A 72089-nucleotide genomic window follows, 5' to 3' on the forward strand; every position below is an offset into this window, starting at 1 on the left:
CTAGACCGAATTGCTAGGGCCTTAGAGGTCAACGCCAGAAGCATAAAATACAATATAAATTCAACAGTTTTTCCATCGTATAAAACGAATAATTGCAACCAGTATGAAACTGATGGTCATTCCTACTTTCCGAGCAACCTAGGCTTCACCCTAGGGCGTTGCTCCAACAGATTGAATAGTTAGGGCCTTAGAAGCCAACGCCCGAAGCATAAAATGCAATAAAAATACAACAGTGTTTCCATCGTATAAAACGAATAATTGCAACCAGTATGAAACTTATGGTCATTTCTACTTTCCGAGCAAGCTAGGCTTCACCCTAGGGCGTGGCTCCAACAGATTGAATAGTTAGGACCTTAGAAGTGAACGCCCAAACCATAAAATGCAAAAAAAATACAACAGTGTTTCCATCATATAACAGGAATAATTGCAACCACTTTGAAAGTGATGGCCAATTCTACGTTCCGGGCAACCTAGGCTTCTCTCAAGGGCGTTGCTCCACCAGATCGAATAGATAGTGCCTTAGAAGTCAACACCAGACGCATAAAATACAATATAAATACAACAGCGTTTCCATCGTATAAAACGAATAATTGCAACCAGTGTGAAAGTTATGGTCATTTCCACATTCCGTGTAACATAGGCTTCACTCTAGGGCGTTGCTCCACCAGATCGAATAGTTAGGTCCTTAGAAGTAAACGCCAGAAGCATAAAATACAATATAGATACAACAGCTTTTCCATCGTATAAAAGGATTAATTGCAACCAGTTTGAACGTGATGGTCATTTCTCCCTTCCGGGCAAGCTAGGCATCACTCTAGGGCGTTGCTCCACTAGATCGAACAGCTAGGGCCTTAGAAGTCAACGCCAGAAGCATAAAATACAATATAAATACAACAGCGTTTCCATCGTATAAAACGATTAATTGCAACCAGTATGAAACTTATGGTCATTTCTACATTCCGAGCAACCTAGGATCCACTCTAGGGCGTTGCTCCACTAGATCGAACAGCTAGGGCCTTGGAAGTCAACGCCAGAGGCATAAAATACAATATAAATACAACAGCTTTTCCATCGTATAAAACGAATAATTGCAACCAGTGTGAAAGTGATGTCGAATTCTACCTTCCGGGCATTCTAGGCTTCACTATAGGGCGTTGCTCCACCAGATCGAATAGTTAGTGCCTTAGAAGTCAACGCCAGAAGCATAAAATACAATATAAATGCAACAGTTTTTCCATCGTATAAAACGAATAATTGCAACCAGTTTGAAAGCGATGGCCAATTCTACCTTCCGGGCAACCTAGGCTTCACTGTAGGGCGTTGCACCACCAGATCGAATAGTTAGGGCCTTAGAAGTCAACGCCAGAAGCATAAAAGACAATATAAATACAACAACTTTTCCATCGTATAACAGGAATAATAGCAACCAGTGTGAAAGTTATGGTCATTTCTACGTTCCAGGCAACCTAGGCTTCACTCTAGGGCGTTGCTCCACCAGATCGAATAGTTAGGGCCTTAGAAGTCAACGGCCGAAACATAAAATGCAATAAAACTACAACAGTTTTTCCATCGCATAACAGGAATAATTCCAACCAGTTTGAAAGTGATGGTCATTTCTACGTTCCGGGCAGCCTAGGCTTCACTCTAGGGCGTTGTTACACCAGATCGAATAGTGAGGGCCTTAGAAGTCAACGCCCGAAGCATAAAATGCAATAAAACTACAACAGTTTTTCCATCGCATAACAGGAACAATTCCAACCAGTTTGAAGGTGATGGACATTTCTACGTTCCGCGCAACCAAGGCTTCACTCTAGGGCGTTGCTACACCAGATCGAATACCTAGGGACTTAGAATTCAACGCTAAAAGCATAAAATACAATAAAGATGCAACAGTTTTTCCATCGTATAACAGGAATAATTGCAACCAGTGTGAAGGTAACGGTCTGTCCTACGTTCGGGGCAACCTAGGTTTCACTCCAGGGCGTTGCTAAACCAGATCGAATAGATAGGACCTTAGAAGTCAACGCCCGAAGCATAAAGTACATAATAAATAGAACAGATTTTCCATTGTATAAAACGAATAATAGCAACCAGTGTGAAAGTTATGGTCATTTCTACGTTCCGGGCAACCTAGGAGTCACTCTAGGGCGTTGCCCCACCACATCGAATAGCTACAGCCTTAGAAGTCAACGCCAGAAGCATAAAATACAATATATATACAACCGTTTTTCCATTGTATAAAACGAATAATCGCAACCAGTGTGAAAGTTATGGTCATTTCTACGTTCCGGGCAACATAGGCTTCACTCTTGGACGATGCCCCACCAGATCGAATAGCTAGAACCTTAGAAGTCGAAGCCAGAAGCGGAAAATACAATAAAAATGCAACAGTTTTTCCAACGTATAAAACGAAAAATTGTAGCCAGTGTGAATGTTATGGTCATTTCTACGTTCCGGGCAACCTAGGCTTCACTCTAGGGCGTTGCTCCACCAGATCGAATAGCTAGGGACTTAGAATTCAACGCTAAAAGCATAAAGTACAATAAAGATGCAGCAGTTTTTCCATCGTATAACAGGAATAATTGCAACCAGTGTGAAGGTAACGGTCTGTCCTACGTTCGGGCAACCTAGGCTTCACTCCAGGGCGCTGCTAAACCAGATCGAATAGATAGGACCTTAGAAGTGAACGCCCGAAGCATAAAGTACAAAATAAATATAACAGTTTTTCCATCGTATAAAATGAATAATTGCAAACAGTGTGAAACTAATGGTCATTTCTACGTTCCGGGCAACCTAGGCTTCACTGTAGGGCGTTGCACCACCAGATCGAATAGTTAGGGCCTTAGAAGTCAACGCCAGAAGCATAAAAGGCAATATAAATACAACAACTTTTCCATCGTATAAAAGGAATAATAGCAACCAGTGTGAAAGTTATGGTCATTTCTACGTTCCAGGCAACCTAGGCTTCACTCTAGGGCGTTGTTCCACCAGATCGAATAGTTAGGGCCTTAGAAGTCAACGCCCGAAACATAAAATGCAATAAAACTACAACAGTTTTTCCATCGCATAACAGGAATAATTCCAACCAGTTTGAAAGTGATGGGCATTTCTACGTTCCGGGCAACCTAGGTTTCACTCCAGGGCGTTGCTAATCCAGATCGAATAGATAGGACCTTAGAAGTCAACGCCCGAAGCATAAAGTACATAATAAATAGAACAGATTTTCCATTGTATAAAACGAATAATAGCAACCAGTGTGAAAGTTATGGTCATTTCTACGTTCCGGGCAACCTAGGCGTCACTCTAGGGCGTTGCTCCACCACATCGAATAGCTACGGCCTTAGAAGTCAACGCCAGAAGCATAAAATACAATATAAATACAACAGCATTTCCATCGTATAAAATGAATAATTGAAACAGTGTGAAAGTAATGGTCATTTCTACCTTCCGGGAAACCTGGCCTTCACCCTAGGGCGTGCTTCCACCAGGTCGAATAGTTACGGCCTTAGAACTCAACGCGAGAAGCATAAAATACAATATAAATATAACAACTCTTCCATCGTATAGAACGAATAATAGCAACCAGTGTGAAAGTTATGGTCATTTCTACGTTCCGGGCAACCTACGCTCCACTCTAGGGCGTTGCTCCACCAGATCGAATAGTTAGGGACTAAGAAGTGAACGCCCGTAGCATGAAATGCGCTAAATATACAAGAGTTTTTCCATCGTATAACAGGAATAATTGCAACCAGTGTGAAAGTGATGGTCATTTCTACGTTCCGGGCGACCTAGTCTTCAGTCTGGGGCGTTGTTCCACCAGATCGAGTAGTTAGGGCCTAAGAAGACAACGCCAGAAGCATAAAATACAATATAAATATAACAGTCTTTCCATCGTATAAAACGAATAATAGCAACCAGTGGGACAGTTATGGTCATTTCTACGTTCCGGGCAACCTAGGCGTCACTCTAGGGCGTTGCTCCACCACAGCGAATAGCTACGGCCTTAGAAGTCGACGCCAGAAGCATAAAATACAATATAAATACAACAGTTTTTCCATCGCATAACAGGAATAATTCCAACCAGTTTGAAAGTGATGGTCATTTCTACGTTCCGGGCAACCTAGGCTTCACTCTAGGGCGTTGCTACACCAGATCGAATAGTTAGGGCCTTAGAAGTCAACGCCCGAAGCATAAAATGCAATAAAACTACAACAGTTTTTCCATCGCATAACAGGAACAATTCCAACCAGTTTGAAAGTGATGGTCATTTCTACGTTCCGCGCAACCAAGGCTTCACTCTAGGGCGTTGTTACACCAGATCGAATAGCTAGGGACTCAGAATTCAACGCTAAAAGCATAAAATACAATAAAGATGCAACAGTTTTTCCATCGTATAACAGGAATAATTGCAACCACTGTGAAGGTAACGGTCTGTCCTACGTACCGGGCAACCTAGGTTTCACTCCAGGGCGTTGCTAAACCAGATCGAATAGATAGGACCTGAGAAGTCAACGCCCGAAGCATAAAGTACATAATAAATAGAACAGATTTTCCATTGTATAAAACGAATAATAGCAACCAGTGTGAAAGTTATGGTCATTTCTACGTTCCGGGCAACCTAGGCGTCACTCTAGGGCGTTGCTCCACCACATCGAATAGCTACGGCCTTAGAAGTCAACGCCAGAAGCATAAAATACAATATAAATACAACAGCATTTCCATCGTATAAAATGAATAATTGCAAACAGTGTGAAAGTAATGGTCATTTCTACCTTCCGGGAAACCTGGCCTTCACCCTAGGGCGTGCTTCCACCAGGTCGAATAGTTACGGCCTTAGAACTCAACGCCAGAAGCATAAAATACAATATAAATATAACAACTCTTCCATCGTATAGAACGAATAATAGCAACCAGTGTGAAAGTTATGGTCATTTCTACGTTCCGGGCAACCTACGCTTCACTCTAGGGCGTTGCTCCACCAGATCGAATAGTTAGGGACTAAGAAGTGAACGCCCGTAGCATGAAATGCGCTAAATATACAAGAGTTTTTCCATTGTATAACAGGAATAATTGCAACCAGTGTGAAAGTGATGGTCATTTCTACGTTCCGGGCGACCTAGTCTTCAGTCTGGGGCGTTGTTCCACCAGATCGAGTAGTTAGGGCCTAAGAAGGCAACGCCAGAAGCATAAAATACAATATAAATATAACAGTTTTTCCATCGTATAAAACGAATAATAGCAACCAGTTTGAAAGTGATGGTCATTTCTACGTTCCGGGCAGCCTAGGCTTCACTCTAGGGCGTTGTTACACCAGATCGAATAGTGAGGGCCTTAGAAGTCAACGCCCGAAGCATAAAATGCAATAAAACTACAACAGTTTTTCCATCGCATAACAGGAACAATTCCAACCAGTTTGAAGGTGATGGACATTTCTACGTTCCGCGCAACCAAGGCTTCACTCTAGGGCGTTGCTACACCAGATCGAATACCTAGGGACTTAGAATTCAACGCTAAAAGCATAAAATACAATAAAGATGCAACAGTTTTTCCATCGTATAACAGGAATAATTGCAACCAGTGTGAAGGTAACGGTCTGTCCTACGTTCGGGGCAACCTAGGTTTCACTCCAGGGCGTTGCTAAACCAGATCGAATAGATAGGACCTTAGAAGTCAACGCCCGAAGCATAAAGTACATAATAAATAGAACAGATTTTCCATTGTATAAAACGAATAATAGCAACCAGTGTGAAAGTTATGGTCATTTCTACGTTCCGGGCAACCTAGGAGTCACTCTAGGGCGTTGCCCCACCACATCGAATAGCTACAGCCTTAGAAGTCAACGCCAGAAGCATAAAATACAATATATATACAACCGTTTTTCCATTGTATAAAACGAATAATCGCAACCAGTGTGAAAGTTATGGTCATTTCTACGTTCCGGGCAACATAGGCTTCACTCTTGGACGATGCCCCACCAGATCGAATAGCTAGAACCTTAGAAGTCGAAGCCAGAAGCGGAAAATACAATAAAAATGCAACAGTTTTTCCAACGTATAAAACGAAAAATTGTAGCCAGTGTGAATGTTATGGTCATTTCTACGTTCCGGGCAACCTAGGCTTCACTCTAGGGCGTTGCTCCACCAGATCGAATAGCTAGGGACTTAGAATTCAACGCTAAAAGCATAAAGTACAATAAAGATGCAGCAGTTTTTCCATCGTATAACAGGAATAATTGCAACCAGTGTGAAGGTAACGGTCTGTCCTACGTTCGGGCAACCTAGGCTTCACTCCAGGGCGCTGCTAAACCAGATCGAATAGATAGGACCTTAGAAGTGAACGCCCGAAGCATAAAGTACAAAATAAATATAACAGTTTTTCCATCGTATAAAATGAATAATTGCAAACAGTGTGAAACTAATGGTCATTTCTACGTTCCGGGCAACCTAGGCTTCACTGTAGGGCGTTGCACCACCAGATCGAATAGTTAGGGCCTTAGAAGTCAACGCCAGAAGCATAAAAGGCAATATAAATACAACAACTTTTCCATCGTATAAAAGGAATAATAGCAACCAGTGTGAAAGTTATGGTCATTTCTACGTTCCAGGCAACCTAGGCTTCACTCTAGGGCGTTGTTCCACCAGATCGAATAGTTAGGGCCTTAGAAGTCAACGCCCGAAACATAAAATGCAATAAAACTACAACAGTTTTTCCATCGCATAACAGGAATAATTCCAACCAGTTTGAAAGTGATGGGCATTTCTACGTTCCGGGCAACCTAGGTTTCACTCCAGGGCGTTGCTAATCCAGATCGAATAGATAGGACCTTAGAAGTCAACGCCCGAAGCATAAAGTACATAATAAATAGAACAGATTTTCCATTGTATAAAACGAATAATAGCAACCAGTGTGAAAGTTATGGTCATTTCTACGTTCCGGGCAACCTAGGCGTCACTCTAGGGCGTTGCTCCACCACATCGAATAGCTACGGCCTTAGAAGTCAACGCCAGAAGCATAAAATACAATATAAATACAACAGCATTTCCATCGTATAAAATGAATAATTGAAACAGTGTGAAAGTAATGGTCATTTCTACCTTCCGGGAAACCTGGCCTTCACCCTAGGGCGTGCTTCCACCAGGTCGAATAGTTACGGCCTTAGAACTCAACGCGAGAAGCATAAAATACAATATAAATATAACAACTCTTCCATCGTATAGAACGAATAATAGCAACCAGTGTGAAAGTTATGGTCATTTCTACGTTCCGGGCAACCTACGCTCCACTCTAGGGCGTTGCTCCACCAGATCGAATAGTTAGGGACTAAGAAGTGAACGCCCGTAGCATGAAATGCGCTAAATATACAAGAGTTTTTCCATCGTATAACAGGAATAATTGCAACCAGTGTGAAAGTGATGGTCATTTCTACGTTCCGGGCGACCTAGTCTTCAGTCTGGGGCGTTGTTCCACCAGATCGAGTAGTTAGGGCCTAAGAAGACAACGCCAGAAGCATAAAATACAATATAAATATAACAGTCTTTCCATCGTATAAAACGAATAATAGCAACCAGTGGGACAGTTATGGTCATTTCTACGTTCCGGGCAACCTAGGCGTCACTCTAGGGCGTTGCTCCACCACAGCGAATAGCTACGGCCTTAGAAGTCGACGCCAGAAGCATAAAATACAATATAAATACAACAGTTTTTCCATCGCATAACAGGAATAATTCCAACCAGTTTGAAAGTGATGGTCATTTCTACGTTCCGGGCAACCTAGGCTTCACTCTAGGGCGTTGCTACACCAGATCGAATAGTTAGGGCCTTAGAAGTCAACGCCCGAAGCATAAAATGCAATAAAACTACAACAGTTTTTCCATCGCATAACAGGAACAATTCCAACCAGTTTGAAAGTGATGGTCATTTCTACGTTCCGCGCAACCAAGGCTTCACTCTAGGGCGTTGTTACACCAGATCGAATAGCTAGGGACTCAGAATTCAACGCTAAAAGCATAAAATACAATAAAGATGCAACAGTTTTTCCATCGTATAACAGGAATAATTGCAACCACTGTGAAGGTAACGGTCTGTCCTACGTACCGGGCAACCTAGGTTTCACTCCAGGGCGTTGCTAAACCAGATCGAATAGATAGGACCTGAGAAGTCAACGCCCGAAGCATAAAGTACATAATAAATAGAACAGATTTTCCATTGTATAAAACGAATAATAGCAACCAGTGTGAAAGTTATGGTCATTTCTACGTTCCGGGCAACCTAGGCGTCACTCTAGGGCGTTGCTCCACCACATCGAATAGCTACGGCCTTAGAAGTCAACGCCAGAAGCATAAAATACAATATAAATACAACAGCATTTCCATCGTATAAAATGAATAATTGCAAACAGTGTGAAAGTAATGGTCATTTCTACCTTCCGGGAAACCTGGCCTTCACCCTAGGGCGTGCTTCCACCAGGTCGAATAGTTACGGCCTTAGAACTCAACGCCAGAAGCATAAAATACAATATAAATATAACAACTCTTCCATCGTATAGAACGAATAATAGCAACCAGTGTGAAAGTTATGGTCATTTCTACGTTCCGGGCAACCTACGCTTCACTCTAGGGCGTTGCTCCACCAGATCGAATAGTTAGGGACTAAGAAGTGAACGCCCGTAGCATGAAATGCGCTAAATATACAAGAGTTTTTCCATTGTATAACAGGAATAATTGCAACCAGTGTGAAAGTGATGGTCATTTCTACGTTCCGGGCGACCTAGTCTTCAGTCTGGGGCGTTGTTCCACCAGATCGAGTAGTTAGGGCCTAAGAAGGCAACGCCAGAAGCATAAAATACAATATAAATATAACAGTTTTTCCATCGTATAAAACGAATAATAGCAACCAGTTTGAATGTGATGGTCATTTCTACGTTCCGGGCAACCAAGGCTTCACTCTAGGGCGTTGTTACACCAGACCGAATAGTTAGGGCTTAAGAAGTCAACGCCAGAAGGATAAATTACAATATAAGTACAACAGTTTTTCCATCGTATAAAATGAATAATTGCAAACTTTGTGAAAGTACTGGTCATTTCTACGTTCCGGGCAACCTACGTTTCACTCTATGGCGTTGCTCCACCAGATCGAATAGTTAGGGCCTAAGAATTCAACGCCAGGAGCATAAAATACGATATGAATACAACAGCTTTTCCATCGTATAAAACGAGTAATTGCAACCAGTGTGAAAGTTATGGTTATTTCTGCGTTTCGGGCAACCTAGGCTTCACTCGAGGGCGTTGCTCCATCAGATCGAATAGTTGGGGCCTTAGAAGTCAACGCCAGAAGCATAAAATACAATAAAGATGAAACAGTTATTCCATCGTATAACAGGAATAACTGCAACCAGTGTGAAAGTAATGGTCATTTCTACGTTCCGAGCATCCTAGGCTTCACTCCAGGGCGTTCTTCAACCAGATCGAATAGTTAGGGCCGAAGGAATCAAGGGCAGAAGCATAATATAGAATATAAATATAACAGTTTTTCCATCGTATAGAACGAATAATAGCAACCAGTGTCAAAGTTATGGTCATTTCTACGTTCCGGGCAACGTAGGCTTTACTCTACGGCGTCGCTCCACCAGATCGAATATTTAGGGCCTAAGAAGTCAACGCCAGACGCATAAAATATAATATAAATATAACAGTTTTTGCATCGTATAAAACGAATAATAGCAACCAGTGTGAAAGTTATGGTCATTTCTACGTCCCGGGCAACCTAGGCCTCACTCTAGGGCGCTGCTCCACCAGATCGAATAGCTAGGGACTTAGAATTCAACGCAAAAAGCATAAAGTACAATAAAGATGCAGCAGCTTTTCCATGGTATAACAGGAATAATTGCAACCAGTGTGAAGGTAACGGTCTGTCCTACGTTCCGGGCAACCTAGGCTTCACTCCAGGGCGTTGCTAAATCAGATCGAATAGATAGGATCTTAGAAGTCAACGCCCGAAGCATAAAGTACAAAATAAATAGAACAGATTTTCCATTGTATAAAACGAATAATAGCAACCAGTTTGAAAGTTAAGGTCATTTCTACGTTCCGGGCAACCTAGGCTTCACTCTAGGGCGTTGCACCACCAGATCGAATAGTTAGGGCCTTAGAAGTCAACGCCAGAAGCATAAAAAACAATATAAATACAACAACTTTTCCATCGTATAACAGGAATAATAGCAACAAGTGTGAAAGGTATGATCATTTTGACGTTTCGGGCATGCTAGACTTAACTCAGAGGCGTTGCTCCACCAGATAGAAGGGTTAGGGCCTTTGAAATCAACGCCCGAAACATAAAATACAATATAAATACAACAGTTTTTCCATGGTATAAGACGAATAATTGCAACCAGTGTGAAAGTAATGGTCATTTCTACGTTCCGGGCAACCTAGGCGTCACTCTAGGGCGTTGCTCCAGCACATCGAATAGCTACGGCCTTAGAAGTCAACGCCAGAAGCATAAAATACAATATAAATACAACAGCATTTCCATCGTATAAAATGAATAATTGCAAACAGTGTGAAAGTAATGGTCATTTCTACGTTCCGGGCCACCTAGGCTTCACTCTATGCGTTGTTCCACTCGATCGAATAGCTAGGGACTTAGAATTCAACGCTAAAAGCATAAAGTACAATAAAGATGCAACAGTTTTTCCATCGTATAATAGGAATAATTGCAACCAGTGTGAAGGTAACGGTCTGTCCTACGTTCCGGGCAACCTAGGCTTCACTCTAGGGCGTTGCTCCACCAGAGCGAATAGTTGGGGACTAAGAAGTGAACGCCCGTAGCATGAAATACACTAAATATACAATAGTTTTTCCATCGTATAACAGGAATAATTGCAACCAGTGCGAAAGTGATGGTCATATCTACGTTCCGGGCGACCTAGTCTTCAGTCTAGGGCGTCGTTCCACCAGATCGAATAGTTAGGGCCTAAGATGTCAACGCCAGAAGCATAAAATACAATATAAATATAACAGTTTTTCCATCGCATAAAACGAATAATAGCAGCCAGTGTGAAGGTAATGGTCATTTCTACGTTCCGGGCAACCTAGTCTTCACTCTAGGGCGATGTTCCACCAGATCGAATAGCTAGGGCCTAAGAAGTCAACGCCAGAAGCATAAAATACAGTATAAATACAATAGTTTTTCCATTGTATAAAACGAATAATTGCAACCAGTGTGAAAGTTATGGTCATATCTACGTTCCGGGCAACATAGGCTCCACTCATGGACGTTGCCCCTCCAGATCGAATAGTTAGGGCCTAAGGAGTCAACTCCAGAAGCATAAAATACAATATAAATACAACAGTTTTTCAATCGTATAAAACGAATAATTGCAACCAGTGTGAAAGTTATGGTCATTTCTACGTTCCGGGCAACCTAGGTTTTACTCTATGGCGTCGCTCCAATAGGTCGAATAGCTAGGGACTTAGAATTCAACGCCAGAAGGATAAAATACAATATATGTACAACAGTTTTTTCATCGTATAACAGGAATAATAGCAACCAGTGTGAAAGATATGGTCACTTCTACGTTCCGGGCAACCTAGGGTTCACTCTAGGGTGTTGGTCCACCAGTTCCAATAGATAGGGCGTAAGCAGTCAACGCCAGAAGCACCAATTACAAAATAAATACAACAGTTTTTCGATCGTATAAAGCGAATAATTGCAACCAGTGTGAAAGTAATGGTCATTTCTACGTTCCGGGCAACCAAGGCTTCACTCTAGGGCGTTGTCACACCAGATCGAATAGCTACGACCTTAGAAGTCAAAGCCAGAAGCAGAAAATACAATAAAAATGCAACAGCTTTTCCACCGTATAGCATGGCTAATTGCAACCAGTGCGAAAGTAATGTTCATTTCGACGTTTCGGGCAACCTAGGCTTCACTCTAGGGCGCTGCTCCACCAGATCGAATAGCTAGGGACTTAGAATTCAACGCTAAAAGCATAAAGTACAATAAAGATGCAACAGCTTTTCCATCGTACAACAGGAATAATTGCAACCAGTGTGAAGGTAACGGTCTGACCTACGTTCCGGGCAACCTAGGCTTCACTCCAGGGCGTTGCTAAATCAGATCGAATAGATAGGATCTTAGAAGTCAACGCCCGAAGCATAAAGTACAAAATAAATAGAACAGATTTTCCATTGTATAAAACGAATAATAGCAACCAGTGAGAAAGTTAAGGTCATTTCTACGTTCCGGGCAACCTAGGCTTCACTCTAGGGCGTTGCACCACCAGATCGAATAGTTAGGGCCTTAGAAGTCAACGCCAGAAGCATAAAAAACAATATAAATACAACAACTTTTCCATCGTATAACAGGAATAATAGCAACCAGTGTGAAAGGTATGATCATTTCGACGTTTCGGGTATCCTAGACTTAACTCAGAGGCGTTGCTCCACCAGATAGAAGGGTTAGGGCCTTTGAAATCAACGCCAGAAGCATAAACCACAAAATAAATACAACAGCCTTTACATCGTATAAAACGAATAATTGCAACCTGTGTGAAGGTTATGGTCATATCTACGTTCCGGGCAACATAGGCTTCACTGTAGGGCGTTGCTCCACCAGATCGAATGGGTAGGGCCAGAGAAGTCAACACCCGAAACATAAAATACAATATAAATACAACAGTTTTTCCATTGTATAAAACGAATAATGGCAACCAGTGTGAAAGTAATGGTCATTTCTACGTTCCGGGCAACCTAGGCGTCACTCTAGGGCGTTGCTCCACCACATCGAATAGTTAGGGCCTTAGAAGTCCACGCCAGAAGTATATAATACGATAAAGATGCAACAGTTTTTCCATCGTATAAAACGAATAATTGCAACCAGTGTGAAATTTATGGTCATTCCTACATTCCGAGCAACCTAGACTTCACTCTAGAGCGTTGCTCCACCAGATCGAATAGTTAGGGACTAAGAAGTGAACGCCCGTAGCATGAAATACACTAAATATACAAGAGTTTTTCCATCGTATAACAGGAATAATTGCAACCAGTGCGAAAGTGATGGTCATTTCTACATTCAGAGCAACCTAGGCTTCACTCTAGGGCGATGCTCCACCAGATCGAATAGTTAGGGCCTTAGAAGTCAACGCCAGAAGCATAAAACACAATATAAATACAACAACTTTTCCATCGTATAACAGGAATAATAGCAACCAGTGTGAAAGATATGGTTACTTCTACGTTCCGGGCAACCTAGGGTTCACTCTAGGGCGTTGCTCCACCAGATCGAATAGTTAGGGACTAAGAAGTGAACGCCCGTAGCATGAAATACACTAAATATAGAAGAGTTTTTCCATCGTATAACAGGAATAATTGCAACCAGTGCGAAAGTGATGGTCATTTCTACATTCAGAGCAACCTAGGCTTCACTCTAGGGCGTTGCTCCACCAGATCGAATAGTTAGGGCCTTAGAAATCAACGCCAGAAGCATAAAATACAATAAAGATGCAACAGTTTTTCCATCGTATAACAGGAATAACTGCAAACAGTATGAAAGTACTGGTCATTTCTACGTTCCGGGTAACCTAGGTTTCACTCTAGGGCGTTGCTCCACCAGATCGTATAGCTAGGGACTTAGAATTCAACGCCATAAGAATAAAATACAATATAAGTACAACAGTTTTTCCATCGTATAAAATGAATAATTGCAACCAGTGTGAAAGTTATGGTCATTTCTACATTCCGAGCAACCTAGGCTTCACTCTAGGGCGTTGCTCCACCTGATCGAATAGGTAGGGCCTTAGAAGTCAACGCCAGAAGCATAAAATACAATAAAGATGCAACAGTTTTTCCATCGTATAAAGCGACTAATTGCAAACAGTCTGAAAGTAATGGTCATTTCTACGTTCCAGGCAACCTAGGCTTCACCCTAGGGCGTTGTTCCACCAGATCGAATAGGTAGGGCCTAAGAAGTCAACGCCATAAGAATAAAATACAATATAAATATAACAGTTTTTCCATCGTATAAAACGAATAATAGCAACCAGTGTGAAGGTTATGGTCATTTCAACGTTCCGGGCAATCTAGGCTTCACTCTAGGGAGTTGCTCCACCAGATCAATCAGTTAGGGCCTTAGAAGTCAACGCCCGAAGCATAAAATACAAAATAAATAGAACAGTTTTTCCATTGTATAAAACGAATAATTGCTACCAGTGTAAAAGTTATGGTCATTTGTACGTTCCGGGCAACCTAGGCTTCACTCTACGGCGTTGCTCCACCAGATCGAATAGTTAGGGCCTTAGAAGTCCACGCCAGAAGTATATAATACGATAAAGATGCAACAGTTTTTCCATCGTATAAAACGAATAATTGCAACCAGTGTGAAATTTATGGTCATTCCTACATTCCGAGCAACCTAGACTTCACTCTAGAGCGTTGCTCCACCAGATCGAATAGTTAGGTCCTTAGAAGTCAACGCAAGAAGCATAAAATACGATATAAATACAACAGTTTGTCCATCGTAGAACAGGAATATTTGCAACCAGTGCGAAAGTTATGGTCATTTCTGCGTTCCGGGCAACCTAGGCTTCACACTAGGGCGTTGCTCCACCAGATTCAACAGTTAGGGCCTTAGAAGTCAACGCCCGAAGCATAAAATACAAAATAAATGGAACAGTTTTTCCATTGTATAAAACGAATAATAGCAATCAGTGTGAAAGTTATGGTCATTTCTACTTTCCGGGCAACATAGGATTCACCCTAGGGCGTTGCTCCAACAGATTGAATAGTTAGGGCCCTAGAAGTCAATGCCCGAAGCATAAAATGCAATCAAAATACAACAGTTTTTACATCATATAACAGGAATAATTGCAACCATTTTGAAAGTGATGTTCATTTCTACGTTCCGGGCAACCTAGGCTTCACTTTAGGGCGTTGCTCCACCAGATCGAATAGCTAGGGCCTTAGAAGTCAACGCCTGGAGCATAAAATACAAAATAAATAGTACAGTTTTTCCATCGTATAAAACGAATAATTGCTGCCAGTGTGGAAGTTATGGTCATTCCCACGTTCCGGGAAGCCTAGGCTTCACTCTAGGGCGTTGCTCGACCAGATGGAATAGTTAGGGCCTTAGAAGTCAACGCCAGATGCATAAAATACAATAAAGATGCAACAGTTTTTCCATCGTATATAACGAATAATTGCAAACAGTCTGAAAGTAATGGTCATTTCTACGTTCCAGGCAACCTAGGCTTCACCCTAGGGCGTTGTTCCACCAGATCGAATAGGTAGGGCCTAAGAAGTCAACGCCATAAAAATAAAATACAATATAAATATAACAGTTTTTCCATCGTATAAAACGAATAATAGCAACCAGTGTGAAGGTTATGGTCATTTCAACGTTCCGGGCAATCTAGGCTTCACTCTAGGGCGTTGCTCCTCCAGATCAATAAGTTAGGCCCTTAGAAGTTAACGCCCGATGCATAAAATACAAAATAAATAGTACAGTTTTTGCATCGTATAAAACGAATAATTGCTACCAGTGTGGACGTTATGGTCATTTTCACGTTCCGGGCAGCCTAGGCTTCACTCTAGGGCGTTGCTCCACCAGATCGAATAGTTAGGTCCTTAGAAGTCAACGCCAGAAGCATAAAATACGATATAAATACAACAGTTTGTCCATCGTAGAACAGGAATATTTGCGACCAGTGCGAAAGTTATGGTCATTTCTGCGTTCCGGGCAACCTAGGCTTCACACTAGGGCGTTGCTCCACCAGATTCAACAGTTAGGGCCTTAGAAGTCAACGCCCGAAGCATAAAATACAAAATAAATGGGACAGTTTTTCCATTGTATAAAACGAATAATAGCAATCAGTGTGAAAGTTATGGTCATTTCTACTTTCCGGGCAACCTAGGATTCACCCTAGGGCGTTGCTCCAACAGATTGAATAGTTAGGGCCCTAGAAGTCAATGCCCGAAGCATAAAATGCAATCAAAATACAACAGTTTTTACATCATATAACAGGAATAATTGCAACCATTTTGAAAGTGATGTTCATTTCTACGTTCCGGGCAACCTAGGCTTCACTCTAGGGCGTTGCTCCACCAGATCGAATAGCTAGGGCCTTAGAAGTCAACGCCTGGAGCATAAAATACAAAATAAATAGTACAGTTTTTCCATCGTATAAAACGAATAATTGCTACCAGTGTGGAAGTTATGGTCATTTCCACGTTCCGGGCAGCCTAGGCTTCACTCTAGGGCGTTGCTCCACCAGATGGAATAGTTAGGGCCTTAGAAGTCAACGCCAGATGCATAAAATACAATAAAGATGCAACAGTTTTTCCATCGTATAATACGAATAATTGCAAACAGTCTGAAAGTAATGGTCATTTCTACGTTCCAGGCAACCTAGGCTTCACCCTAGGGCGTTGTTCCACCAGATTGAATAGGTAGGGCCTAAGAAGTCAACGCCATAAGAATAAAATACAAAATAAATAGAACAGTTTTTCCATCGTATAAAACGAATAATAGCAACCAGTGTGAAGGTTATGGTCATTTCAACGTTCCGGGCGATCTAGGCTTCACTCTAGGGCGTTGCTCCTCCAGATCAATCAGTTAGGGCCTAAGAAGTCAACGCCAGAAGCATAAAATACAATATAAATACAATAGTTTTTCCATTGTATAAAACGAATAATTGCAACCAGTGTGAAAGTTATGGTCATTTCTACGTTCCGGGCAACATAGGCTCCACTCTTGGACGTTGCCCCTCCAGATCGAATAGTTAGGGCCTAAGAAGCGAACGCCAGAAGCATAAAATACAATATATATACAGCAGTTTTTCCATCGTATAAAACGAGTAATTGCAACCAGTGTGAAAGTGATGGTCATTTCTACATTCAGAGCAACCTAGGCTTCACTCTAGGGCGTTGCTCCACCAGATCGAATAGTTAGGTCCTTAGAAGTCAACGCCAGAAGCATAAAATACGATATAAATACAACAGTTTGTCCATCGTAGAACAGGAATATTTGCGACCAGTGCGAAAGTTATGGTCATTTCTGCGTTCCGGGCAACCTAGGCTTCACACTAGGGCGTTGCTCCACCAGATTCAACAGTTAGGGCCTTAGAAGTCAACGCCCGAAGCATAAAATACAAAATAAATGGGACAGTTTTTCCATTGTATAAAACGAATAATAGCAATCAGTGTGAAAGTTATGGTCATTTCTACTTTCCGGGCAACCTAGGATTCACCCTAGGGCGTTGCTCCAACAGATTGAATAGTTAGGGCCCTAGAAGTCAATGCCCGAAGCATAAAATGCAATCAAAATACAACAGTTTTTACATCATATAACAGGAATAATTGCAACCATTTTGAAAGTGATGTTCATTTCTACGTTCCGGGCAACCTAGGCTTCACTCTAGGGCGTTGCTCCACCAGATCGAATAGCTAGGGCCTTAGAAGTCAATGCCTGGAGCATAAAATACAAAATAAATAGTACAGTTTTTCCATCGTATAAAACGAATAATTGCTACCAGTGTGGAAGTTATGGTCATTTCCACGTTCCGGGCAGCCTAGGCTTCACTCTAGGGCGTTGCTCCACCAGATGGAATAGTTAGGGCCTTAGAAGTCAACGCCAGATGCATAAAATACAATAAAGATGCAACAGTTTTTCCATCGTATAATACGAATAATTGCAAACAGTCTGAAAGTAATGGTCATTTCTACGTTCCAGGCAACCTAGGCTTCACCCTAGGGCGTTGTTCCACCAGATTGAATAGGTAGGGCCTAAGAAGTCAACGCCATAAGAATAAAATACAATATAAATATAACAGTTTTTCCATCGTATAAAACGAATAATAGCAACCAGTATGAAGGTTATGGTCATTTCAACGTTCCGGGCAATCTAGGCTTCACTCTAGGGCGTTGCTCCACCAGATCAATCAGTTAGGGCCATAGAAGTCAACGCCCGAAGCATAAAATACAAAATAAATAGTACAGTTTTTGCATCGTATAAAACGAATAATTGCTACCAGTGTGGAAGTTATGGTCATTTTCACGTTCCGGGCAGCCTAGGCTTCACTCTAGGGCGTTGCTCCACCAGATGGAATAGTTAGGGCCTTAGAAGTCAACGCCAGATGCATAAAATACAATAAAGATGCAACAGTTTTTCCATCGTATAACAGGAATAATTGCAACCAGTTTGAAAGTGATGGTCATTTTTACGTTCCGGGCAACCTAGGCTTCACTCTAGGGCGTTGTTCCACCAGATCGAACAGTTAGGCCCTAAGAAGTCAACGCCAGAAGCATAAAATACAATATAAATATAACAGTTTTTCCATCGTATAAAACGAATGAGAGCAACCAGCGTGAAAGTTATGGTCATTTCTACGTTCCGGGCAACCTAGGCTTCACTCTAGGGCGTTGCTCCACCAGATCGAATAGTTATTGCCTTAGAAGTCAACGCCCGAAGCATAAAATACAAAATAAATAAAACAGTTTTTCCATTGTATGAAACGAATAATTGCAACCAGTATGAAACTTATGGTCTTTTCCACTTTCCGAGCAACCTAGGCGTCACTCTAGGGCGTTGCTCCACCAGATCGAATAGCTAGGGACTTAGAATTCATCTCTAAAAGCATAAAATACAATTAAAATACAACAGTTTTTCCATCGTATAACAGGAATAATTGCAACCAGTGTGAAAGTAATGGTCATTTCTACGTTCCGGGCAACGTAGGTTTCACTCTAGGGCGTTGATCCGCCAGAGGGAATAGTTAGGGCCTAAGGAGTCAACTCCAGAAGCATAAAATACAATATAAATATAACAGTTTTTCCATCGTATAAAACGAATAATAGCAACCAGTGTGAAAGTTATGGTCATTTCTACGTTCCGGGCAACCTAGGTTTCACTCTAGGGCGTCGCTCCAATAGGTCGAATAGCTAGGGACTTAGAATTCAACGCCAGAAGGATAAAATACAATATATCTACAACAGTTTTTTCATCGTATAAAATGAATACTTGCAAACATTGTGAAAGTTATGGTCATTTCTACGTTCCAGGCAACCAAGGCTTCACCCTAGGGCGTTGTTCCACCAGATCGAATGGGTAGGGCTTAAGAAGTCAACGCCTTAAGAATAAAATACAATATAAATATAACAGTTTTTCCATCGTATAAAACGAATAATAGCAACCAGTGTGAAAGTTATGGTCATTTCTACGTTCCGGGCGACCTAGTCTTCAGTCTGGGGCGTTGTTCCACCAGATCGAATAGTTAGGGCCTAAGAAGTCAACGCCAGAAGCATAAAATACAATATAAATATAACAGTTTTTCCATCGTATAAAACGAATAATAGCAACCAGTGTGAAAGTTATGGTCATTTCAACGTTCCGGGCTTCCTAGGCTTCACCCTATGGCGTTGCTCCACCACATCGAATAGCTACGGCCTTAGAAGTCAACGCCTGAAGCATAAAATGCAATAAAAATACAACAGTTTTTTCACCGTGTAACAGGAATAATTGCAACAAGCGTGAAGGTAATGGTCATTTTTGCGTTCCGGGCAACCTAGGCTTCACCCTAGGGCGTTGTTCCACCAAATCGAATAGTTAGGGCCTAAGAAGTGAACGCCAGATGCATAAAATACAATACAAATACAACAGTTTTTCCATCATATAAAACGAATAATTGCAACCAGGATGAAAGTTATGGTCATTTCTACTTTCCGGGCAACCTAGGCTTCACCCTAGGGCGCTGCTCCAACAGATTGATTAGTTAGGGCCTTAGAAGTCAATGCCCGAAGCATAAAATGCAATAAAAGTACAACAGTTCTTCCATCATATAACAGGAATAATTGCAACCAGTGTGAAAGTAATGGTCATTTCCATGTTCCGGGCAACCTAGGCTTCACTCTAGGGCGTTGCTCCACCAGATCGAATAGTTAGGGCCTTAGAATTCAACGCCAGAATTCTAAAATACAATAAAGATGCAACAGCTTTTCCATCGTATAAAACGAATAATTGCAAACAGTCTGAAAGTAATGGTCATTTCTACGTTCCAGGCAACCTAGGCTTCACCCTAGGGCGTTGTTCCACCAGATCGAATAGGTAGGGCCTAGGAAGTCAACGCCATAAGAATAAAATACAATATAAATATAACAGTTCTTCCATCGTATAAAACGAATAAAAGCAACCAGTGTGAAGGTTATGGTCATTTCAACGTTCCGGGCAATCTAGGCTTCACTCTAGGGCGTTGCTCCACCAGATCAATCAGTTAGGGCCATAGAAGTCAACGCCCGAAGCATAAAATACAAAATAAATAGTACAGTTTTTGCATCGTATAAAACGAATAATTGCTACCAGTGTGGAAGTTATGGTCATTTCCACGTTACGGGCAGCCTAGGCTTCACTCTAGGGCGTTGCTCCACCAGATGGAATAGTTAGGGCCTTAGAAGTCAAGGCCAGATGCATAAAATACGATAAAGATGCAACAGCTTTTCCACCGTATGACAGGAATAATTGCAACCAGTTTGAAAATGATGGTCATTTCTACGTTCCGGGCAACCTAGGCTTCACTCTAGGGCGTTGTTCCACCAGATCGAACAGTTAGGCCCTAAGAAGTCAACGCCAGAAGCATAAAATACAATATAAATATAACAGTTTTTCCATCGTATAAAACGAATGATAGCAACCAGTGTGAAAGTTATGGTCATTTCTACGTTCCGGGCAACCTAGGCTTCACTCTAGGGCGTTGCTCCACCAGATCGAATAGTTATTGCCTTAGAAGTCAACGCCCGAAGCATAAAATACAAAATAAGTAAAACAGTTTTTCCATTGTATGAAACGAATAATTGCAACCCGTATGAAACTTATGGTCTTTTCCACTTTCCGAGCAACCGAGGCTTCACCCTAGGGCGTTGCTCCAACAGATTGAATAGTTAGGGCCTTAGAAGTCAACGCCCGAAGCATAAAATACGATATAAATACAACAGCTTTTCCATCGTATAAAACGGATAATTGCAACCAGTGTGAAAGTAATGGTCATTTCTACGTTCCGAGCAACCTAGGCGTCACTCTAGGGCGTTGCTCCACCAGATCGAATAGCTAGGGACTTAGAATTCATCTCTAAAAGCATAAAATACAATTAAAATACAACAGTTTTTCCATCGTATAACAGGAATAATTGCAACCAGTGTGAAAGTAATGGCCATTTCTACGTTCCGGGCAACGTAGGTTTCACTCTAGGGCGTTGATCCGCCAGAGGGAATAGTTAGGGCCTAAGGAGTCAACTCCAGAAGCATAAAATACAATATAAATACAACAGTTTTTCAATCGTATAAAACGAATAATTGCAACCAGTGTGAAAGTTATGGTCATTTCTTCGTTCCGGGCAACCTAGGTTTCACTCTAGGGCGTCGCTCCAATAGGTCGAATAGCTAGGGACTTAGAATTCAACGCCAGAAGGATAAAATACAATATATGTACAACAGTTTTTTCATCGTATAAAATGAATACTTGCAAACATTGTGAAAGTTATGGTCATTTCTACGTTCCAGGCAACCTAGGCTTCACCCTAGGGCGTTGTTCCACCAGATCGAATAGGTAGGGCCTAAGAAGTCAACGCCATAAGAATAAAATACAATATAAATATAACAGTTTTTCCATCGTATAAAACGAATAATTGCAACCAGTGTGAAAGTTATGGTCATTTCTACGTTCCGGGCTTCCTATGCTTCACTCTATGGCGTTGCTCCACCACATCGAATAGCTACGGCCTTAGAAGTCAACGCCTGAAGCATAAAATGCAATAAAAATACAACAGTTTTTTCACCGTATAACAGGAATAATTGCAACAAGCGTGAAGGTAATGGTCATTTCTGCGTTCCGGGCAACCTAGGCTTCACCCTAGGGCGTTGTTCCACCAAATCGAATAGTTAGGGCCTAAGAAGTGAACGCCAGAAGCATAAAATACAACATAAATACAACAGTTTTTCCATCATATAAAACGAATAATTGCAACCAGGATGAAAGTTATGGTCATTTCTACTTTCCGGGCAACCTAGGCTTCACCCTAGGGCGCTGCTCCAACAGATTGATTAGTTAGGGCCTTAGAAGTCAATGCCCGAAGCATAAAATGCAATAAAAGTACAACAGTTCTTCCATCATATAACAGGAATAATTGCAACCAGTGTGAAAGTAATGGTCATTTCCATGTTCCGGGCAACCTAGGCTTCACTCTAGGGCGTTGCTCCACCAGATCGAATAGTTAGGGCCTTAGAATTCAACGCCAGAATTCTAAAATACAATAAAGATGCAACAGCTTTTCCATCGTATAAAACGAATAATTGCAAACAGTCTGAAAGTAATGGTCATTTCTACGTTCCAGGCAACCTAGGCTTCACCCTAGGGCGTTGTTCCACCAGATCGAATAGGTAGGGCCTAGGAAGTCAACGCCATAAGAATAAAATACAATATAAATATAACAGTTTTTCCATCGTATAAAACGAATAATAGCAACCAGTGTGAAGGTTATGGTCATTTCAACGTTCCGGGTAATCTAGGCTTCACTCTAGGGCGTTGCTCCACCAGATCAATCAGTTAGGGCCTTAGAAGTCAACGCCCGAAGCATAAAATACAAAATAAATAGAACAGTTTTTCCATTGTTTAAACGAATAATTGCTACCAGTGTAAAAGTTATGGTCATTTCTACGTTCCGGGTAACCTAGGCTTCACTCTAGGGCGTTGCTCCACCAGATCGAATAGTTAGGGCCTTAGAAGTCCACGCCAGAAGCATAAAATACGATAAAGATGCAACAGTTTTTCCATCGTATAAAACGAACAATTGCAACCAGTGTAAAATTTATGGTCATTCCTACATTCCGAGCAACCTAGACTTCACTCTAGAGCGTTTCTCCACCAGATCGAATAGTTAGGTCCTTAGAAGTCAACGCCCGAAGCATAAAATACAAAATAAATAAAACAGTTTTTCCATTGTATGAAACGAATAATTGCAACCAGTATGAAACTTATGGTCTTTTCCACTTTCCGAGCAACCTAGGCTTCACCCTAGGGCGTTGCTCCAACAGATTGAATAGTTAGGGCCTTAGAAGTCAACGCCCGAAGCATAAAATACGATATAAATACAACAGCTTTTCCATCGTATAAAACGGATAATTGCAACCAGTGTGAAAGTAATGGTCATTTCTACGTTCCGAGCAACCTAGGCGTCACTCTAGGGCGTTGCTCCACCAGATCGAATAGCTAGGGACTTAGAATTCATCTCTAAAAGCATAAAATACAATTAAAATACAACAGTTTTTCCATCGTATAACAGGAATAATTGCAACCAGTGTGAAAGTAATGGTCATTTCTACGTTCCGGGCAACGTAGGTTTCACTCTAGGGCGTTGATCCGCCAGAGGGAATAGTTAGGGCCTAAGGAGTCAACTCCAGAAGCATAAAATACAATATAAATACAACAGTTTTTCAATCGTATAAAACGAATATTTGCAACCAGTGTGAAAGTTATGGTCATTTCTACGTTCCGGGCAACCTAGGTTTTACTCTAGGGCGTCGCTCCAATAGGTCGAATAGCTAGGGACTTAGAATTCAACGCCAGAAGGAGAAAATACAATATATGTACAACAGTTTTTTCATCGTATAAAATGAATACTTGCAAACATTGTGAAAGTTATGGTCATTTCTACGTTCCAGGCAACCTAGGCTTCACCCTATGGCGTTGCTCCACCACATCGAATAGCTACGGCCTTAGAAGTCAACGCCTGAAGCATAAAATGCAATAAAAATACAACAGTTTTTTCACCGTGTAACAGGAATAATTGCAACAAGCGTGAAGGTAATGGTCATTTTTGCGTTCCGGGCAACCTAGGCTTCACCCTAGGGCGTTGTTCCACCAAATCGAATAGTTAGGGCCTAAGAAGTGAACGCCAGATGCATAAAATACAATACAAATACAACAGTTTTTCCATCATATAAAACGAATAATTGCAACCAGGATGAAAGTTATGGTCATTTCTACTTTCCGGGCAACCTAGGCTTCACCCTAGGGCGCTGCTCCAACAGATTGATTAGTTAGGGCCTTAGAAGTCAATGCCCGAAGCATAAAATGCAATAAAAGTACAACAGTTCTTCCATCATATAACAGGAATAATTGCAACCAGTGTGAAAGTAATGGTCATTTCCATGTTCCGGGCAACCTAGGCTTCACTCTAGGGCGTTGCTCCACCAGATCGAATAGTTAGGGCCTTAGAATTCAACGCCAGAATTCTAAAATACAATAAAGATGCAACAGCTTTTCCATCGTATAAAACGAATAATTGCAAACAGTCTGAAAGTAATGGTCATTTCTACGTTCCAGGCAACCTAGGCTTCACCCTAGGGCGTTGTTCCACCAGATCGAATAGGTAGGGCCTAGGAAGTCAACGCCATAAGAATAAAATACAATATAAATATAACAGTTCTTCCATCGTATAAAACGAATAAAAGCAACCAGTGTGAAGGTTATGGTCATTTCAACGTTCCGGGCAATCTAGGCTTCACTCTAGGGCGTTGCTCCACCAGATCAATCAGTTAGGGCCATAGAAGTCAACGCCCGAAGCATAAAATACAAAATAAATAGTACAGTTTTTGCATCGTATAAAACGAATAATTGCTACCAGTGTGGAAGTTATGGTCATTTCCACGTTACGGGCAGCCTAGGCTTCACTCTAGGGCGTTGCTCCACCAGATGGAATAGTTAGGGCCTTAGAAGTCAAGGCCAGATGCATAAAATACGATAAAGATGCAACAGCTTTTCCACCGTATGACAGGAATAATTGCAACCAGTTTGAAAATGATGGTCATTTCTACGTTCCGGGCAACCTAGGCTTCACTCTAGGGCGTTGTTCCACCAGATCGAACAGTTAGGCCCTAAGAAGTCAACGCCAGAAGCATAAAATACAATATAAATATAACAGTTTTTCCATCGTATAAAACGAATGATAGCAACCAGTGTGAAAGTTATGGTCATTTCTACGTTCCGGGCAACCTAGGCTTCACTCTAGGGCGTTGCTCCACCAGATCGAATAGTTATTGCCTTAGAAGTCAACGCCCGAAGCATAAAATACAAAATAAGTAAAACAGTTTTTCCATTGTATGAAACGAATAATTGCAACCCGTATGAAACTTATGGTCTTTTCCACTTTCCGAGCAACCGAGGCTTCACCCTAGGGCGTTGCTCCAACAGATTGAATAGTTAGGGCCTTAGAAGTCAACGCCCGAAGCATAAAATACGATATAAATACAACAGCTTTTCCATCGTATAAAACGGATAATTGCAACCAGTGTGAAAGTAATGGTCATTTCTACGTTCCGAGCAACCTAGGCGTCACTCTAGGGCGTTGCTCCACCAGATCGAATAGCTAGGGACTTAGAATTCATCTCTAAAAGCATAAAATACAATTAAAATACAACAGTTTTTCCATCGTATAACAGGAATAATTGCAACCAGTGTGAAAGTAATGGCCATTTCTACGTTCCGGGCAACGTAGGTTTCACTCTAGGGCGTTGATCCGCCAGAGGGAATAGTTAGGGCCTAAGGAGTCAACTCCAGAAGCATAAAATACAATATAAATACAACAGTTTTTCAATCGTATAAAACGAATAATTGCAACCAGTGTGAAAGTTATGGTCATTTCTTCGTTCCGGGCAACCTAGGTTTCACTCTAGGGCGTCGCTCCAATAGGTCGAATAGCTAGGGACTTAGAATTCAACGCCAGAAGGATAAAATACAATATATGTACAACAGTTTTTTCATCGTATAAAATGAATACTTGCAAACATTGTGAAAGTTATGGTCATTTCTACGTTCCAGGCAACCTAGGCTTCACCCTAGGGCGTTGTTCCACCAGATCGAATAGGTAGGGCCTAAGAAGTCAACGCCATAAGAATAAAATACAATATAAATATAACAGTTTTTCCATCGTATAAAACGAATAATAGCAACCAGTGTGAAAGTTATGGTCATTTCAACGTTCCGGGCAACCTAGGCTTCACTCTAGGGCGTTGTTCCACCAGATCGAACAGTTAGGCCCTAAGAAGTCGACGCCAGAAGCATAAAATACAATATAAATATAACAGTTTTTCCATCGTATAAAACGAATGATAGCAACCAGTGTGAAAGTTATGGTCATTTCTACGTTCCGGGCAACCTAGGCTTCACTCTAGGGCGTTGCTCCACCAGATCGAGTAGTTATTGCCTTAGAAGTCAACGCCCGAAGCATAAAATACAAAATAAATAAAACAGTTTTTCCATTGTATGAAACGAATAATTGCAACCAGTATGAAACTTATGGTCTTTTCCACTTTCCGAGCAACCTAGGCTTCACCCTAGGGCGTTGCTCCAACAGATTGAATAGTTAGGGCCTTAGAAGTCAACGCCCGAAGCATAAAATACGATATAAATACAACAGCTTTTCCATCGTATAAAACGGATAATTGCAACCAGTGTGAAAGTAATGGTCATTTCTACGTTCCGAGCAACCTAGGCGTCACTCTAGGGCGTTGCTCCACCAGATCGAATAGCTAGGGACTTAGAATTCATCTCTAAAAGCATAAAATACAATTAAAATACAACAGTTTTTCCATCGTATAACAGGAATAATTGCAACCAGTGTGAAAGTAATGGTCATTTCTACGTTCCGAGCAACGTAGGTTTCACTCTAGGGCGTTGATCCGCCAGAGGGAATAGTTAGGGCCTAAGGAGTCAACTCCAGAAGCATAAAATACAATATAAATACAACAGTTTTTCAATCGTATAAAACGAATAATTGCAACCAGTGTGAAAGTTATGGTCATTTCTACGTTCCGGGCTTCCTATGCTTCACTCTATGGCGTTGCTCCACCACATCGAATAGCTACGGCCTTAGAAGTCAACGCCTGAAGCATAAAATGCAATAAAAATACAACAGTTTTTTCACCGTATAACAGGAATAATTGCAACAAGCGTGAAGGTAATGGTCATTTCTGCGTTCCGGGCAACCTAGGCTTCACCCTAGGGCGTTGTTCCACCAAATCGAATAGTTAGGGCCTAAGAAGTGAACGCCAGAAGCATAAAATACAACATAAATACAACAGTTTTTCCATCATATAAAACGAATAATTGCAACCAGGATGAAAGTTATGGTCATTTCTACTTTCCGGGCAACCTAGGCTTCACCCTAGGGCGCTGCTCCAACAGATTGATTAGTTAGGGCCTTAGAAGTCAATGCCCGAAGCATAAAATGCAATAAAAGTACAACAGTTCTTCCATCATATAACAGGAATAATTGCAACCAGTGTGAAAGTAATGGTCATTTCCATGTTCCGGGCAACCTAGGCTTCACTCTAGGGCGTTGCTCCACCAGATCGAATAGTTAGGGCCTTAGAATTCAACGCCAGAATTCTAAAATACAATAAAGATGCAACAGCTTTTCCATCGTATAAAACGAATAATTGCAAACAGTCTGAAAGTAATGGTCATTTCTACGTTCCAGGCAACCTAGGCTTCACCCTAGGGCGTTGTTCCACCAGATCGAATAGGTAGGGCCTAGGAAGTCAACGCCATAAGAATAAAATACAATATAAATATAACAGTTTTTCCATCGTATAAAACGAATAATAGCAACCAGTGTGAAGGTTATGGTCATTTCAACGTTCCGGGTAATCTAGGCTTCACTCTAGGGCGTTGCTCCACCAGATCAATCAGTTAGGGCCTTAGAAGTCAACGCCCGAAGCATAAAATACAAAATAAATAGAACAGTTTTTCCATTGTATAAAACGAATAATTGCTACCAGTGTAAAAGTTATGGTCATTTCTACGTTCCGGGTAACCTAGGCTTCACTCTAGGGCGTTGCTCCACCAGATCGAATAGTTAGGGCCTTAGAAGTCCACGCCAGAAGCATAAAATACGATAAAGATGCAACAGTTTTTCCATCGTATAAAACGAACAATTGCAACCAGTGTAAAATTTATGGTCATTCCTACATTCCGAGCAACCTAGACTTCACTCTAGAGCGTTTCTCCACCAGATCGAATAGTTAGGTCCTTAGAAGTCAACGCCCGAAGCATAAAATACAAAATAAATAAAACAGTTTTTCCATTGTATGAAACGAATAATTGCAACCAGTATGAAACTTATGGTCTTTTCCACTTTCCGAGCAACCTAGGCTTCACCCTAGGGCGTTGCTCCAACAGATTGAATAGTTAGGGCCTTAGAAGTCAACGCCCGAAGCATAAAATACGATATAAATACAACAGCTTTTCCATCGTATAAAACGGATAATTGCAACCAGTGTGAAAGTAATGGTCATTTCTACGTTCCGAGCAACCTAGGCGTCACTCTAGGGCGTTGCTCCACCAGATCGAATAGCTAGGGACTTAGAATTCATCTCTAAAAGCATAAAATACAATTAAAATACAACAGTTTTTCCATCGTATAACAGGAATAATTGCAACCAGTGTGAAAGTAATGGTCATTTCTACGTTCCGGGCAACGTAGGTTTCACTCTAGGGCGTTGATCCGCCAGAGGGAATAGTTAGGGCCTAAGGAGTCAACTCCAGAAGCATAAAATACAATATAAATACAACAGTTTTTCAATCGTATAAAACGAATATTTGCAACCAGTGTGAAAGTTATGGTCATTTCTACGTTCCGGGCAACCTAGGTTTTACTCTAGGGCGTCGCTCCAATAGGTCGAATAGCTAGGGACTTAGAATTCAACGCCAGAAGGAGAAAATACAATATATGTACAACAGTTTTTTCATCGTATAAAATGAATACTTGCAAACATTGTGAAAGTTATGGTCATTTCTACGTTCCAGGCAACCTAGGCTTCACCCTAGGGCGTTGTTCCACCAGATCGAATAGGTAGGGCCTAAGAAGTCAACGCCATAAGAATAAAATACAATATAAATATAACAGTTTTTCCATCGTATAAAACGAATAATAGCAGCCAGTGTGAAAGTTATGGTCATTTCAACGTTCCGGGCAACCTAGGCTTCACTCTATGGCGTTGCTCCACCACATCGAATAGCTACGGCCTTAGAAGTCAACGCCTGAAGCATAAAATGCAATAAAAATACAACAGTTTTTTCACCGTATAACAGGAATAATTGCAACAAGCGTGAAGGTAATGGTCATTTCTGCGTTCCGGGCAACCTAGGCTTCACCCTAGGGCGTTGTTCCACCAAATCGAATAGTTAGGGCCTAAGAAGTGAACGCCAGAAGCATAAAATACAACATAAATACAACAGTTTTTCCATCATATAAAACGAATAATTGCAACCAGGATGAAAGTTATGGTCATTTCTACTTTCCGGGCAACCTAGGCTTCACCCTAGGGCGCTGCTCCAACAGATTGATTAGTTAGGGCCTTAGAAGTCAATGCCCGAAGCATAAAATGCAATAAAAGTACAACAGCTTTTCCATCGTATAAAACGAATAATTGCAAACAGTCTGAAAGTAATGGTCATTTCTACGTTCCAGGCAACCTAGGCTTCACCCTAGGGCGTTGTTCCACCAGATCGAATAGGTAGGGCCTAGGAAGTCAACGCCATAAGAATAAAATACAATATAAATATAACAGTTTTTCCATCGTATAAAGCGAATAATAGCAACCAGTGTGAATGTTATGGTCATTTCAACGTTCCGGGTAATCTAGGCTTCACTCTAGGGCGTTGCTCCACCAGATCAATCAGTTAGGGCCTTAGAAGTCAACGCCCGAAGCATAAAATACAAAATAAATAGAACAGTTTTTCCATTGTATAAAACGAATAATTGCTACCAGTGTAAAAGTTATGGTCATTTCTACGTTCCGGGTAACCTAGGCTTCACTCTAGGGCGTTGCTCCACCAGATCGAATAGTTAGGGCCTTAGAAGTCCACGCCAGAAGCATAAAATACGATAAAGATGCAACAGTTTTTCCATCGTATAAAACGAACAATTGCAACCAGTGTGAAATTTATGGTCATTCCTACATTCCGAGCAACCTAGACTTCACTCTAGAGCGTTTCTCCACCAGATCGAATAGTTAGGTCCTTAGAAGTCAACGCCCGAAGCATAAAATACAAAATAAATAAAACAGTTTTTCCATTGTATGAAACGAATAATTGCAACCAGTATGAAACTTATGGTCTTTTCCACTTTCCGAGCAACCTAGGCTTCACCCTAGGGCGTTGCTCCAACAGATTGAATAGTTAGGGCCTTAGAAGTCAACGCCCGAAGCATAAAATACGATATAAATACAACAGCTTTTCCATCGTATAAAACGGATAATTGCAACCAGTGTGAAAGTAATGGTCATTTCTACGTTCCGAGCAACCTAGGCGTCACTCGAGGGCGTTGCTCCACCAGATCGAATAGCTAGGGACTTAGAATTCATCTCTAAAAGCATAAAATACAATTAAAATACAACAGTTTTTCCATCGTATAACAGGAATAAATGCAACCAGTGTGAAAGTAATGGTCATTTCTACGTTCCGGGCAACGTAGGTTTCACTCTAGGACGTTGATCCTCCAGAGGGAATAGTTAGGGCCTAAGGAGTCAACTCCAGAAGCATAAAATACAATATAAATATAACAGTTTTTCCATCGTATAAAACGAATAATAGCAACCAGTGTGAAAGTTATGGTCATTTCAACGTTCCGGGCTTCCTAGGCTTCACTCTATGGCGTTGCTCCACCACATCGAATAGCTACGGCCTTAGAAGTCAACGCCTGAAGCATAAAATGCAATGAAAGTACAACAGTTCTTCCATCATATAACAGGAATAATTGCAACCAGTGTGAAAGTAATGGTCATTTCCATGTTCCGGGCAACCTAGGATTCACTCTAGGGCGTTGCTCCACCAGATCGAACAGTTAGGGCCTTAGAATTCAACGCCAGAAGCATAAAATACAATAAAGATGCAACAGTTTTTCCATCGTATAACAGGAATAACTGCAAACAGTATGAAAGTACTGGTCATTTCTACGTTCCGGGTAACCTAGGTTTCACTCTAGGGCGTTGCTCCACCAGACCGTATAGCTAGGGACTTAGAATTCAACGCCATAAGAATAAAATACAATATAAATATAACAGTTTTGCCATCGTATAAAACGAATAATAGCAACCAGTGTGAAAGTTATGGTCATTTCAACGTTCCGGGCAACCTAGGCCTCACTCTAGGGCGTTCTTCCACCAGATCGAACAGTTAGGCCCTAAGAAGTCAACGCCAGAAGCATAAAATACAATATAAATATAACAGTTTTTCCATCGTATAAAACGAATGATAGCAACCAGTGTGAAAGTTATGGTCATTTCTACGTTCCGGGCAACCTAGGCTTCACTCTAGGGCGTTGCTCCACCAGATCGAATAGTTATTGCCTTAGAAGTCAACGCCCGAAGCATAAAATACAAAATAAATAAAACAGTTTTTCCATTGTATGAAACGAATAATTGCAACCAGTATGAAACTTATGGTCTTTTCCACTTTCCGAGCAACCTAGGCTTCACCCTAGGGCGTTGCTCCAACAGATTGAATAGTTAGGGCCTTAGAAGTCAACGCCCGAAGCATAAAATACGATATAAATACAACAGCTTTTCCATCGTATAAAACGGATAATTGCAACCAGTGTGAAAGTAATGGTCATTTCTACGTTCCGAGCAACCTAGGCGTCACTCTAGGGCGTTGCTCCACCAGATCGAATGGCTAGGGACTTAGAATTCATCTCTAAAAGCATAAAATACAATTAAAATACAACAGTTATTCCATCGTATAACAGGAATAATTGCAACCAGTGTGAAAGTAATGGTCATTTCTACGTTCCGGGCAACGTAGGTTTCACTCTAGGGCGTTGATCCGCCAGAGGGAATAGTTAGGGCCTAAGGAGTCAACTCCAGAAGCATAAAATACAATATAAATACAACAGTTTTTCAATCGTATAAAACGAATAATTGCAACCAGTGTGAAAGTTATGGTCATTTCTACGTTCCGGGCAACCTAGGTTTTACTCTAGGGCGTCGCTCCAATAGGTCGAATAGCTAGGGACTTAGAATTCAACGACAGAAGGATAAAATACAATATATGTACAACAGTTTTTTCATCGTATAAAATGAATACTTGCAAACATTGTGAAAGTTATGGTCATTTCTACGTTCCAGGCAACCTAGGCTTCACCCTAGGGCGTTGTTCCACCAGATCGAATAGGTAGGGCCTAAGAAGTCAACGCCATAAGAATAAAATACAATATAAATATAACAGTTTTTCCATCGTATAAAACGAATAATAGCAACCAGTGTGAAAGTTATGGTCATTTCAACGTTCCGGGCAACCTAGGCTTCACTCCAGGGCGTTGTTCCACCAGATCGAACAGTTAGGCCCTAAGAAGTCAACGCCAGAAGCATAAAATACAATATAAATATAACAGTTTTTCCATCGTATAAAACGAATGATAGCAACCAGTGTGAAAGTTATGGTCATTTCTACGTTCCGGGCAACCTAGGCTTCACTCTAGGGCGTTGCTCCACCAGATCGAATAGTTATTGCCTTAGAAGTCAACGCCCGAAGCATAAAATACAAAATAAATAAAACAGTTTTTCCATTGTATGAAACGAATAATTGCATCCAGTATGAAACTTATGGTCTTTTCCACTTTCCGAGCAACCTAGGCTTCACCCTAGGGCGCTGCTCCAACAGATTGATTAGTTAGGGCCTTAGAAGTCAATGCCCGAAGCATAAAATGCAATAAAAGTACAACAGTTCTTCCATCATATAACAGGAATAATTGCAACCAGTGTGAAAGTAATGGTCATTTCCATGTTCCGGGCAACCTAGGCTTCACTCTAGGGCGTTGCTCCACCAGATCGAATAGTTAGGGCCTTAGAATTCAACGCCAGAATTCTAAAATACAATAAAGATGCAACAGCTTTTCCATCGTATAAAACGAATAATTGCAACCCGTATGAAACTTATAGTCTTTTCCACTTTCCGAGCAACCTAGGCTTCACCCTAGGGCGATGCTCCAACAGATTGAATAGTTAGGGCCTTAGAAGTCAACGCCCGAAGCATAAAATACGATATAAATACAACAGCTTTTCCATCGTATAAAACGGATAATTGCAACCAGTGTGAAAGTAATGGTCATTTCTAAGTTCCGAGCAACCTAGGCGTCACTCTAGGGCGTTGCTCCACCAGATCGAATAGCTAGGGACTTAGAATTCATCTCTAAAAGCATAAAATACAATTAAAATACAACAGTTTTTCCATCGTATAACAGGAATAATTGCAACCAGTGTGAAAGTAATTGTCATTTCTACGTTCCGGGCAACGTAGGTTTCACTCTAGGGCGTTGATCCGCCAGAGGGAATAGTTAGGGCCTAAGGAGTCAACTCCAGAAGCATAAAATACAATATAAATACAACAGTTTTTCAATCGTATAAAACGAATAATTGCAACCAGTATGAAAGTTATGGTCATTTCTACGTTCCGGGCAGCCTAGGTTTTACTCTAGGGCGTCGCTCCAATAGGTCGAATAGCTAGGGACTTAGAATTCAACGCCAGAAGGATAAAATACAATATATGTACAACAGTTTTTTCATCGTATAACAGGAATAATAGCAACCAGTGTGAAAGATATGGTCATTTCTACGTTCCAGGCAACCTAGGCTTCACCCTAGGGCGTTGTTCCACCAGATCGAATAGGTAGGGCCTAAGAAGTCAACGCCCGAAGCATAAAGTACAAAATAAATAGAACAGATTTTCCATTGTATAAAACGAATAATAGCAACCAGTGAGAAAGTTAAGGTCATTTCTACGTTCCGGGCAACCTAGGCGTCACTCTAGGGCGTTGCTCCACCACATCGAATAGCTACGGCCTTAGAAGTCAACGCCAGAAGCATAAAATACAATATAAATACAACAGCATTTCCATCGTATAAAATGAATAATTGCAAACAGTGTGAAAGTAGTGCTCATTTCTACGTTCCGGGCAACCTAGGCTTCACTCTATGCGTTGCTCCACCCGATCGAATAGCTAGGGACTTAGAATTCAACGCTAAAAGCATAAAGTACAATAAAGATGCAACAGTTTTTCCATCGTATAACAGGAATAATTGCAACCAGTGTGAAGATAACGGTCTGTCCTACGTTCCGGGCAACCTAGGCTTCACTCTAGGGCGTTGTTACACCAGATCGAATAGTTAGGGCCTTAGAAGTCAACGCCCGAAGCATAAAATGCAATAAAACTACAACAGTTTTTCCATCGCATAACAGGAATAATTCCAACCAGTTTGAAAGTGATGGTCATTTCTACGTCCCGGGCTACCAAGGCTTCACTCTAGGGCGTTGTCACACCAGATCGAATAGCTACGACCTTAGAAGTCAAAGCCAGAAGCAGAAAATACAATAAAAATGCAACAGTTTTTCCACCGTACAGCATGGCTAATTGCAACCAGTGCGAAAGTAATGATCATTTCGACGTTTCGGGCAACCTAGGCTTCACTCTAGGGCGCTGCTCCACCAGATCGAATAGCTAGGGACTTAGAATTCAACGCTAAAAGCATAAAGTACAATAAAGATGCAACAGCTTTTCCATGGTATAACAGGAATAAGTGCAACCAGTGTGAAGGTAACGGTCTGTCCTACGTTCCGGGCAACCTAGGCTTCACTCCAGGGCGTTGCTAAATCAGATCGAATAGATAGGATCTTAGAAGTCAACGCCCGAAGCATAAAGTACAAAATAAATAGAACAGATTTTCCATTGTATAAAACGAATAATAGCAACCAGTGTGAAAGTTAAGGTCATTTCTACGTTCCGGGCAACCTAGGCTTCACTCTAGGGCGTTGCACCACCAGATCGAATAGTTAGGGACTAAGAAGTCAACGCCAGAAGCATAAAATACAATATAAATATAACAGTTTTTCCATCGTATAAAACGAATCATAGCAACCAGTGTGAAAGTAATGGTCATTTCTACGGTCCGGGCCACCTAGGCTTCACTCTATGCGTTGTTCCACCCGATCGAATAGCTAGGGACTTAGAATTCAACGCTAAAAGCATAAAGTACAATAAAGATGCAACAGTTTTTCCATCGTATAATAGGAATAATTGCAACCAGTGTGAAGGTAGCGGTCTGTCCTACGTTCCGGGCAACCTAGGCTTCACTCTAGGGCGTTGCTCCACCAGATCGAATATTTGGGGACTAAGAAGTGAACGCCCGTAGTATGAAATACACTAAATATACAATAGTTTTTCCATCGTATAACAGGAATAATTGCAACCAGTGCGAAAGTGATGGTCATTTCTACGTTCCGGGCGACCTAGTCTTCAGTCTAGGGCGTCGTTCCACCAGATCGAATAGTTAGGGCCTAAGATGTCAACGCCAGAAGCATAAAATACAATATAAATATAACAGTTTTTCCATCGCATAAAACGAATAATAGCAGCCAGTGTGAAAGTAATGGTCATTTCTACGTTCCGGGCAACCTGGTCTTCACTCTAGGGCGACGTTCCACCAGATCGAATAGCTAGGGCCTAAGAAGTCAACGCCAGAAGCATAAAATACAATATAAATACAATAGTTTTTCCATTGTATAAAACGAATAATTGCAACCAGTGTGAAAGTTATGGTCATTTCTACGTTCCGGGCAACATAGGCTCCACTCTTGGACGTTGCCCCTCCAGATCGAATAGTTAGGGCCTAAGAAGCGAACGCCAGAAGCATAAAATACAATATATATACAGCAGTTTTTCCATCGTATAAAACGAGTAATTGCAACCAGTGTGAAAGTGATGGTCACTTCTACGTTCCGGGCAACCTAGGGTTCACTCTAGGGCGTTGGTCCACCAGTTCCAATAGATAGGGCGTAAGCAGTCAACGCCAGAAGCACCAATTACAAAATAAATACAACAGTTTTTCGATCGTATAAAGCGAATAATTGCAACCAGTGTGAAAGTAATGGTCATTTATACGTTCCGGGCAACCAAGGCTTCACTCTAGGGCGTTGTCACACCAGATCGAATAGCTACGACTTTAGAAGTCAAAGCCAGAAGCAGAAAATACAATAAAAATGCAACAGTTTTTCCACCGTATAGCATGGCTAATTGCAACCAGTGCGAAAGTAATGTTCATTTCGACGTTTCGGGCAACCTAGGCTTCAGTCTAGGGCGCTGCTCCACCAGATCGAATAGCTAGGGACTTAGAATTCAACGCTAAAAGCATAAAGTACAATAAAGATGCAACAGCTTTTCCATCGTACAACAGGAATAATTGCAACCAGTGTGAAGGTAACGGTCTGACCTACGTTCCGGGCAACCTAGGCTTCACTCCAGGGCGTTGCTAAATCAGATCGAATAGATAGGATCTTAGAAGTCAACGCCCGAAGCATAAAGTACAAAATAAATAGAACAGATTTTCCATTGTATAAAACGAATAATAGCAACCAGTGAGAAAGTTAAGGTCATTTCTACGTTCCGGGCAACCTAGGCTTCACTCTAGGGCGTTGCACCACCAGATGGAATAGTTAGGGCCTTAGAAGTCAACGCCAGAAGCATAAAAGACAATATAAATACAACAACTTTTCCATCGTATAACAGGAATAATAGCAACCAGTGTGAAAGGTATGATCATTTCGACGTTTCGGGTATCCTAGACTTAACTCAGAGGCGTTGCTCCACCAGATAGAAGGGTTAGGGCCTTTGAAATCAACGCCAGAAGCATAAACCACAAAATAAATACAACAGCCTTTACATCGTATAAAACGAATAATTGCAACCTGTGTGAAGGCTATGGTCATATCTACGTTCCGGGCAACATAGGCTTCACTGTAGGGCGTTGCTCCACCAGATCGAATGGGTAGGGCCAGAGAAGTCAACGCCCGAAACATAAAATACAATATAAATACAACAGTTTTTCCATTGTATAAAAAGAATAATGGCAACCAGTGTGAAAGTAATGGTCATTTCTACGTTCCGGGCAACCTAGGCGTCACTCTAGGGCGTTGCTCCACCACATCGAATAGCTACGGCCTTAGAAGTCAACGCCAGAAGCATAAAATACAATATAAATACAACAGCATTTCCATCGTATAAAATGAAAAATTGCAAACAGTGTGAAAGTAGTGGTCATTTCTACGTTCCGGGCAACCTAGGCTTCACTCTATGCGTTGCTCCACCCGATCGAATAGCTAGGGACTTAGAATTCAACGCTAAAAGCATAAAGTACAATAAAGATGCAACAGTTTTTCCATCGTATAACAGGAATAATTGCAACCAGTGTGAAGGTAACGGTCTGTCCTACGTTCCGGGCAACCTAGGCTTCACTCTAGGGCGTTGCTCCACCAGATCGAATAGTTAGGGACTAAGAAGTGAACGCCCGTAGCATGAAATACACTAAATATAGAAGAGTTTTTCCATCGTATAACAGGAATAATTGCAACCAGTGCGAAAGTGATGGTCATTTCTACATTCAGAGCAACCTAGGCTTCACTCTAGGGCGTTGCTCCACCAGATCGAATAGTTAGGGCCTAAGAAGTCAACGCCATAAGAATAAAATACAATATAAATATAACAGTTTTTCCATCGTATAAAACGGATAATAGCAACCAGTGTGAAGGTTATGGTCATTTCAACGTTCCGGGCAATCTAGGCTTAACTCTAGGGAGCTGCTCCACCAGATCAATCAGTTAGGGCCTTAGAAGTCAACGCCCGAAGCATAAAATACAAAATAAATAGAAAAGTTTTTCCATTGTATAAAACGAATAATTGCTACCAGTGTAAAAGTTATGGTCATTTGTACGTTCCGGGCAACCTAGGCTTCACTCTAGGGCGTTGCTCCACCAGATCGAATAGTTAGGGCCTTAGAAGTCCACGCCAGAAGTATAAAATACGATAAAGATGCAACAGTTTTTCCATCGTATAAAACGAATAATTGCAACCAGTGTGAAATTTATGGTCATTCCTACATTCCGAGCAACCTAGACTTCACTCTAGAGCGTTGCTCCACAAGATCGAATAGTTAGGTCCTTAGAAGTCAACGCCAGAAGCATAAAATACGACATAAATACAACAGTTTGTCCATCGTAGAACAGGAATATTTGCAACCAGTGTGAAAGTTATGGTCATTTCTACTTTCCGGGCAACCTAGGATTCACCCTAGGGCGTTGCTTCAACAGATTGAATAGTTAGGGCCCTAGAAGTCAATGCCCGAAGCATAAAATGCAATCAAAATACAACAGTTTTTACATCATATAACAGGAATAATTGCAACCATTTTGAAAGTGATGTTCATTTCTACGTTCCGGGCAACCTAGGCTTCACTTTAGGGCGTTGCTCCACCAGATCGAATAGCTAGGGCCTTAGAAGTCAACGCCTGGAGCATAAAATACAAAATAAATAGTACAGTTTTTCCATCGTATAAAACGAATAATTGCTACCAGTGTGGAAGTTATGGTCATTCCCACGTTCCGGGCAGCCTAGGCTTCACTCTAGGGCGTTGCTCCACCAGATGGAATAGTTAGGGCCTTAGAAGTCAACGCCAGATGCAGAAAATACAATAAAGATGCAACAGTTTTTCCATCGTATAAAACGAATAATTGCAAACAGTCTGAAAGTAATGGTCATTTCTACGGTCCAGGCAACCTAGGCGTCACTCTAGGGCGTTGCTCCACCACATCGAATAGCTACGGCCTTAGAAGTCAACGCCAGAAGCATAAAATGCAATATAAATACAACAGCATTTCCATCGTATAAAATGAATAATTGCAAACAGTGTGAAAGTAATGGTCATTTCTACGTTCCGGGCAACCTAGGCTTCACTCTATGCGTTGCTGCACCCGATCGAATAGCTAGGGACTTAGAATTCAACGCTAAAAGCATAAAGTACAATAAAGATGCAACAGTTTTTCCATCGTATAACAGGAATAATTGCAACCAGTGTGAGGGTAACGGTCTGTCCTACGTTCCGGGCAACCTAGGCTTCACTCTAGGGCGTTGCTCCACCAGATCGAATAGTTAGGGCCTTAGAAGTCCACGCCAGAAGCATAAAATACGATAAAGATGCAACAGTTTTTCCATCGTATAAAACGAATAATTGCAACCAGTGTGAAATTTATGGTCATTCCTACATTCCGAGCAACCTAGACTTCACTCTAGAGCGTTTCTCCTCCAGATCGAACAGTTAGGTCCTTAGAAGTTGACTCCAGAAGCATAAAATACGATATAAATACAACATTTTGTCCTTCGTAGAACAGGAATATTTGCAACCAGTGCGAAAGTTATGGTCATTTCTGCGTTCCGGGCAACCTAGGCTTCACTCTAGGGCGTTGCTCCACCAGATTCAACAGCTAGGGCCATAGAAGTCAACGCCCGAAGCATAAAATACAAAATAAATAGTACAGTTGTTGCATCGTATAAAACGAATAATTGCTACCAGTGTGGAAGTTATGGTCATTTCCACGTTCCGGGCAGCCGAGGCTTCACTCTAGGGCGTTGCTCCACCAGATGGAATAGTTAGGGTCTTAGAAGTCAACGCCAGATGCATAAAATACAATAAAGATGCAACAGTTTTTCCATCGTATAACAGGAATAATTGCAACCAGTATGAAAGTGATGGTCATTTTTACGTTCCGGGCAACCTAGGCTTCACTCTAGGGCGTTGTTCCACCAGATCGGACAGTTAGGCCCTAAGAAGTCAACGCCAGAAGCATAAAATACAATATAAATATAACAGTTTTTCCATCGTATAAAACGAATGATAGCAACCAGCGTGAAAGTTATGGTCATTTCTACGTTCCGGGCAACCTAGGCTTCACTCTAGGGCGTTGCTCCACCAGATCGAATAGTTATTGCCTTAGAAGTCAACGCCCGAAGCATAAAATACAAAATAAATAATACAGTTTTTCCATTGTATGAAACGAATAATTGCAACCAGTATGAAACTTATGGTCTTTTCCACTTTCCGAGCAACCTAGGCTTCACCCTAGGGCGTTGCTCCAACAGATTGAATAGTTAGGGCCTTAGAAGTCAACGCCCGAAGCAAAAAATACGATATAAATACAACAGCTTTTCCATCGTATAAAACGGATAATTGCAACCAGTGTGAAAGCAATGGTTATTTCTACTTTCCGAGCAGCCTAGGCGTCACTCTAGGGCGTTGCTCCACCAGATCGAATAGCTAGGGACTTAGAATTCATCTCTAAAAGCATAAAATACAATTAAAATACAACAGTTTTTCCATCGTATAACAGGAATAATTGCAACCAGTGTGAAAGTAATGGTCATTTCTACGTTCCGGGCAACCTAGGCGTCACTCTAGGGCGTTGCTCCACCACATCGAATAGCTACGGCCTTAGAAGTCAACGCCAGAAGCATAAAATGCAATATAAATACAACAGCATTTCCATCGTATAAAATGAATAATTGCAAACAGTGTGAAAGTAATGGTCATTTCTACGTTCCGAGCAACCTAGGCGTCACTCTAGGGCGTTGCTCCACCAGATCGAATAGCTAGGGACTTAGAATTCATCTCTAAAAGCATAAAATACAATTAAAATACAACAGTTTTTCCATCGTATAACAGGAATAATTGCAACCAGTGTGAAAGTAATGGTCATTTCTACGTTCCGGGCAACGTAGGTTTCACTCTAGGGCGTTGATCCGCCAGAGGGAATAGTTAGGGCCTAAGGAGTCAACTCCAGAAGCATAAAATACAATATAAATACAACAGTTTTTCAATCGTATAAAACGAATATTTGCAACCAGTGTGAAAGTTATGGTCATTTCTACGTTCCGGGCAACCTAGGTTTTACTCTAGGGCGTCGCTCCAATAGGTCGAATAGCTAGGGACTTAGAATTCAACGCCAGAAGGAGAAAATACAATATATGTACAACAGTTTTTTCATCGTATAAAATGAATACTTGCAAACATTGTGAAAGTTATGGTCATTTCTACGTTCCAGGCAACCTAGGCTTCACCCTAGGGCGTTGTTCCACCAGATCGAATAGGTAGGGCCTAAGAAGTCAACGCCATAAGAATAAAATACAATATAAATATAACAGTTTTTCCATCGTATAAAACGAATAATAGCAGCCAGTGTGAAAGTTATGGTCATTTCAACGTTCCGGGCAACCTAGGCTTCACTCTATGGCGTTGCTCCACCACATCGAATAGCTACGGCCTTAGAAGTCAACGCCTGAAGCATAAAATGCAATAAAAATACAACAGTTTTTTCACCGTATAACAGGAATAATTGCAACAAGCGTGAAGGTAATGGTCATTTCTGCGTTCCGGGCAACCTAGGCTTCACCCTAGGGCGTTGTTCCACCAAATCGAATAGTTAGGGCCTAAGAAGTGAACGCCAGAAGCATAAAATACAACATAAATACAACAGTTTTTCCATCATATAAAACGAATAATTGCAACCAGGATGAAAGTTATGGTCATTTCTACTTTCCGGGCAACCTAGGCTTCACCCTAGGGCGCTGCTCCAACAGATTGATTAGTTAGGGCCTTAGAAGTCAATGCCCGAAGCATAAAATGCAATAAAAGTACAACAGCTTTTCCATCGTATAAAACGAATAATTGCAAACAGTCTGAAAGTAATGGTCATTTCTACGTTCCAGGCAACCTAGGCTTCACCCTAGGGCGTTGTTCCACCAGATCGAATAGGTAGGGCCTAGGAAGTCAACGCCATAAGAATAAAATACAATATAAATATAACAGTTTTTCCATCGTATAAAGCGAATAATAGCAACCAGTGTGAATGTTATGGTCATTTCAACGTTCCGGGTAATCTAGGCTTCACTCTAGGGCGTTGCTCCACCAGATCAATCAGTTAGGGCCTTAGAAGTCAACGCCCGAAGCATAAAATACAAAATAAATAGAACAGTTTTTCCATTGTATAAAACGAATAATTGCTACCAGTGTAAAAGTTATGGTCATTTCTACGTTCCGGGTAACCTAGGCTTCACTCTAGGGCGTTGCTCCACCAGATCGAATAGTTAGGGCCTTAGAAGTCCACGCCAGAAGCATAAAATACGATAAAGATGCAACAGTTTTTCCATCGTATAAAACGAACAATTGCAACCAGTGTGAAATTTATGGTCATTCCTACATTCCGAGCAACCTAGACTTCACTCTAGAGCGTTTCTCCACCAGATCGAATAGTTAGGTCCTTAGAAGTCAACGCCCGAAGCATAAAATACAAAATAAATAAAACAGTTTTTCCATTGTATGAAACGAATAATTGCAACCAGTATGAAACTTATGGTCTTTTCCACTTTCCGAGCAACCTAGGCTTCACCCTAGGGCGTTGCTCCAACAGATTGAATAGTTAGGGCCTTAGAAGTCAACGCCCGAAGCATAAAATACGATATAAATACAACAGCTTTTCCATCGTATAAAACGGATAATTGCAACCAGTGTGAAAGTAATGGTCATTTCTACGTTCCGAGCAACCTAGGCGTCACTCGAGGGCGTTGCTCCACCAGATCGAATAGCTAGGGACTTAGAATTCATCTCTAAAAGCATAAAATACAATTAAAATACAACAGTTTTTCCATCGTATAACAGGAATAAATGCAACCAGTGTGAAAGTAATGGTCATTTCTACGTTCCGGGCAACGTAGGTTTCACTCTAGGACGTTGATCCTCCAGAGGGAATAGTTAGGGCCTAAGGAGTCAACTCCAGAAGCATAAAATACAATATAAATATAACAGTTTTTCCATCGTATAAAACGAATAATAGCAACCAGTGTGAAAGTTATGGTCATTTCAACGTTCCGGGCTTCCTAGGCTTCACTCTATGGCGTTGCTCCACCACATCGAATAGCTACGGCCTTAGAAGTCAACGCCTGAAGCATAAAATGCAATGAAAGTACAACAGTTCTTCCATCATATAACAGGAATAATTGCAACCAGTGTGAAAGTAATGGTCATTTCCATGTTCCGGGCAACCTAGGATTCACTCTAGGGCGTTGCTCCACCAGATCGAACAGTTAGGGCCTTAGAATTCAACGCCAGAAGCATAAAATACAATAAAGATGCAACAGTTTTTCCATCGTATAACAGGAATAACTGCAAACAGTATGAAAGTACTGGTCATTTCTACGTTCCGGGTAACCTAGGTTTCACTCTAGGGCGTTGCTCCACCAGACCGTATAGCTAGGGACTTAGAATTCAACGCCATAAGAATAAAATACAATATAAATATAACAGTTTTGCCATCGTATAAAACGAATAATAGCAACCAGTGTGAAAGTTATGGTCATTTCAACGTTCCGGGCAACCTAGGCCTCACTCTAGGGCGTTCTTCCACCAGATCGAACAGTTAGGCCCTAAGAAGTCAACGCCAGAAGCATAAAATACAATATAAATATAACAGTTTTTCCATCGTATAAAACGAATGATAGCAACCAGTGTGAAAGTTATGGTCATTTCTACGTTCCGGGCAACCTAGGCTTCACTCTAGGGCGTTGCTCCACCAGATCGAATAGTTATTGCCTTAGAAGTCAACGCCCGAAGCATAAAATACAAAATAAATAAAACAGTTTTTCCATTGTATGAAACGAATAATTGCAACCAGTATGAAACTTATGGTCTTTTCCACTTTCCGAGCAACCTAGGCTTCACCCTAGGGCGTTGCTCCAACAGATTGAATAGTTAGGGCCTTAGAAGTCAACGCCCGAAGCATAAAATACGATATAAATACAACAGCTTTTCCATCGTATAAAACGGATAATTGCAACCAGTGTGAAAGTAATGGTCATTTCTACGTTCCGAGCAACCTAGGCGTCACTCTAGGGCGTTGCTCCACCAGATCGAATGGCTAGGGACTTAGAATTCATCTCTAAAAGCATAAAATACAATTAAAATACAACAGTTATTCCATCGTATAACAGGAATAATTGCAACCAGTGTGAAAGTAATGGTCATTTCTACGTTCCGGGCAACGTAGGTTTCACTCTAGGGCGTTGATCCGCCAGAGGGAATAGTTAGGGCCTAAGGAGTCAACTCCAGAAGCATAAAATACAATATAAATACAACAGTTTTTCAATCGTATAAAACGAATAATTGCAACCAGTGTGAAAGTTATGGTCATTTCTACGTTCCGGGCAACCTAGGTTTTACTCTAGGGCGTCGCTCCAATAGGTCGAATAGCTAGGGACTTAGAATTCAACGACAGAAGGATAAAATACAATATATGTACAACAGTTTTTTCATCGTATAAAATGAATACTTGCAAACATTGTGAAAGTTATGGTCATTTCTACGTTCCAGGCAACCTAGGCTTCACCCTAGGGCGTTGTTCCACCAGATCGAATAGGTAGGGCCTAAGAAGTCAACGCCATAAGAATAAAATACAATATAAATATAACAGTTTTTCCATCGTATAAAACGAATAATAGCAACCAGTGTGAAAGTTATGGTCATTTCAACGTTCCGGGCAACCTAGGCTTCACTCCAGGGCGTTGTTCCACCAGATCGAACAGTTAGGCCCTAAGAAGTCAACGCCAGAAGCATAAAATACAATATAAATATAACAGTTTTTCCATCGTATAAAACGAATGATAGCAACCAGTGTGAAAGTTATGGTCATTTCTACGTTCCGGGCAACCTAGGCTTCACTCTAGGGCGTTGCTCCACCAGATCGAATAGTTATTGCCTTAGAAGTCAACGCCCGAAGCATAAAATACAAAATAAATAAAACAGTTTTTCCATTGTATGAAACGAATAATTGCATCCAGTATGAAACTTATGGTCTTTTCCACTTTCCGAGCAACCTAGGCTTCACCCTAGGGCGCTGCTCCAACAGATTGATTAGTTAGGGCCTTAGAAGTCAATGCCCGAAGCATAAAATGCAATAAAAGTACAACAGTTCTTCCATCATATAACAGGAATAATTGCAACCAGTGTGAAAGTAATGGTCATTTCCATGTTCCGGGCAACCTAGGCTTCACTCTAGGGCGTTGCTCCACCAGATCGAATAGTTAGGGCCTTAGAATTCAACGCCAGAATTCTAAAATACAATAAAGATGCAACAGCTTTTCCATCGTATAAAACGAATAATTGCAACCCGTATGAAACTTATAGTCTTTTCCACTTTCCGAGCAACCTAGGCTTCACCCTAGGGCGTTGCTCCAACAGATTGAATAGTTAGGGCCTTAGAAGTCAACGCCCGAAGCATAAAATACGATATAAATACAACAGCTTTTCCATCGTATAAAACGGATAATTGCAACCAGTGTGAAAGTAATGGTCATTTCTAAGTTCCGAGCAACCTAGGCGTCACTCTAGGGCGTTGCTCCACCAGATCGAATAGCTAGGGACTTAGAATTCATCTCTAAAAGCATAAAATACAATTAAAATACAACAGTTATTCCATCGTATAACAGGAATAATTGCAACCAGTGTGAAAGTAATGGTCATTTCTACGTTCCGGGCAACGTAGGTTTCACTCTAGGGCGTTGATCCGCCAGAGGGAATAGTTAGGGCCTAAGGAGTCAACTCCAGAAGCATAAAATACAATATAAATACAACAGTTTTTCAATCGTATAAAACGAATAATTGCAACCAGTGTGAAAGTTATGGTCATTTCTACGTTCCGGGCAACCTAGGTTTTACTCTAGGGCGTCGCTCCAATAGGTCGAATAGCTAGGGACTTAGAATTCAACGACAGAAGGATAAAATACAATATATGTACAACAGTTTTTTCATCGTATAAAATGAATACTTGCAAACATTGTGAAAGTTATGGTCATTTCTACGTTCCAGGCAACCTAGGCTTCACCCTAGGGCGTTGTTCCACCAGATCGAATAGGTAGGGCCTAAGAAGTCAACGCCATAAGAATAAAATACAATATAAATATAACAGTTTTTCCATCGTATAAAACGAATAATAGCAACCAGTGTGAAAGTTATGGTCATTTCAACGTTCCGGGCAACCTAGGCTTCACTCCAGGGCGTTGTTCCACCAGATCGAACAGTTAGGCCCTAAGAAGTCAACGCCAGAAGCATAAAATACAATATAAATATAACAGTTTTTCCATCGTATAAAACGAATGATAGCAACCAGTGTGAAAGTTATGGTCATTTCTACGTTCCGGGCAACCTAGGCTTCACTCTAGGGCGTTGCTCCACCAGATCGAATAGTTATTGCCTTAGAAGTCAACGCCCGAAGCATAAAATACAAAATAAATAAAACAGTTTTTCCATTGTATCAAACGAATAATTGCATCCAGTATGAAACTTATGGTCTTTTCCACTTTCCGAGCAACCTAGGCTTCACCCTAGGGCGCTGCTCCAACAGATTGATTAGTTAGGGCCTTAGAAGTCAATGCCCGAAGCATAAAATGCAATAAAAGTACAACAGTTCTTCCATCATATAACAGGAATAATTGCAACCAGTGTGAAAGTAATGGTCATTTCCATGTTCCGGGCAACCTAGGCTTCACTCTAGGGCGTTGCTCCACCAGATCGAATAGTTAGGGCCTTAGAATTCAACGCCAGAATTCTAAAATACAATAAAGATGCAACAGCTTTTCCATCGTATAAAACGAATAATTGCAACCCGTATGAAACTTATAGTCTTTTCCACTTTCCGAGCAACCTAGGCTTCACCCTAGGGCGTTGCTCCAACAGATTGAATAGTTAGGGCCTTAGAAGTCAACGCCCGAAGCATAAAATACGATATAAATACAACAGCTTTTCCATCGTATAAAACGGATAATTGCAACCAGTGTGAAAGTAATGGTCATTTCTAAGTTCCGAGCAACCTAGGCGTCACTCTAGGGCGTTGCTCCACCAGATCGAATAGCTAGGGACTTAGAATTCATCTCTAAAAGCATAAAATACAATTAAAATACAACAGTTTTTCCATCGTATAACAGGAATAATTGCAACCAGTGTGAAAGTAATTGTCATTTCTACGTTCCGGGCAACGTAGGTTTCACTCTAGGGCGTTGATCCGCCAGAGGGAATAGTTAGGGCCTAAGGAGTCAACTCCAGAAGCATAAAATACAATATAAATACAACAGTTTTTCAATCGTATAAAACGAATAATTGCAACCAGTATGAAAGTTATGGTCATTTCTACGTTCCGGGCAGCCTAGGTTTTACTCTAGGGCGTCGCTCCAATAGGTCGAATAGCTAGGGACTTAGAATTCAACGCCAGAAGGATAAAATACAATATATGTACAACAGTTTTTTCATCGTATAACAGGAATAATAGCAACCAGTGTGAAAGATATGGTCATTTCTACGTTCCAGGCAACCTAGGCTTCACCCTAGGGCGTTGTTCCACCAGATCGAATAGGTAGGGCCTAAGAAGTCAACGCCCGAAGCATAAAGTACAAAATAAATAGAACAGATTTTCCATTGTATAAAACGAATAATAGCAACCAGTGAGAAAGTTAAGGTCATTTCTACGTTCCGGGCAACCTAGGCGTCACTCTAGGGCGTTGCTCCACCACATCGAATAGCTACGGCCTTAGAAGTCAACGCCAGAAGCATAAAATACAATATAAATACAACAGCATTTCCATCGTATAAAATGAATAATTGCAAACAGTGTGAAAGTAGTGCTCATTTCTACGTTCCGGGCAACCTAGGCTTCACTCTATGCGTTGCTCCACCCGATCGAATAGCTAGGGACTTAGAATTCAACGCTAAAAGCATAAAGTACAATAAAGATGCAACAGTTTTTCCATCGTATAACAGGAATAATTGCAACCAGTGTGAAGATAACGGTCTGTCCTACGTTCCGGGCAACCTAGGCTTCACTCTAGGGCGTTGTTACACCAGATCGAATAGTTAGGGCCTTAGAAGTCAACGCCCGAAGCATAAAATGCAATAAAACTACAACAGTTTTTCCATCGCATAACAGGAATAATTCCAACCAGTTTGAAAGTGATGGTCATTTCTACGTCCCGGGCTACCAAGGCTTCACTCTAGGGCGTTGTCACACCAGATCGAATAGCTACGACCTTAGAAGTCAAAGCCAGAAGCAGAAAATACAATAAAAATGCAACAGTTTTTCCACCGTACAGCATGGCTAATTGCAACCAGTGCGAAAGTAATGATCATTTCGACGTTTCGGGCAACCTAGGCTTCACTCTAGGGCGCTGCTCCACCAGATCGAATAGCTAGGGACTTAGAATTCAACGCTAAAAGCATAAAGTACAATAAAGATGCAACAGCTTTTCCATGGTATAACAGGAATAAGTGCAACCAGTGTGAAGGTAACGGTCTGTCCTACGTTCCGGGCAACCTAGGCTTCACTCCAGGGCGTTGCTAAATCAGATCGAATAGATAGGATCTTAGAAGTCAACGCCCGAAGCATAAAGTACAAAATAAATAGAACAGATTTTCCATTGTATAAAACGAATAATAGCAACCAGTGTGAAAGTTAAGGTCATTTCTACGTTCCGGGCAACCTAGGCTTCACTCTAGGGCGTTGCACCACCAGATCGAATAGTTAGGGACTAAGAAGTCAACGCCAGAAGCATAAAATACAATATAAATATAACAGTTTTTCCATCGTATAAAACGAATCATAGCAACCAGTGTGAAAGTAATGGTCATTTCTACGGTCCGGGCCACCTAGGCTTCACTCTATGCGTTGTTCCACCCGATCGAATAGCTAGGGACTTAGAATTCAACGCTAAAAGCATAAAGTACAATAAAGATGCAACAGTTTTTCCATCGTATAATAGGAATAATTGCAACCAGTGTGAAGGTAGCGGTCTGTCCTACGTTCCGGGCAACCTAGGCTTCACTCTAGAGCGTTGCTCCACCAGATCGAATATTTGGGGACTAAGAAGTGAACGCCCGTAGTATGAAATACACTAAATATACAATAGTTTTTCCATCGTATAACAGGAATAATTGCAACCAGTGCGAAAGTGATGGTCATTTCTACGTTCCGGGCGACCTAGTCTTCAGTCTAGGGCGTCGTTCCACCAGATCGAATAGTTAGGGCCTAAGATGTCAACGCCAGAAGCATAAAATACAATATAAATATAACAGTTTTTCCATCGCATAAAACGAATAATAGCAGCCAGTGTGAAAGTAATGGTCATTTCTACGTTCCGGGCAACCTGGTCTTCACTCTAGGGCGACGTTCCACCAGATCGAATAGCTAGGGCCTAAGAAGTCAACGCCAGAAGCATAAAATACAATATAAATACAATAGTTTTTCCATTGTATAAAACGAATAATTGCAACCAGTGTGAAAGTTATGGTCATTTCTACGTTCCGGGCAACATAGGCTCCACTCTTGGACGTTGCCCCTCCAGATCGAATAGTTAGGGCCTAAGAAGCGAACGCCAGAAGCATAAAATACAATATATATACAGCAGTTTTTCCATCGTATAAAACGAGTAATTGCAACCAGTGTGAAAGTGATGGTCACTTCTACGTTCCGGGCAACCTAGGGTTCACTCTAGGGCGTTGGTCCACCAGTTCCAATAGATAGGGCGTAAGCAGTCAACGCCAGAAGCACCAATTACAAAATAAATACAACAGTTTTTCGATCGTATAAAGCGAATAATTGCAACCAGTGTGAAAGTAATGGTCATTTCTACGTTCCGGGCAACCAAGGCTTCACTCTAGGGCGTTGTCACACCAGATCGAATAGCTACGACTTTAGAAGTCAAAGCCAGAAGCAGAAAATACAATAAAAATGCAACAGTTTTTCCACCGTATAGCATGGCTAATTGCAACCAGTGCGAAAGTAATGTTCATTTCGACGTTTCGGGCAACCTAGGCTTCAGTCTAGGGCGCTGCTCCACCAGATCGAATAGCTAGGGACTTAGAATTCAACGCTAAAAGCATAAAGTACAATAAAGATGCAACAGCTTTTCCATCGTACAACAGGAATAATTGCAACCAGTGTGAAGGTAACGGTCTGACCTACGTTCCGGGCAACCTAGGCTTCACTCCAGGGCGTTGCTAAATCAGATCGAATAGATAGGATCTTAGAAGTCAACGCCCGAAGCATAAAGTACAAAATAAATAGAACAGATTTTCCATTGTATAAAACGAATAATAGCAACCAGTGAGAAAGTTAAGGTCATTTCTACGTTCCGGGCAACCTAGGCTTCACTCTAGGGCGTTGCACCACCAGATGGAATAGTTAGGGCCTTAGAAGTCAACGCCAGAAGCATAAAAGACAATATAAATACAACAACTTTTCCATCGTAGAACAGGAATAATAGCAACCAGTGTGAAAGGTATGATCATTTCGACGTTTCGGGTATCCTAGACTTAACTCAGAGGCGTTGCTCCACCAGATAGAAGGGTTAGGGCCTTTGAAATCAACGCCAGAAGCATAAACCACAAAATAAATACAACAGCCTTTACATCGTATAAAACGAATAATTGCAACCTGTGTGAAGGCTATGGTCATATCTACGTTCCGGGCAACATAGGCTTCACTGTAGGGCGTTGCTCCACCAGATCGAATGGGTAGGGCCAGAGAAGTCAACGCCCGAAACATAAAATACAATATAAATACAACAGTTTTTCCATTGTATAAAAAGAATAATGGCAACCAGTGTGAAAGTAATGGTCATTTCTACGTTCCGGGCAACCTAGGCGTCACTCTAGGGCGTTGCTCCACCACATCGAATAGCTACGGCCTTAGAAGTCAACGCCAGAAGCATAAAATACAATATAAATACAACAGCATTTCCATCGTATAAAATGAAAAATTGCAAACAGTGTGAAAGTAGTGGTCATTTCTACGTTCCGGGCAACCTAGGCTTCACTCTATGCGTTGCTCCACCCGATCGAATAGCTAGGGACTTAGAATTCAACGCTAAAAGCATAAAGTACAATAAAGATGCAACAGTTTTTCCATCGTATAACAGGAATAATTGCAACCAGTGTGAAGGTAACGGTCTGTCCTACGTTCCGGGCAACCTAGGCTTCACTCTAGGGCGTTGCTCCACCAGATCGAATAGTTAGGGACTAAGAAGTGAACGCCCGTAGCATGAAATACACTAAATATAGAAGAGTTTTTCCATCGTATAACAGGAATAATTGCAACCAGTGCGAAAGTGATGGTCATTTCTACATTCAGAGCAACCTAGGCTTCACTCTAGGGCGTTGCTCCACCAGATCGAATAGTTAGGGCCTAAGAAGTCAACGCCATAAGAATAAAATACAATATAAATATAACAGTTTTTCCATCGTATAAAACGGATAATAGCAACCAGTGTGAAGGTTATGGTCATTTCAACGTTCCGGGCAATCTAGGCTTAACTCTAGGGAGCTGCTCCACCAGATCAATCAGTTAGGGCCTTAGAAGTCAACGCCCGAAGCATAAAATACAAAATAAATAGAAAAGTTTTTCCATTGTATAAAACGAATAATTGCTACCAGTGTAAAAGTTATGGTCATTTGTACGTTCCGGGCAACCTAGGCTTCACTCTAGGGCGTTGCTCCACCAGATCGAATAGTTAGGGCCTTAGAAGTCCACGCCAGAAGTATAAAATACGATAAAGATGCAACAGTTTTTCCATCGTATAAAACGAATAATTGCAACCAGTGTGAAATTTATGGTCATTCCTACATTCCGAGCAACCTAGACTTCACTCTAGAGCGTTTCTCCACAAGATCGAATAGTTAGGTCCTTAGAAGTCAACGCCAGAAGCATAAAATACGACATAAATACAACAGTTTGTCCATCGTAGAACAGGAATATTTGCAACCAGTGTGAAAGTTATGGTCATTTCTACTTTCCGGGCAACCTAGGATTCACCCTAGGGCGTTGCTTCAACAGATTGAATAGTTAGGGCCCTAGAAGTCAATGCCCGAAGCATAAAATGCAATCAAAATACAACAGTTTTTACATCATATAACAGGAATAATTGCAACCATTTTGAAAGTGATGTTCATTTCTACGTTCCGGGCAACCTAGGCTTCACTTTAGGGCGTTGCTCCACCAGATCGAATAGCTAGGGCCTTAGAAGTCAACGCCTGGAGCATAAAATACAAAATAAATAGTACAGTTTTTCCATCGTATAAAACGAATAATTGCTACCAGTGTGGAAGTTATGGTCATTCCCACGTTCCGGGCAGCCTAGGCTTCACTCTAGGGCGTTGCTCCACCAGATGGAATAGTTAGGGCCTTAGAAGTCAACGCCAGATGCAGAAAATACAATAAAGATGCAACAGTTTTTCCATCGTATAAAACGAATAATTGCAAACAGTCTGAAAGTAATGGTCATTTCTACGGTCCAGGCAACCTAGGCGTCACTCTAGGGCGTTGCTCCACCACATCGAATAGCTACGGCCTTAGAAGTCAACGCCAGAAGCATAAAATGCAATATAAATACAACAGCATTTCCATCGTATAAAATGAATAATTGCAAACAGTGTGAAAGTAATGGTCATTTCTACGTTCCGGGCAACCTAGGCTTCACTCTATGCGTTGCTGCACCCGATCGAATAGCTAGGGACTTAGAATTCAACGCTAAAAGCATAAAGTACAATAAAGATGCAACAGTTTTTCCATCGTATAACAGGAATAATTGCAACCAGTGTGAGGGTAACGGTCTGTCCTACGTTCCGGGCAACCTAGGCTTCACTCTAGGGCGTTGCTCCACCAGATCGAATAGTTAGGGCCTTAGAAGTCCACGCCAGAAGCATAAAATACGATAAAGATGCAACAGTTTTTCCATCGTATAAAACGAATAATTGCAACCAGTGTGAAATTTATGGTCATTCCTACATTCCGAGCAACCTAGACTTCACTCTAGAGCGTTTCTCCTCCAGATCGAACAGTTAGGTCCTTAGAAGTTGACTCCAGAAGCATAAAATACGATATAAATACAACATTTTGTCCTTCGTAGAACAGGAATATTTGCAACCAGTGCGAAAGTTATGGTCATTTCTGCGTTCCGGGCAACCTAGGCTTCACTCTAGGGCGTTGCTCCACCAGATTCAACAGCTAGGGCCATAGAAGTCAACGCCCGAAGCATAAAATACAAAATAAATAGTACAGTTGTTGCATCGTATAAAACGAATAATTGCTACCAGTGTGGAAGTTATGGTCATTTCCACGTTCCGGGCAGCCGAGGCTTCACTCTAGGGCGTTGCTCCACCAGATGGAATAGTTAGGGTCTTAGAAGTCAACGCCAGATGCATAAAATACAATAAAGATGCAACAGTTTTTCCATCGTATAACAGGAATAATTGCAACCAGTATGAAAGTGATGGTCATTTTTACGTTCCGGGCAACCTAGGCTTCACTCTAGGGCGTTGTTCCACCAGATCGGACAGTTAGGCCCTAAGAAGTCAACGCCAGAAGCATAAAATACAATATAAATATAACAGTTTTTCCATCGTATAAAACGAATGATAGCAACCAGCGTGAAAGTTATGGTCATTTCTACGTTCCGGGCAACCTAGGCTTCACTCTAGGGCGTTGCTCCACCAGATCGAATAGTTATTGCCTTAGAAGTCAACGCCCGAAGCATAAAATACAAAATAAATAATACAGTTTTTCCATTGTATGAAACGAATAATTGCAACCAGTATGAAACTTATGGTCTTTTCCACTTTCCGAGCAACCTAGGCTTCACCCTAGGGCGTTGCTCCAACAGATTGAATAGTTAGGGCCTTAGAAGTCAACGCCCGAAGCAAAAAATACGATATAAATACAACAGCTTTTCCATCGTATAAAACGGATAATTGCAACCAGTGTGAAAGCAATGGTTATTTCTACTTTCCGAGCAGCCTAGGCGTCACTCTAGGGCGTTGCTCCACCAGATCGAATAGCTAGGGACTTAGAATTCATCTCTAAAAGCATAAAATACAATTAAAATACAACAGTTTTTCCATCGTATAACAGGAATAATTGCAACCAGTGTGAAAGTAATGGTCATTTCTACGTTCCGGGCAACCTAGGCGTCACTCTAGGGCGTTGCTCCACCACATCGAATAGCTACGGCCTTAGAAGTCAACGCCAGAAGCATAAAATGCAATATAAATACAACAGCATTTCCATCGTATAAAATGAATAATTGCAAACAGTGTGAAAGTAATGGTCATTTCTACGTTCCGGGCAACCTAGGCTTCACTCTATGCGTTGCTGCACCCGATCGAATAGCTAGGGACTTAGAATTCAACGCTAAAAGCATAAAGTACAATAAAGATGCAACAGTTTTTCCATCGTATAACAGGAATAATTGCAACCAGTGTGAGGGTAACGGTCTGTCCTACGTTCCGGGCAACCTAGGCTTCACTCTAGGGCGTTGCTCCACCAGATCGAATAGTTAGGGCCTTAGAAGTCCACGCCAGAAGCATAAAATACGATAAAGATGCAACAGTTTTTCCATCGTATAAAACGAATAATTGCAACCAGTGTGAAATTTATGGTCATTCCTACATTCCGAGCAACCTAGACTTCACTCTAGAGCGTTTCTCCTCCAGATCGAATAGTTAGGTCCTTAGAAGTTGACTCCAGAAGCATAAAATACGATATAAATACAACATTTTGTCCTTCGTAGAACAGGAATATTTGCAACCAGTGCGAAAGTTATGGTCATTTCTGCGTTCCGGGCAACCTAGGCTTCAGTCTAGGGCGTTGCTCCACCAGATTCAACAGCTAGGGCCATAGAAGTCAACGCCCGAAGCATAAAATACAAAATAAGTAGTACAGTTGTTGCATCGTATAAAACGAATAATTGCTACCAGTGTGGAAGTTATGGTCATTTCCACGTTCCGGGCAGCCTAGGCTTCACTCTAGGGCGTTGCTCCACCAGATGGAATAGTTAGGGTCTTAGAAGTCAACGCCAGATGCATAAAATACAATAAAGATGCAACAGTTTTTCCATCGTATAACAGGAATAATTGCAACCAGTATGAAAGTGATAGTCATTTTTACGTTCCGGGCAACCTAGGCTTCACTCTAGGGCGTTGTTCCACCAGATCGGACAGTTAGGCCCTAAGAAGTCAACGCCAGAAGCATAAAATACAATATAAATATAACAGTTTTTCCATCGTATAAAACGAATGATAGCAACCAGCGTGAAAGTTATGGTCATTTCTACGTTCCGGGCAACCTAGGCTTCACTCTAGGGCGTTGCTCCACCAGATCGAATAGTTATTGCCTTAGAAGTCAACGCCCGAAGCATAAAATACAAAATAAATAAAACAGTTTTTCCATTGTATGAAACGAATAATTGCAACCAGTATGAAACTTATGGTCTTTTCCACTTTCCGAGCAACCTAGGCTTCACCCTAGGGCGTTGCTCCAACAGATTGAATAGTTAGGGCCTTAGAAGTCAACGCCCGAAGCAAAAAATACGATATAAATACAACAGCTTTTCCATCGTATAAAACGGATAATTGCAACCAGTGTGAAAGTAATGGTTATTTCTACTTTCCGAGCAGCCTAGGCGTCACTCTAGGGCGTTGCTCCACCAGATCGAATAGCTAGGGACTTAGAATTCATCTCTAAAAGCATAAAATACAATTAAAATACAACAGTTTTTCCATCGTATAACAGGAATAATTGCAACCAGTGTGAAAGTAATGGTCATTTCTACGTTCCGGGCAACGTAGGTTTCACTCTAGGGCGTTGATCCGCCAGAGGGAATAGTTAGGGCCTAAGGAGTCAACTCCAGAAGCATAAAATACAATATAAATACAACAGTTTTTCAATCGTATAAAACGAATAATTGCAAGCAGTGTGAAAGTTATGGTCATTTCTACGTTCCGGGCAACCTAGGTTTCACTCTAGGGCGTCGCTCCAATAGGTCGAATAGCTAGGGACTTAGAATTCAACGCCAGAAGGATAAAATACAATATATCTACAACAGTTTTTTCATCGTATAAAATGAATACTTGCAAACATTGTGAAAGCTATGGTCATTTCTACGTTCCAGGCAACCTAGGCTTCACCCTAGGGCGTTGTTGCACCAGATCGAATAGGTAGGGCTTAAGAAGTCAACGCCATAAGAATAAAATACAATATAAATATAACAGTTTTTCCATCGTATAAAACGAATAATAGCAACCAGTGTGAAAGTTATGGTCATTTCTACGTTCCGGGCGACCTAGTCTTCAGTCTGGGGCGAGGTTCCACCAGATCGAATGGTTAGGGCCTAAGAAGTCAACGCCAGAAGCATAAAATACAATATAAATATAACAGTTTTTCCATCGTATAAAACGAATAATAGCAACCAGTGTGAAAGTTATGGTCGTTTCAACGTTCCGGGCTTCCTAGGCTTCACTCTATGGCGTTGCTCCACCACATCGAATAGCTACGGCCTTAGAAGTCAACGCCTGAAGCATAAAATGCAATAAAAATACAACAGTTTTTTCACCGTATAACAGGAATAATTGCAACAAGCGTGAAGGTAATGGTCATTTTTGCGTTCCGGGCAACCTAGGCTTCACCCTAGGGCGTTGTTCCACCAAATCGAATAGTTAGGGCCTAAGAAGTGAACGCCAGAAGCATAAAATACAATATAAATACAACAGATTTTCCATCATGTAAAACGAATAATTGCAACCAGGATGAAAGTTATGGTCATTTCTACTTTCCGGGCAATCTAGGCTTCACCCTAGGGCGCTGCTCCAACAGATTGATTAGTTAGGGCCTTAGAAGTCAATGCCCGAAGCATAAAATGCAATAAAAGTACAACAGTTCTTCCATCATATAACAGGAATAATTGCAACCAGTGTGAAAGTAATGGTCATTTCCGTGTTCCGGGCAACCTAGGCTTCACTCTAGGGCGTTGCTCCACCAGATCGAATAGTTAGTGCCTTAGAATTCAACGCCAGAATTCTAAAATACAATAAAGATGCAACAGCTTTTCCATCGTATAAAACGAATAATTGCAAACAGTCTGAAAGTAATGGTCATTTCGACGTTCCAGGCAACCTAGGCTTCACCCTAGGGCGTTGTTCCACCAGATCGAATAGGTAGGGCCTAGGAAGTCAACGCCATAAGAATAAAATACAATATAAATATAACAGTTTTTGCATCGTATAAAACGAATAATTGCTACCAGTGTGGATGTTATGGTCATTTCCACGTTCCGGGCAGCCTAGGCTTCACTCTAGGGCGTTGCTCCACCAGATGGAATAGTTAGGGCCTTAGAAGTCAACGCCAGATGCATAAAATACAATAAAGATGCAACAGCTTTTCCATCGTATGACAGGAATAATTGCAACCAGTTTGAAAGTGATGGTCATTTCTACGTTCCGGGCAACCTAGGCTTCACTCTAGGGCGTTGTTCCACCAGATCGAACAGTTAGGCCCTAAGAAGTCAACGCCAGAAGCATAAAATACAATATAAATATAACAGTTTTTCCATCGTATAAAACGAATGATAGCAACCAGCGTGAAAGTTATGGTCATTTCTACGTTCCGGGCAACCTAGGCTTCACTCTAGGGCGTTGCTCCACCAGATCGAATAGTTATTGCCTTAGAAGTCAACGCCCGAAGCATAAAATACAAAATAAATAAAACAGTTTTTCCATTGTATGAAACGAATAATTGCAACCCGTATGAAACTTATGGTCTTTTCCACTTTCCGAGCAACCTAGGCTTCACCCTAGGGCGTTGCTCCAACAGATTGAATAGTTAGGGCCTTAGAAGTCAACGCCCGAAGCAAAAAATACGATATAAATACAACAGCTTTTCCATCGTATAAAACGGATAATTGCAACCAGTGTGAAAGTAATGGTTATTTCTACTTTCCGAGCAGCCTAGGCGTCACTCTAGGGCGTTGCTCCACCAGATCGAATAGCTAGGGACTTAGAATTCATCTCTAAAAGCATAAAATACAATTAAAATACAACAGTTTTTCCATCGTATAACAGGAATAATTGCAACCAGTGTGAAAGTAATGGTCATTTCTACGTTCCGGGCAACGTAGGTTTCACTCTAGGGCGTTGATCCGCCAGAGGGAATAGTTAGGGCCTAAGGAGTCAACTCCAGAAGCATAAAATACAATATGAATACAACAGTTTTTCAATCGTATAAAACGAATAATTGCAACCAGTGTGAAAGTTATGGTCATTTCTACGTTCCGGGCAACCTAGGTTTCACTCTAGGGCTTCGCTCCAATAGGTCGAATAGCTAGGGACTTAGAATTCAACGCCAGAAGGATAAAATACAATATATCTACAACAGTTTTTTCATCGTATAAAATGAATACTTGCAAACATTGTGAAAGTTATGGTCATTTCTACGTCCAGGCAACCTAGGCTTCACCCTAGGGCGTTGTTCCACCAGATCGAATAGGTAGGGCTTAAGAAGTCAACGCCATAAGAATAAAATACAATATAAATATAACAGTTTTTCCATCGTATAAAACGAATAATAGCAACCAGTGTGAAAGTTATGGTCATTTCTACGTTCCGGGCGACCTAGTCTTCAGTCTGGGGCGAGGTTCCACCAGATCGAATAGTTAGGGCCTAAGAAGTCAACGCCAGAAGCATAAAATACAATATAAATATAACAGTTTTTCCATCGTATAAAACGAATAATAGCAACCAGTGTGAAAGTTATGGTCATTTCAACGTTCCGGGCTTCCTAGGCTTCACTCTATGGCGTTGCTCCACCACATCGAATAGCTACGGCCTTAGAAGTCAACGCCTGAAGCATAAAATGCAATAAAAATACAACAGTTTTTTCACCGTATAACAGGAATAATTGCAACAAGCGTGAAGGTAATGGTCATTTTTGCGTTCCGGGCAACCTAGGCTTCACCCTAGGGCGTTGTTCCACCAAATCGAATAGTTAGGGCCTAAGAAGTGAACGCCAGATGCATAAAATACAATATAAATACAACAGATTTTCCATCATGTAAAACGAATAATTGCAACCAGGATGAAAGTTATGGTCATTTCTACTTTCCGGGCAATCTAGGCTTCACCCTAGGGCGCTGCTCCAACAGATTGATTAGTTAGGGCCTTAGAAGTCAATGCCCGGAGCATAAAATGCAATAAAAGTACAACAGTTCTTCCATCATATAACAGGAATAATTGCAACCAGTGTGAAAGTAATGGTCATTTCCATGTTCCGGGCAACCTAGGCTTCACTCTAGGGCGTTGCTCCACCAGATCGAATAGTTAGGGCCTTACAATTCAACGCCAGAATTCTAAAATACAATAAAGATGCAACAGCTTTTCCATCGTATAAAACGAATAATTGCAAACAGTCTGAAAGTAATGGTCATTTCCACGTTCCAGGCAACCTAGGCTTCACCCTAGGGCGTTGTTCCACCAGATCGAATAGGTAGGGCCTAGGAAGTCAACGCCATAAGAATAAAATACAATATAAATATAACAGTTTTTCCATCGTATAAAACGAATAAAAGCAACCAGTCTGAAGGTTATGGTCATTTCAACGTTCCGGGCAATCTAGGCTTCACTCTAGGGCGTTGCTCCACCAGATCAATCAGTTAGGGCCTTAGAAGTCAACGCCCGAAGCATAAAATACAAAATAAATAGAACAGTTTTTCCATTGTATAAAACGAATAATTGCAACCCGTATGAAACTTATGGTCTTTTCCACTTTCCGAGCAACCTAGGCTTCACCCTAGGGCGTTGCTCCAACAGATTGAATAGTTAGGGCCTTAGAAGTCAACGCCCGAAGCATAAAATACGATATAGATACAACAGCTTTTCCATCGTATAAAACGGATAATTGCAACCATTGTGAAAGTAATGGTCATTTCTACGTTCCGAGCAACCTAGTCGTCACTCTAGGGCGTTGCTCCACCAGATCGAATAGCTAGGGACTTAGAATTCATCTCTAAAAGCATAAAATACAATTAAAATACAACAGTTTTTCCATCGTATAACAGGAATAATTGCAACCAGTGTGAAAGTAATGGTCATTTCTACGTTCCGGGCAACGTAGGTTTCACTCTAGGGCGTTCATCCGCCAGAGGGAATAGTTAGGGCATAAGGACTCAACTCCAGAAGCATAAAATACAATATAAATACAACAGTTTTTCAATCGTACAAAACGAATAATTGCAACCAGTGTGAAAGTTATGGTCATTTCTACGTTCCGGGCAACCTAGGTTTCACTCTAGGGCGTCGCTCCAATAGGTCGAATAGGTAGGGACTTAGAATTCAACGCCAGAAGGATAAAATACAATATATGTACATCAGTTTTTTCATCGTATAAAATGAATACTTGCAAACATAGTGAAAGTTATGGTCATTTCCACGTTCCAGGCAACCTAGGCTTCACCCTAGGGCGTTCTTCCACCAGATCGAATAGGTAGGGCCTAAGAAGTCAACGCCATAAGAATAAAATACAATATAAATATAACAGTTTTTCCATCGTATAAAACGAATAATAGCAACCAGTGTGAAAGTTATGGTCATTTCAACGTTCCGGGCAACCTAGGCTTCACTCTAGGGCGTTGTTCCACCAGATCGAACAGTTAGGCCCTAAGAAGTCAACGCCAGAAGCATAAAATACAATATAAATATAACAGTTTTTCCATCGTATAAAACGAATGATAGCAACCAGTGTGAAAGTTATGGTCATTTCTACGTTCCGGGCAACCTAGGCTTCACTCTAGGGCGTTGCTCAACCAGATCGAATAGTTATTGCCTTAGAAGTCAACGCCCGAAGCATAAAATACAAAATAAATAAAACAGTTTTTCCATTGTATGAAATGAATAATTGCAACCAGTATGAAACTTATGGTCTTTTCCACTTTCCGAGCAACCTAGGCTTCACCCTAGGGCGTTGCTCCAACAGATTGAATAGTTAGGGCCTTAGAAGTCAACGCCCGAAGCATAAAATACGATATAAATACAACAGCTTTTCCATCGTATAAAACGGATAATTGCAACCAGTGTGAAAGTAATGGTCATTTCTACGTTCCGAGCAACCTAGGCGTCACTCTAGGGCGTTGCTCCACCAGATCGAATAGCTAGGGACTTAGAATTCATCTCTAAAAGCATAAAATACAATTAAAATACAACAGTTTTTCCATCGTATAACAGGAATAATTGCAACCAGTGTGAAAGTAATGGTCATTTCTACGTTCCGGGCAACGTAGGTTTCACTCTAGGGCGTTGATCCGCCAGAGGGAATAGTTAGGGCCTAAGGAGTCAACTCCAGAAGCATAAAATACAATATAAATACAACAATTTTTCAATCGTATAAAACGAATATTTGCAACCAGTGTGAAAGTTATGGTCATTTCTACGTTCCGGGCAACCTAGGTTTTACTCTAGGGCGTCGCTCCAATAGGTCGAATAGCTAGGGACTTAGAATTCAACGCCAGAAGGATAAAATACAATATATGTACAACAGTTTTTTCATCGTATAAAATGAATACTTGCAAACATTGTGAAAGTTATGGTCATTTCTACGTTCCACGCAACCCAGGCTTCACCCTAGGGCGTTGTTCCACCAGATCGAATAGGTAGGGCCTAAGAAGTCAACGCCATAAGAATAAAATAAAATATAAATATAACAGTTTTTCCATCGTATAAAACGAATAATAGCAGCCAGTGTGAAAGTTATGGTCATTTCAACGTTCCGGGCAACCTAGGCTTCACTCTAGGGCGTTGTTCCACCAGATCGAACAGTTAGGCCCTAAGAAGTCAACGCCAGAAGCATAAAATACAATATAAATATAACAGTTTTTCCATCGTATAAAACGAATGATAGCAACCAGTGTGAAAGTTATGGTCATTTCTACGTTCCGGGCAATCTAGGCTTCACTCTAGGGCGTTGCTCCACCAGATCGAGTATTTATTGCCTTAGAAGTCAACGCCCGAAGAATAAAATACAAAATAAATAAAACAGTTTTTCCATTGTATGAAACGAATAATTGCAACCAGTATGAAACTTATGGTCTTATCCACTTTCCGAGCAACCTAGGCTTCACCCTAGGGCGTTGCTCCAACAGATTGAATAGTTAGGGCCTTAGAAGTCAACGCCCGAAGCATAAAATACGATTTAATACAACAGCTTTTCCATCGTATAAAACGGAGAATTGCAACCAGTGTGAAAGTAATGGTCATTTCTACGTTCCGGGCAACGTAGGTTTCACTCTAGGGCGTTGATCCGCCAGAGGGAATAGTTAGGGCCTAAGGAGTCAACTCCAGAAGCATAAAATACAATATAAATACAACAGTTTTTCAATCGTATAAAACGAATAATTGCAACCAGTGTGAAAGTTATGGTCATTTCTACGTTCCGGGCAACCTATGTTTTACTCTAGGGCGTCGCTCCAATAGGTCGAATATCTAGGGACTTAGAATTCAACGCCAGAAGGATAAAATACAATATATGTACAACAGTTTTTTCATCGTATAAAATGAATACTTGCAAACATTGTGAAAGTTATGGTCATTTCTACGTTCCTGGCAACCTAGGCTTCACCCTAGGGCGTTGTTCCACCAGAACAAATAGGTAGGGCCTAAGAAGTCAACGCCATAAGAATAAAATACAATATAAATATAACAGTTTTTCCATCGTATAAAACGAATAATAGCAACCAGTGTGAAAGTTATGGTCATTTCTACGTTCCGGGCGATCTAGTCTTCAGTCTGGGGCGTTGTTCCACCAGATCGAATAGTTAGGGCCTAAGAAGTCAACGCCAGAAGCATAAAATACAATATAAATATAACAGTTTTTCCATCGTATAAAACGAATAATAGCAACCAGTGTGAAAGTTATGGTCATTTCAACGTTCCGGGCTTCCTAGGCTTCACTCTATGGCGTTGCTCCACCACATCGAATAGCTACGGCCTTAGAAGTCAACGCCTGAAGCATAAAATGCGATAAAAATACAACAGTTTTTTCGCCGTATAACAGGAATAATTGCAACAAGCGTGAAGGTAATGGTCATTTCTGCGTTCCGGGCAACCTAGGCTTCACCCTAGGGCGTTGTTCCACCAAATCGAATAGTTAGGGCCTAAGAAGTGAACGCCAGAAGCATAAAATACAACATAAATACAACAGTTTTTCCATCATATAAAACGAATAATTGCAACCAGGATGAAAGTTATGGTCATTTCTACTTTCCGGGCAACATAGGCTTCACCCTAGGGCGCTGCTCCAACAGATTGATTAGTTAGGGCCTTAGAAGTCAATGCCCGAAGCATAAAATGCAATAAAAGTACAACAGTTCTTCCATCATATAACAGGAATAATTGCAACCAGTGTGAAAGTAATGGTCATTTCCATGTTCCGGGCAACCTAGGCTTCACTCTAGGGCGTTGCTCCACCAGATCGAATAGTTAGGGCCTTAGAATTCAACGCCAGAATTCTAAAATACAATAAAGATGCAACAGCTTTTCCATCGTATAAAACGAATAATTGCAAACAGTCTGAAAGTAATGGTCATTTCTACGTTCCAGGCAACCTAGGCTTCACCCTAGGGCGTTGTTCCACCAGATCGAATAGGTAGGGCCTAGGAAGTCAACGCCATAAGAATAAAATACAATATAAATATAACAGTTTTTCCATCGTATAAAACGAATAATAGCAACCAGTGTGAAGGTTATGGTCATTTCAACGTTCCGGGCAATCTAGGCTTCACTCTAGGGCGTTGCTCCACCAGATCAATCAGTTAGGGCCTTAGAAGTCAACGCCCGAAGCATAAAATACGATAAAGATGCAACAGTTTTTCCATCGTACAAAACGAACAATTGCAACCAGTGTGAAATTTATGGTCATTCCTACATTCCGAGCAACCTAGACTTCACCCTAGAGCGTTTCTCCACCAGATCGAATAGTTAGGTCCTTAGAAGTCAACACCAGAAGCATAAAATACGATATAAATACAACAGTTTGTCCATCGTAGAACAGGAATATTTGCAACCAGTGCGAAAGTTATGGTCATTTCTGCGTTCCGGGCAACCTAGGCTTCACTCTAGGGCGTTGCTCCACCAGATTCAACAGCTAGGGCCATAGAAGTCAACGCCCGAAGCATAAAATACAAAATAAATAGTACAGTTTTTGCATCGTTTAAAACGAATAATTGCTACCAGTGTGGAAGTTATGGTCATTTCCACGTTCCGGGCAGCCTAGGCTTCACTCTAGGGCGTTGTTCCACCAAATCGAATAGTTAGGGCCTAAGAAGTGAACGCCAGAAGCATAAAATACAACATAAATACAACAGTTTTTCCATCATATAAAACGAATAATTGCAACCAGGATGAAAGTTATGGTCATTTCTACTTTCCGGGCAACCTAGGCTTCACCCTAGGGCGCTGCTCCAACAGATTGATTAGTTAGGGCCTTAGAAGTCAATGCCCGAAGCATAAAATGCTATAAAAGTACAACAGTTCTTCCATCATATAACAGGAATAATTGCAACCAGTGTGAAAGTAATGGTCATTTCCATGTTCCGGGCAACCTAGGCTTCACTCTAGGGCGTTGCTCCACCAGATCGAATAGTTAGGGCCTTAGAATTCAACGCCAGAATTCTAAAATACAATAAAGATGCAACAGCTTTTCCATCGTATAAAACGAATAATTGCAACCCGTATGAAACTTATAGTCTTTTCCACTTTCCGAGCAACCTAGGCTTCACCCTAGGGCGTTGCTCCAACAGATTGAATAGTTAGGGCCTTAGAAGTCAACGCCCGAAGCATAAAATACGATATAAATACAACAGCTTTTCCATCGTATAAAACGGATAATTGCAACCAGTGTGAAAGTAATGGTCATTTCTACGTTCCGAGCAACCTAGGCGTCACTCTAGGGCGTTGCTCCACCAGATCGAATAGCTAGGGACTTAGAATTCATCTCTAAAAGCATAAAATACAATTAAAATACAACAGTTTTTCCACCGTATAACAGGAATAATTGCAACCAGTGTGAAAGTAATGGTCATTTCTACGTTCCGGGCAACGTAGGTTTCACTCTAGGGCGTCGCTCCACTAGGTCGAATAGCTAGGGACTTAGAATTCAACGCCAGAAGGATAAAATACAATATATGTACATCAGTTTTTCCATCGTATAAAACGAATAATTGCAACCAGTGTGAAATTTATGGTCATTCCTACATTCCGGGCAACCTAGACTTCACTCTAGAGCGTTTCTCCACCAGATCGAATAGTTAGGTCCTTAGAAGTCAACGCCAGAAGCATAAAATACGCTATAAATACAACAGTTTGTCCATCGTAGAAAAGGAATATTTGCAACCAGTGCGAAAGTTATTGTCATTTCTGCGTTCCGGGCAACCTAGGCTTCACTCTAGGGCGTTGCTCCACCAGATTCAACAGTTAGGGCCTTAGAAGTCAACGCCCGAAGCATAAAATACAAAATAATTAGTACAGTTTTTGCATCGTATAAAACGAATAATTGCTACCAGTTTGGAAGTTATGGTCATTTCCACGTTCCGCGCAGCCTAGGCTTCACTCTAGGGCGTTGCTCCACCAGATGGAATAGTTAGGGCCTTAGAAGTCAACGCCCGAAGCATAAAATACAAAATAAATAAAACAGTTTTTCCATTGTATGAAACGAATAATTGCAACCCGTAGGAAACTTATGGCCTTTTCCACTTTCCGAGCAACCTAGGCTTCACCCTAGGGCGTTGCTCCAACAGATTGAATAGTTAGGGCCTTAGAAGTCAACGCCCGAAGCATAAAATACGATATAAATACAACAGCTTTTCCATCGTATAAAATGGATAATTGCAACCAGCGTGAAAGTAATGGTCATTTCTACGTTCCGAGCAACCTAGGCGTCACTCTAGGGCGTTGCTCCACCAGATCGAATAGCTAGGGACTTAGAATTCATCTCTAAAAGCATAAAATACAATTAAAATACAACAGTTTTTCCATCGTATAACAGGAATAATTGCAACCAGTGTGAAAGTAATGGTCATTTCTACGTTCCGGGCAACGTAGGTTTCACTCTAGGGCGTTGATCCGCCAGAGGGAATAGTTAGTGCCTAAGGAGTCAACTCCAGAAGCATAAAATACAATATAAATATAACAGTTTTTCCATCGTATAAAACGAATAATAGCAACCAGTGTGAAAGTTATGGTCATTTCAACGTTCCGGGCAACGTAGGCTTCACTCTAGGGCGTTGTTCCACCAGATCGAAGAGTTAGGCCCTAAGAAGTCAACGCCAGAAGCATAAAATACTATATAAATATAACAGTTTTTCCATCGTATAAAACGAATGATAGCAACCAGTGTGAAAGTTATGGTCATTTCTACGTTCCGGGCAACCTAGGCTTCACTCTAGGGCGTTGCTCCACCAGATCGTATAGTTATTGCCTTAGAAGTCAACGCCTGAAGCATAAAATGCAATAAAAATACAACAGTTTTTTCACCGTATAACAGGAATAATTGCAACAAGCGTGAAGGTAATGGTCATTTCTGCGTTCCGGGCAACCTAGGGTTCACCCTAGGGCGTTGTTCCACCAAATCGAATAGTTAGGGCCTAAGAAGTGAACGCCAGAAGCATAAAATACAACATAAATACAACAGTTTTTCCATCATATAAAACGAATAATTGCAACCAGGATGAAAGTTATGGTCATTTCTACTTTCCGGGCAACCTAGGCTTCACCCTAGGACGCTGCTCCAACAGATTGATTAGTTAGGGCCTTAGAAGTCAATGCCCGAAGCATAAAATGCAATAAAAGTACAACAGTTCTTCCATCATATAACAGGAATAATTGCAACCAGTGTGAAAGTAATGGTCATTTCCATGTTCCGGGCAACCTAGGCTTCACTCTAGGGCGTTGCTCCACCAGATCGAATAGTTAGGGCCTTAGAATTCAACGCCAGAATTCTAAAATACAATAAAGATGCAACAGCTTTTCCATCGTATAAAACGAAAAATTGCAAACAGTCTGAAAGTAATGGTCATTTCTACGTTCCAGGCAACCTAGGCTTCACCCTAGGGCGTTGTTCCACCAGATCGAATAGGTAGGGCCTAGGAAGTCAACGCCATAAGAATAAAATACAATATAAATATAACAGTTTTTCCATCGTATAAAACGAATAATAGCAACCAGTGTGAAGGTTATGGTCATTTCAACGTTCCGGGCAATCTAGGCTTCACTCTAGGGCGTTGCTCCACCAGATCAATCAGTTAGGGCCTTAGAAGTCAACGCCCGAAGCATAAAATACAAAATAAATAGAACAGTTCTTCCATTGTATAAAACGAATAATTGCTACCAGTGTAAAAGTTATGGTCATTTCTACGTTCCGGGTAACCTAGGCTTCACTCTAGGGCGTTGCTCCACCAGATCGAATAGTTAGGGCCTTAGAAGTCCACGCCAGAAGCATAAAATACGATAAAGATGCAACAGTTTTTCCATCGTATAAAACGAATAATTGCAGCCAGTGTGAAATTTATGGTCATTCCTACATTCCGAGGAACCTGGACTTCACTCTAGAGCGTTTCTCCACCAGATCGAATAGTTAGGTCCTTAGAAGTCAACACCAGAAGCATAAAATACGATATAAATACAACAGTTTGTCCATCGTAGAACAGGAATATTTGCAACCAGTGCGAAAGTTATGGTCATTACTGCGTTCCGGGCAACCTAGGCTTCACTCTAGGGCGCTGCTCCACCAGATTCAACAGCTAGGGCCATAGAAGTCTACGCCCGAAGCATAAAATACAAAATAAGTAGTACAGTTTTTGCATCGTATAAAACGAATAATTGCTACCAGTGTGGAAGTTATGGTCATTTCCACGTTCCGGGCAGCCTAGGCTTCACTCTAGGGCGTTGCTCCACCAGATGGAATAGTTAGGGCCTTAGAAGTCAACGCCAGATGCATAAAATACAATAAAGATGCAACAGCTTTTCCATCGTATGACAGGAATAATTGCAACCAGTTTGAAAGTGATGGTCATTTCTACGTTCCGGGCAACCTAGGCTTCACTCTAGGGCGTTGCTCCACCAGATCGAATAGTTATTGCCTTAGAAGTCAACGCCCGAAGCATAAAATACAAAATAAATAAAACAGTTTTTCCATTGTATGAAACGAATAATTGCAACCAGTATGAAACTTATGGTCTTTTCCACTTTCCGAGCAACCTAGGCTTCACCCTAGGGCGCTGCTCCAACAGATTGAATAGTTAGGGCCTTAGAAGTCAACGCCCGAAGCATAAAATACGATATAAATACAACAGCTTTTCCATCGTATAGAACGGATAATTGCAACCAGTGTGAAAGTAATGGTCATTTCTACGTTTCGAGCAACCTAGGCGTCACTCCAGGGCGTTGCTCCACCTGATCGAATAGCTAGGGACTTAGAATTCATCTCTAAAAGCATAAAATACAATTAAAATACAACAGTTTTTCCATCGTATAACAGGAATAATAGCAACCAGTGTGAAAGTTATGGTCATTTCTACGTTCCGGGCGATCTAGTCTTCAGTCTGGGGCGTTGTTCCACCAGATCGAATAGTTAGGGCCTAAGAAGTCAACGCCAGAAGCATAAAATACAATATAAATATAACAGTTTTTCCATCGTATAAAACGAATAATAGCAACCAGTGTGAAAGTTATGGTCATTTCAACGTTCCGGGCTTCCTAGGCTTCACTCTATGGCGTTGCTCCACCACATCGAATAGCTACGGCCTTAGAAGTCAACGCCTGAAGCATAAAATGCGATAAAAATACAACAGTTTTTTCGCCGTATAACAGGAATAATTGCAACAAGCGTGAAGGTAATGGTCATTTCTGCGTTCCGGGCAACCTAGGCTTCACCCTAGGGCGTTGTTCCACCAAATCGAATAGTTAGGGCCTAAGAAGTGAACGCCAGAAGCATAAAATACAACATAAATACAACAGTTTTTCCATCATATAAAACGAATAATTGCAACCAGGATGAAAGTTATGGTCATTTCTACTTTCCGGGCAACATAGGCTTCACCCTAGGGCGCTGCTCCAACAGATTGATTAGTTAGGGCCTTAGAAGTCAATGCCCGAAGCATAAAATGCAATAAAAGTACAACAGTTCTTCCATCATATAACAGGAATAATTGCAACCAGTGTGAAAGTAATGGTCATTTCCATGTTCCGGGCAACCTAGGCTTCACTCTAGGGCGTTGCTCCACCAGATCGAATAGTTAGGGCCTTAGAATTCAACGCCAGAATTCTAAAATACAATAAAGATGCAACAGCTTTTCCATCGTATAAAACGAATAATTGCAAACAGTCTGAAAGTAATGGTCATTTCTACGTTCCAGGCAACCTAGGCTTCACCCTAGGGCGTTGTTCCACCAGATCGAATAGGTAGGGCCTAGGAAGTCAACGCCATAAGAATAAAATACAATATAAATATAACAGTTTTTCCATCGTATAAAACGAATAATAGCAACCAGTGTGAAGGTTATGGTCATTTCAACGTTCCGGGCAATCTAGGCTTCACTCTAGGGCGTTGCTCCACCAGATCAATCAGTTAGGGCCTTAGAAGTCAACGCCCGAAGCATAAAATACGATAAAGATGCAACAGTTTTTCCATCGTACAAAACGAACAATTGCAACCAGTGTGAAATTTATGGTCATTCCTACATTCCGAGCAACCTAGACTTCACCCTAGAGCGTTTCTCCACCAGATCGAATAGTTAGGTCCTTAGAAGTCAACACCAGAAGCATAAAATACGATATAAATACAACAGTTTGTCCATCGTAGAACAGGAATATTTGCAACCAGTGCGAAAGTTATGGTCATTTCTGCGTTCCGGGCAACCTAGGCTTCACTCTAGGGCGTTGCTCCACCAGATTCAACAGCTAGGGCCATAGAAGTCAACGCCCGAAGCATAAAATACAAAATAAATAGTACAGTTTTTGCATCGTTTAAAACGAATAATTGCTACCAGTGTGGAAGTTATGGTCATTTCCACGTTCCGGGCAGCCTAGGCTTCACTCTAGGGCGTTGTTCCACCAAATCGAATAGTTAGGGCCTAAGAAGTGAACGCCAGAAGCATAAAATACAACATAAATACAACAGTTTTTCCATCATATAAAACGAATAATTGCAACCAGGATGAAAGTTATGGTCATTTCTACTTTCCGGGCAACCTAGGCTTCACCCTAGGGCGCTGCTCCAACAGATTGATTAGTTAGGGCCTTAGAAGTCAATGCCCGAAGCATAAAATGCTATAAAAGTACAACAGTTCTTCCATCATATAACAGGAATAATTGCAACCAGTGTGAAAGTAATGGTCATTTCCATGTTCCGGGCAACCTAGGCTTCACTCTAGGGCGTTGCTCCACCAGATCGAATAGTTAGGGCCTTAGAATTCAACGCCAGAATTCTAAAATACAATAAAGATGCAACAGCTTTTCCATCGTATAAAACGAATAATTGCAACCCGTATGAAACTTATAGTCTTTTCCACTTTCCGAGCAACCTAGGCTTCACCGCAGGGCGTTGCTCCACCTGATCGAATAGTTAGGGCCTTAGAAGTCAACGCCAGAAGCCTAAAATACAATAAAGATGCAACAGTTTTTCCATAGTATAAAACGAATAATTGCAAACAGTCTGAAAGTAATGGTCATTTCTACGTTCCAGGCAACCTAGGCTTCACCCTAGGGCGTTGTTCCACCAGATCGAATAGTTAGGGCCTAAGAAGTCAACGCCAGAAGCATAAAATACAATATAAATATAACAGTTTTTCCATCGTATAAAACGAATAATAGCAACCAGTGTGAAAGTTATAGTCATTTCTACGTTCCGGGCTTCCTAGGCTTCACTATATGGCGTTGCTCCACCACATCGAAAAGCTACGTCCTTAGAAGTCAACGCCTGAAGCATAAAATGCAATAAAAATACAACAGTTTTTTCACCGTATAACTGGAATAGTTGCAACAAGCGTGAAGGTAATGGTCATTTCTGCGTTCCGGGCAACCTGGCTTCACCCTAGGGCGTTGTTCCACCAAATCGAATAGTTAGGGCCTAAGAAGTGAACGCCAGAAGCATAAAATACAATATAAATACAACAGTTTTACCATCATATAAAACGAATAATAGCAACCAGTGTGAAGGTTATGGTCATTTCAACGTTCCGGGCAATCTAGGCTTCACTCTAGGGCGTTGCTCCACCAGATCAATCAGTTAGGGCCTTAGAAGTCAACGCCCGAAGCATAAAATACAAAATAAATAGAACAGTTTTTCCATTGCATAAAACGAATAATTGCTACCAGTGTAGAAGTTATGGTCATTTCTACGTTCCGGGTAACCTAGGCTTCACTCTAGGGCGTTGCTCCACCAGATCGAATGGTTAGGGCCTTAGAAGTCCACGCCAGAAGCATAAAATACGATAAAGATGCAACAGTTTTTCCATCGTATAAAACGAATAATTGCAACCATTGTGAAATTTATGGTCATTCCTACATTCCGAGCAACCTCGGCTTCACCCTAGGGCGTTGTTCCACCAGATGGAATAGTTAGGGCCTAAGAAGTCAACGCCAGAACCATAAAATACAATATAAATATAACAGTCTTTCCATCGTATAAAACGAATAATAGCAACCAGTGTGAAAGTTATGGTCATTTCTACGTTCCGGGCTTCCTAGGCTTCACCCTATGGCGTTGCTCCACCACATCGAATAGCTACGGCCTTAGAAGTCAACGCCTGAAGCATAAAATGCAATAAAAATACAACAGTTTTTTCACCGTATAACAGGAATAATTGCAACAAGCGTGAAGGTAATGGTCATTTCTGCGTTCCGGGCAACCTAGGCTTCACCCTAGGGCGTTGTTCCACCAAATCCAATAGTTAGGGCCTAAGAAGTGAACGCCAGAAGCATAAAATACAATATAAGTACAACAGTTTTACCATCATATAAAACGGATAATTGCAACCAGGATGAAAGTTATGGTCATTTCTACTTTCCGGGCAACCAAGGCTTCACCCTAGGGCGCTGCTCCAACAGATTGATTAGTTAGGGCCTTAGAAGTCAATGCCCGAAGCATAAAGTGCAATAAAAGTACAACAGTTCTTCCATCATATAACAGGAATAATTGCAACCAGTGTGAAAGTAATGGTCATTTCCATGTTCCCGGCAACCTAGGCTTCACTCTAGGGCGTTGCTCCACCTGATCGAATAGTTAGGGCCTTAGAAGTCAACGCCAGAAGCCTAAAATACAATAAAGATGCA

The sequence above is a fragment of the Calliopsis andreniformis genome, unplaced genomic scaffold (assembly GCF_051401765.1).
Source record: "Calliopsis andreniformis isolate RMS-2024a unplaced genomic scaffold, iyCalAndr_principal scaffold0008, whole genome shotgun sequence".
Lineage (NCBI taxonomy): Eukaryota > Metazoa > Arthropoda > Insecta > Hymenoptera > Andrenidae > Calliopsis > Calliopsis andreniformis.